We start from the raw sequence: 72,089 nt of genomic DNA, 5'->3' as shown, positions 1-72,089 counted from the left end.
GCATATACAGCACCCTGAGCCAAGAAGCTGTAGCTAGGGCTTCTGTCTGTAAGATGGGTGGCCAGGCTCATTTGCACAACACTGCTTATATTTCCATGCAAAAGTGCAACCGTGCTTAGCATAGCTTCAGGGAAGCTGCCACAACACAGAGAATGCTAATTACTGTAACCAACTGGCAATGATGCATCCAAAATTAAATGGTCTGTGACTGAGCAGATGAACAATTTTTATAGCCCTAAGTTCAGGGAACATAGATATTTTGTCCAATTAACAGACAGACTAGTGGGTCTCAATAGGTGAGTTGAAGTATTGTAAGAGATATGCCGTTCGGTTACCAATGTAGGTACGGTTCCCCTGCAGTTTTATGAAGGCATCAAGCTGCACATTCATAACTACAATGTTCATATTCAGTTATTATTATTATTATTTGAATCTGCAACCTTGTCTCTGCCCTATTCAACTGTCCATATTCAGACAAAATTCCCACTGAAACCAGCAGAAGTTTGAGTATGGAGGGGTGAAGAAGTCCCATGGGGACTGACCCTGCAAGCTGCAGAGCACCTCCTGTGAGGTGCTGAGCACTCTCAGTTCCAAGGGAAATTCTTGGACTTCTACTGAGGAGAACCTGACAAGATCAAGGTCCTTGGTTAGCTGCGCACAAATAGGTTTTGATAAGCTAATGCATGCAGAAGCCAAACATAATTGACAAACGCCCCCACTCTTCGCTGATCTCTAAACTGATCACATTTACAAAGATGAATCATCCATGCATTTGAGAATAGATGTGTCCCTTATTTCAGCTTCCTGACACCCAGTCTCATAACAATATGCACACAGAACAGCTGCTATTATTCTCCCTTTGCTGTCAGAGACTCCTTATTTTTCGAAAAGTTGCATGGAAAAAAAAGGGGGTGAGGGCAATCATGGAATACAACCCACAACAAATCTGAGTTTAAAAAAAAGTATTGCCTTTTGGAAAACATTTAGTGCCTTTACATAGAGGAAAAAGTCCAAAAAGCTGTTTTACCATCTGATGTGTGTTTCTTTTAAAAGATGCTATGTATTAGCTAATGCTTATGGGTGGGGTGGTAGAACACCTTTTACCTCCTTTCTGGATGTCAGTCTCTGCAGAATTATGAATAAGCATGATCCTGGCCACTTTTAGAAAGGGTTGTAATATGCACATCTTTTTCCTTCTCTTCCCAACTGATAAATGGCCTCATCCAAAGCCCATTGAAGTCCATGGAAAGACTCCCCTTGACTATGATGGACTTTAAATCAAATGCTGTGTATGTCATCACAATCACTTGGTCTGGTGCAGAGTTAGGTGCCAATCCTGAAAAATGAAGTAGGCAAGGGAGAAAGGAGGTCTAGTGGACAGGACACTGGACTTGGGCTCAGAAGACCAGAGTCCAATTCCGGGGGCAGCCACATGCTTTTTACAATATTAGACAAGTCACTTAATCTACCTACTTTCCGCCTATAAAGTGAGTCTAATACTTACATACATCAAAGGGGAATTGTAAGAATAAAATCCATTAACGAGTGTGAGGCACTCAGATATTACAGGGACAAGTACCATATAAATACTTAGATCGGGAGTGGGCAAACTTTTTGGCCTGAGGGTGACATCAGGTTTCATAAATTGTATGGAGGGCCAGTTAGGGGAGGCGGTCGTGGCCCGGCCCCCACTCTTATCTGCCCCCCCCCCGGGACTCCTGCCCCATCCAACTCCCCTCTTCCCCTTATTCCCTGACTGCCCCACTGGGATACCTGCCCCATCCACACACCCCCGCTCCTTGTCCCCTGACTCCCCCCCAACTCCTGCCTCTGCATCCAACCCCTCCTCTCATTTCTGATGGCCCCCCCGGGACCCCTGCCCCCATTCAACCCCCTGTTTTGCACCCGACCATCATCCACATCCCCGCCCCCTGACCACCACCCTGAACTCCCCTGCTCTCTATCCAACCCCTACTCCACTCCCTGCCCCCTTACTGCGCTGCCTGGAGCACCAGTGACTGTCAGTGCTACAGCTGCTGCCGCCACCACACCGCACAGAGCACTGGGTCAGGCCAAGCTCTGCAGCTGCGCTGCCCCAGGAGCTCACCAGAGCGTTGCACTGGCGATGGAGCAAGCGAGCTGAGGCTGCGGGGAGGGGGAACAGCGGGGGAGGGGCCGAGGGCTTGGGGGCCAGGCAGACAGCCGTAGTTCGCCCACCCCGACTTAGATAACCAGACAGAAGCAGACCCTGTGTCTATATAGAGCCCTAAACTCATCCACAGTTGTCGCTGCAGGCCAGAGATTCAGTATATACAGTGATACAAGTCCTGCATATACCTTATAGCCACATACATCCAGATTTACAGTGAGCTAGCCAGTCTAACAAAAGCACTTAGCATCCAGCATCTCCCACTGAGAACAATTTCAGACAGAAAGCAAGTGGGCTTTTCCTTTGGTGACGGTGAGTGACTAATGCACTTTGAGTCTCTGACCTCTGGTCATCACACAGAATGGCCATTTGCTTTCAAATTAGCACTTTTTCTGATCAAATCCTCCATCAGCATTCCACAAGGCTTCTTTGATGGGTTAGTTGCAGGGGTATACACAATGTAAATGTTTGCTGCTGCATCATAACAGGATACAGATAAGAGAAAACAATGCAAGCAATGTCCCATTAGTTTTATGAAGTCTGAACACCAAATACACTCTTCTACCTTCAATAGTCATTTTGATTTTTACTAACACACAAGCAAATTGGTCTGAATACACTCTGGCATGACCTGGTCGGCCAGTGTCACAAGCTGTGTCTTGTTAACTTAGGGATGGGGAAAATGCCTCTTTACATTTAACCATTGTAAGGGGAAATGCATGCACACACTCGAGGTTCCTTCTCTTTCATCACGCTTGTCTGTGCTCAGTTGATAGGACCAGCTAGACTGCAGTGGAGTCTTGAATAGGTCCTGGCTCACAGAATAGCTAGACCCTGTCACACATCTCTGCCTTCTTCCTCCTCCTTCTCACTGTTAATGGCAGAAATCTCTGTCTTGGGCTCCTCCAAGGTACCATGGTGGTCTGCAACGTGCTGGTGGGGTTTCCACCAAACATGACATGCAGTTCATTGTAAAACTGACAGGTCTGTCTTTCAGAACTCGTTTGATTGTTGGCCTTACGTTACGGTATGCCTGAGGCAGTTCCTTCACTTTCATGCAGCACTGTTGCTGATCCCTTTGTCCCCCTTTGCTTGCATCCTCTGTGCAATGTTTTCAGATATGTTCACATTTCTATGGCTTTGCTTGCACAGCTTCTTCTCGCAGGCCCAGGAGTTTCATCAACTCCAGTCTATCCCTGGCAGGCACCCATCTAGTGTATGGAACCGGCATGACTGGTTGGGGAGTAACACACAACAAGGGAGAGTTGCTAGGTGTGCTCACCAAGGTGGGCAACCAGGAAAAGGTATTTCAAAAATATGCAGGGTGTTTTAAGCAGGCGGTGGCTTCCAGTCTCCATGATCCCTGAGCAGTGGAGTTTACAACCGTGACCAGAACAGTCACTGTTGCGGGGAATGGGGCATTGAGGGACAACTGCTGGTAGACTGGTAGGGTCAACATAGGTCACACAACATCTACACTCCCATTGGGTCAATCTCCATAGGTCAATCATGGCTCAATGCAGTTCAGGGATGTGGTTTGACTATGTAACCATAACAGGGCCCTTATGTTAGCTGGAGCCAAATTTTCATGTAGACACACGCACAAGGTCAGCTCAAGGTGACTTATGTCAACCTAACTTTACAGTGTAGACCAAGTCATAGTATCTTCCTCAGTTTTCATGCTGGACAGTCTCTCCCCTCTGCTGATTGGTTGTTTTCGCCAGCCTCTTGTCCTTTGTTTTTCCATCAAGCTAGTCCCCTTTCAGCCTAACCCCACTGGACAGATTTAAATAAAAACAATAAAAACATGGAACTCGCATGATGTTTGCAAGCCACTGCTCTATGTGTTTCTACCATTTTGTCTGTCTTGTCTGTTCAGATCATATGCTTTTGGCGACAGGGATTGTTTCTTATTCTATGTTTGTAGAGTGCGTAACACAATGGGGTCCTTATAATGATTAGCCCTTCGGTGCTACCATCATAAACAAGAGTTAAAAAATAGTCTGTAATGGATTTTTTTATTTCACAAGTAATACACCTCTTAAAGCCCACCTTCTTCAAACCTGTCATCACCATCACACAGCATACATAGCCAACTGGAACCGGAGAAATGAGAGAACTAGCTAGTACTAATGCACAATAAGCATGGAGTCTAACATTACATATTAAACTCCTTACAGGAGTGAGGGAGGGTTGTGTCTGTTTAATCCAGTATATTAACCATAGCAATTAAGAAGAAACACCATAGTACAAAATCCTGTGCTAAACAGTACCACACAGGAGGGTGAGGGGAGTCTGAAGTAGCAGAGCTCAGTGTCGCAACAGGCCAATGGGAACTGGAATTAATTTGGGTCCATAGCTTCTAATATATCTTCAGGCTGAAGGTTTGGCTCTGCAAGCCCCAATGGTCACTGTTTTCCAGAGCTTTCTGACTCTGAGCTCAGGGTGAGGGGGTATACAGACAAAACTCTTTTACATTTTTAACATAAATCAACTATAAAACCCTTCAGAAAGCCACATAAATTGATATTAAATCAGGCCAATACAATCCATGTGCAGGCATAGAAGACAGACACATTTGCTTCACGAAGTACAAAACTAGAAAATGAATACATTCTATGTAGCTAAAACTGCAGTAAAGTTTATAATATAGCATATAAAGTACAGTGAATTAAAATAAGTGTAACTCTTCAAATGTTTAACTTTCATCATATAACCTAAACTAACAGTTTAATATTCATCTAAAGGTTTAATTCTCAGAGCTCCAGAAGGTCATAGGTCATCTTCCACAAATGACTGAGTTATCGACACAATACTTCAATGTGAAAACTCCAGTTGGGCTGTTTTGCAGGTGCCTGCAACAGAAAGCCCAGGAGAATTGGAGGCATTGTTTGAATAAGTCTCTCCGTTGCTGCACAGCTTTTCTGTTATTTTTTTGTCTGCTAGAAAATCCATGTACACAGCCAAGGTTACTCATTTTAGAGTAAAAGTTAATAAACCTCTGCTTTTTTTTTTTCAATTAACTCCTATCGAAACCTAGGCTAGACAGACAGCTAGTTCACTTTTCTCAGTCAGGCACAATGAACTCAATAAATAGCACAATGCACATACCAGGTCTCATTAGTATCCTTCTTATTTGGAGGGGATTTTTCTCACACTCAGATTAGGTGGAACCAAGGCACAGAATCCAATTCTAAGTCTGCGTGGTAGGAGGAGGGATGCTTTCAGTTGATCTCTGATTCTTCCCCACCCCTGCCTCCCGCCCCCACACTCTCCCATATAAGAGATACTGATACACTCTGAGTATACTGTCTCTGATGCTTCACACACTCTCTCACACACAGTGATACACCCTGCACATACAGTCTCTAATATATCAGACCTAACCATTACAGGACTCCTTTCTTGAGACAGCATGGAGGGATTAGTGGTGTTTGAGATTAAGCTGTACTCACGGTGGTGTTTAGGAAACAAACAAGTCTGAGCTCCACTACAGCAGTGGTCTTTCATGTTTTTGTTTTAAAAAATCAGGATTGCAGTTATGCTGAGATGAGGAAGTTCCACAGAGACATTGGAGTAAAATGTATGGTAAGTGAATAGGATGTTTGGTTTGGGGATTAAGACTCTGAAAATTAATTTGGATCCAAGGACCTGGAACAGTGTTTTTCAATCTTAGAAACACAAATATTAATCAGAAAAGTATTCATTCTCTGTGTTACACCCACCAGTCCCAATGAAAGTATGAAATGCTGTTGTGGGTCTATATGACTCCACTTTACATTTAAGGTGTGAGGGGCTCAAGGACAATTTGCAGACAATTTGAAACTGTACCTTATTTTTTCTGGACAGAGGTTTGTGTCAGAATAAATATGTCTTAATGTAAACAGTGGGTAACTGATCTTTATTTCAGGTAATGTAGATGAGCCTACAGATTTTTCAGAGATGCAGAAGATATAGTCACTGCCCAACCCATGAATTGACTGTTCAAGTCAGATTTCATGCAATCATGATTTGGCAGTATCACATGCTTTTAGATTCACATAGATTAATAGGAATGAAGGCAAGAAGGGATCATTGTGATCATTTAATCCAGGGGTTGGCAACCTCTGGCATATGGCTCACCAGGGTAAGCACCCTAACAGGCCAGGCCAGTTTGTTTATCTGCCACATCAGCAGATTCAGCCGATCATGGCTCCCAGTGGCCGCAGTTTGCTGTTCCAGGCCAATGGAGGAGGCAGGAAGCCACAGCCAGCACCAGAGACGGCTCTAGGCACCAGCGCAGCAAGTGCGTGCCTGGGGTGGCCACCCGCAGGGGTCGGCCTGCCGGTTGCTGTGAGGGCGACAGGCGGGCGGCTTTTGGCAGTGCACTGGCTGGAGGTCCAGTGGTCCCACGGCTTTGGCAGCAATTTGGCGGAGGGGACGCCGATGGCATGGCACTGATGGACCTCCTGCAGATGCGCTGCCGAAAGCCGCCTGCCTGCCATGCTTGGGACGGCAAAAAACATAGAGTTGCCCCAGGCCAGCACATCCCTTGCCCGCACCGCTTGCCACCTCCCTCGTTGGCCCAGGACGGCGAACCACGGGAGCTGCGATCGGCTGAACCTGCCGACACAGCAGGTAAACAAACTGGCCCGGCCCACCAGGGTGCTTACCCCTGATCTAGTCTGACCTGTATAACACAGGCCACAGAACTTCCCCAAAATAATTCCTAGAGCAGATCTTTTAGAAAGACATCCAGCTAGAGAGGAGCCAAACATACTGAATAAGTGGTCTCAGATCCTCCCCCATAGGTTTGTGGCTGGGACAGTGGCTGTATCCTCACCAGCCTGAAACAAAGCATGTGCTCTGCAACAGATGGGATAGATAAGAGTCATAGACTCATAGACTCATAGACTCTAGGACTGGAAGGGACCTCGAGAGGTCATCGAGTCCAGTCCCCTGCCCTCATGGCAGGACCAAATACTGTCTAGACCATCCCTGATAGACATTTATCTAACCTAATCTTAAATATCTCCAGCGATGGAGATTCCACAACTTCCCTAGGCAATCTATTCCAGTGTTTAACTACCCTGACAGTTAGGAACTTTTTCCTAATGTCCAACCTAAATCTCCCTTGCTGCAGTTTAAGCCCATTGTTTCTTGTTCTATCATTAGAGGCTAAGGTGAACAAGTTTTCTCCCTCCTCCTGATGACACCCTTTTAGATACCTGAAAACTGCTATCAGGTCCCCTCTCAGTCTTCTCTTTTCCAAACTAAACAAACCCAATTCCTTCAGCCTTCCTTCATAGGTCATGTTCTCAAGACCTTTAATCATTCTTGTTGCTCTTCTCTGGACCCTCTCCAATTTCTCCACATCTTTCTTGAAATGCGGTGCCCAGAACTGGACACAATACTCCAGTTGAGGCCTAACCAGCGCAGAGTAAAGCGGAAGAATGACTTCTCGTGTCTTGTTTACAACACACCTGTTTATGCATCCCAGAATCACGTTTGCTTTTTTTGCAACAGTATCACACTGTTGACTCATATTAAGCTTGTGGTCCACTATGACCCCTAGATCTCTTTCTGCCATACTTCTTCCTAGACAGTCTCTTCCCATTCTGTATGTGTGAAACTGATTGTTCCTTCCTAAGTGGAGCACTTTGCATTTATCTTTATTGAACTTCATCCTGTTTACCTCAGACCATTTCTCCAACTTGTCCAGATCATTTTGAATTTTGACCCTGTCCTCCAAAGCAGTTGCAATCCCTCCCAGTTTGGTATCATCCGCAAACTTAATAAGCGTACTTTCTATGCCAACATCTAAATCGTTGATGAAGATATTGAACAGAACCGGCCCCAAAACAGACCCCTGCGGAACCCCACTTGTTATACCTTTCCAGCAGGATTGGGAGCCATTAACAACTACTCTCTGAGTACGGTTATCCAGCCAGTTATGCACCCACCTTATAGTAGCCCCATCTAAGTTGTACTTTCCTAGCTTATCTATAAGAATATCATGCGAGACCGTATCAAATGCCTTACTAAAGTCTAGGTATATCACATCCACCGCTTCTCCCTTATCCACAAGGCTCGTTATCCTATCAAAGAATGCTATCAGATTGGTTTGACACGATTTGTTCTTTACAAATCCATGCTGGCTATTCCCTATTACCTTACCACCTTCCAAGTGTTTGCAGATGATGCCTTTGATTACCTGCTCCATTATCTTCCCTGGCACAGAAGTTAAACTAACAGGTCTGTAATTTCCTGGGTTGTTTTTATTTCCCTTTTTATAGATGGGCACTATATTTGCCCCCTTCCAGTCTTCTGGAATCTCCCCCGTCTCCCATGATTTCCCAAAGATAATAGCTAGAGGCTCAGATACCTCTTCTATTAACTCCTTGAGTATTCTAGGATGCATTTCATCAGGCCCTGGTGACTTGCAGGCATCTAACTTTTCTAAGTGATTTTTTACTTGCTCTTTCGTTATTTTCTCTTCTAAACCTACCCTCTTCTCGTAAGCATTCACTATACTAGACATTCCTTCAGACTTCTCAGTGAAGACCGAAACAAAGAAGTCATTAAGCATCTCCGCCATTTCCAAGTCTCCCGTTACTGTTCCCCCCTCCTCATTGAGCAGTGGGCCTACCCTGTCCTTAGTCTTCCTCTTGCTTCTAATGTATTGATAATGTATTGATCAGTCCAGGCTGATGAGCATAGACCACAGATCAGTTCCCTGCTATGTTCTTCAGTTGGCTTCTGTACCATCTCTTTTAAGGTTTATTAAATTAAATGAAAACCAAAAAAGAGAAGAAAGGGTTAATCAACAATGTGTGAGCTGATTTAAATACAATTGCTTGTGTTGCACTATCACTAAGAACCAAAAGGATCTGCTATCAGCTGGCAGTTTCACACTTTATGCTAAAATATCTCTACTCCTTATTATAATCTATGGATGAAATCACAAAATAGCTCAACTATCAGCTGTGAATTTAGGGCCCGACCCCTTACTTACATGAGTATTCCTTACAACTGCAAATATTACATATGCAAGTAGTGGAATTATTCACATGACTCAGGGCTGCAGGCTGGGACCCTAAAGGTGTTCTGTGATAACTTCTTTCACCTGAGAATTGTGTGATGAGAGCGGCCTGCAGTTTCCCACGAAACAGGATCAGCCAGGTTATAGGCTTCGATTTCTGAACCTAATCAATCGGAGTAGTGGGCAAGCACCTCTGAGGACTGGGCTATAAATCTGCCATAAGGTAGCACAGGGCAGTGTGACTGCATCACTGACTAACTACTCACATTAATTAGTGATTAAGTGAATACCCACTACATGCATCTGACGAAGTGGGTATTCACCCACGAAAGCTCATGCTCCAAAACATCTGTTAGTCTATAAGGTGCCACAGGACTCTTTGCTGCTTTTATTAATTTTAATAGAACTTTTAAAAATAATTTCAGCATAAACCACAATGTATGTGAGTGAGTGTAAATTAATAGAAAACTCTCTTTCAGGAATGAAAAATAAATGTAATCTGAGATCAATATTTATGAAGCTGTGATTAACTGACTGATGACCAAATGATTACAAACCTCTGTCTGAGACATCTACTCAAATGTATTAGCTCTGATGAAAAAAAAAATTGAAAAAATGCAAACTGGGTCAATGAAAGAGAGCAATCCTAATCAATTTTTAATAGCACTTAAAATTTTATGATTTTTTTAAACTTTCCTTTTAATAATTAATCCAAAAAATGAATCTAATTTAAACAAGGTGGTAGAAGGTGTTCTGTATCTGTTTGATGGTGTTCTTAATGAAGACATTCAATTAGAGTTGGCTTTTCATTATAAATCTGTTTGGTTAGATGAAACACTCTGATTGGCTCACAGACTTTTGAGACCTGCCGAATAAGTGAGGTGAACCACACAGCGCAGCACAACTGTCTTGTTAAGATTCTGTGCTGCTAACTTCACCTTCCTGTAGTTCAAAAAAATGCACATGTTCTTCCTAGCTTTTGAAGAAGTTTTTTTGAGTGTCATGGTGCTTTGTCTTGTTCCTCAGTAAATCCCAAGGACAGACCTTCAGCTGTGGAAAATTGTCAAAGCTTTATTGACTTCAGTGGAGCTCTGACAGTTTACACCAATTGAGGAGCTGTCCCTAAGAGCACGATTATTTCATGATAACCTTATATCCTCTGGGCTGGATTCTAATGTTCATACAGTGAACAGCATCTCACTCCACCAATAGTCCGATAATGGTATTACTTGCAGAGTAAGGCCCCAAACCTGCAATACATAAGCATGAAATTAGTTTACTGAAATCAAGTTAGTCTTTGTAGGATCAGGGCCTAAAGCATTATTCTGCATGAATAAAGGTATCACAAACTGGCCCTCTTCTGTGTTGTATTGCCTATTACACCACAAAAAACTATAAGCAAGATCATACTCTACCTGAAAAAGAAGAAAATAGGTGCAGATTTTGCCACCCTGACTCACACTGAGTATTACCTTATTCCATGATAAGATAACCAGATAGCAAGGGTCAAAAATCAGGATGGGAGGGGAGGGTAAGAGGGTCCTGTTGAAGACAAAGCCCCTAATATTGGGACAGTCCTGATAAAATTGGGATGTCTGGTCATGCTATTCCATGAGTAGATCCATTTTCTTCAGTGGAACTATTTGCCTGTGAAATAATGGCAGAACCTGCCTCATAACTTGTAATTATTTCTGGAACTTCCTTTCCCCCAAATAAATAAGGATCTTACATCACTCCTTCTTTTAATGTAACATCTACATCTAGGGCAGGTTTTGGCACACACACAAAACCAGGTATGAATAAAGGGAACTGACTCCTTGTCCCTCCACTTGTAGGGCTAGATTGAGCTCTGACACCCATACATAGTCCCTCTGACTTCACTCATAATCCTGTACCTTTTATTCTTCTTAAGATAAAATCTCATCTATAGCAAGAAAAATGAAAATACATGACAAGGACAGAGTCAAAATATCTAAAGACGATCATAAAATGTAAGCCAATTTGGATTCTTTTCCCTACCTTTTTTTTCTTTTTCTTGAAGCACTGGGTGAAGCACACCAATACTTACACAGTGTTGCCAGCCCCAAGCAGTATAAACTCCTGAGTCAGGCCCCTCAAAATCATGACATGTTCTTATTGTGGTCAGATGTTTGCTGCGTGTGTTCTCTGTGTGCTGTACTGACTCTGGCCAGATAGCTCGTACCGCAGTATCTGATCAAACTGCCCAATAATCACAGACTCGGTTCATAGCGAAGGAACTTGATTAGGTTTATTGTTGACAAAGCATGGTATTGGTGCCTTGTACTTGCTACAATACACTCAACGCATGTGTGCCTGTGACAATGGATGCAGCTCAGTTAGTGGTGGGACTTTCCTCTATCCCCTCACATGGCCAAAGACACTCTGTCTGAGATACCCCTTTATACATTGATACAAACAAGTAACATATTGCCCCTCTGATGTATCTAGGTGCCACCCTCTGATGTATATGATGTATATGATGTGCCACCCATTGCCTTGTACTTGTTGGTTTAATCAAAACATCTCTATCCATCATGCTGTCATCCTGATCTTATCTTTAAGATGGTTCTGCATATTCCTGCTATCTTTGGGGAATGTGCTAGTATTGCGGTGTTCTGGTACCACCTTTTTGGAATGTGTTTGCATATATATTCTTGTACCTAGCACTATTTAGGAATATGTGTTTCTGCTATATCAGCCCTGTTCCTGCCAGATTCTGTGAGAAGGGCCTGCCTCTTGCTCACAACTTAACTTTGCTTTATAGCAGCAAAGCTTTGGCCCTTACTTTAGCACAGGCCTCAGGCCTCATAGCAGACCTTTGATACAAGGCCTTATGTCTCAGGCCCTCATTCTACTATATTTATAAGATTTAAAATGTAATGCACTCATGGGTCTTTTTATTTGCCTGTTGGTGAGCCAACATTTAGAGTTCATATTTTCAAGCTTTTCTCCATAGTCATAAAGGCTAGAAATGTACTTTTGTTTTTAAAAGGAAGCTGATACTCAGAAGTAATAATGTGATCCCAGGAGCTAGGCCTTTAAGAAAAACACTAAAAGGAGTGTGAAACCCATGACCAAATCACAAGAGTTGGCAACACTAGATGACATATTTATGAAGACAAAGGCAAATTCTGAAGTCCTGACTTTGAGCTTTCTGAGCACCTGTGTATCCTGTGTCCATGGAAGAGGAAGTTCCACCTTCACAGACCTGGAAGAGTAGGGGACAGGAGGAATTGGGGCTGGGGAGACAGCTTGACTCCTCCTAATTCCTCCTGCCAAAAAAATTACCTGTGAAAGAGACTATCACAAATTACTAAATTGGATACATGCATGTCATGTTTATATAGCCTCATCTTTATCCATCTGTGATGCTTCCCTTGTCTAGGGTGACCAGACAGCAAGTGTGAAAAATCAGGATGGGGTGCGGTGGAAGTAGGCACCTGTATAAGACAAAGCCCCAAATATTGGGCACTCAATAACAGATTTTAAAGTAGCCATTCTTCAACAAAAAAACTTCAAAAACAGACTTCAAAGAGAAGCTGCAGAGCTAGAATTCATTTGCAAACTTAATACCTTCAATTTGGGCTTGAATAGGGACTGGCTGGCTCACTACAAAAGCAATTCTCTCTCTCTTGGTATTGATACTTCCTCATCAATTATTGGGAGTGGACACATCCACCCTGACTGAATTGGCCTTCAACATTGGTTCTCCATTTGTAAGGTAACTCCCTTCTCTTTATGTGCCTATATATATTTATGCCTGTACCTGTAATTTTCACTCCAAGCATCTGAAGAAGGGGGTTTTTTACTCACGAAAGCTTATGCTCTTATCTCTTATGAATCCACTTGAGATCTGCAGAGAATTTTCTACTTCTTCTGTGGGGGACAGAGTAGAGAACACGGACTCTCCCAATACCACCACCCATGGAAGAATTCTTGTGACTCCTCTGCACAAGAACAAAGAGAATGGAACTCTACTTAATCAAGTCAAATTCTGTTTGAGGGCAACATTTGTTTGGTTTTAGTGAAGAGTAAAAATGGAACATGAATTGCCCTATGGTTTCCTTATAGTTCTCCCTCCCCTAAATCTGTGTTCCTATTCCTCCTTCTCCATCTCAAACCACCCTAATCTCTGTTAAAGATTAGCATGTTTGCATTATCACTTAGTACTTAATGACTCATAGTATGAATATTTATCATGATAATTATTATGATGTTATATACAAGCATGTCATTATTTCACTAATTTCTTATTGCACCTATCACAGTGGTTCAGGCACTTTCACTACAAAAAATAAAATAAAAATAAATTAAAACACAAACCAGGACCAAATAAAAACATTTAATCAAATGCTAGCTGAAATAGAGGCACCTGCCATCTTCCCCTGAAGAGATAATGTTATCAACTCACTTTTATCTGTTTAAAAGCTTGATTTTTATCGGAAAGATATTTCCTATGGGCAATGGAACACTGATAATTCTTAAATATCTAGTTTTATGTAATGCAAAGCTTTTAAACAAAAATGTGGGACTTACTACTCAAAAGAAGCATGCACTAGTGCAGGGGCCGGCAACCTCTGGCACGCGGCCCACCAGGATCGTGACTCCCACTGTTCATGGATTGCTGTCTCAGGCCAATGGGGGTGGCAGGAAGCGGTGTGGACGAGGGATGTGCTGGCCACGGCTTCCCGCAGCCTCCGTTGGCCTGGGAGAGTGAACCGCAGCCAATGGGAGCTGCGATTGCCCGAACCTGCCGAAGTGGCAGGTAAACAAACTGGCCCAGCCTGCCAGGGTGCTTACCCTGGCAAGCTGGTTGAAACTTTACGCATGAAAAGTTTTTTGTGTCTATGTGTGAAAAAAATGGATTTTATTCAACATTTAAAGTTTTGGGAAAAATTGCAGACTTTGGAATGTTTTGGTTTTTGCAAAGAGTTCAACAACATTTTGATTGATGGTTTTATTAAAAAAATTATCAAAATCATTTTGAAAATTTTCATTTGCCAAAAACCTGCCTTTCGGTTAAAAGATATAGTTTTTAGTAAATGAAAACTTTTGAGAGAGATTTTGATAATGTTTTTGAAAATTTCCATAACAATCTTGATAAAAGATGTTGTGAAAAATCCATAAGAAACAAACAGATAATGGGTTCATTCTGAACCTGGCGAAATGGAAACAACTTCAAAAACTTACATTATTTCATGAAATCACTTTCCCATCTTTTGACCAGCTATAAATTTTAGACTCTCCCTTGCCTTATTTTTAGAATGCCCCCTGACAATGCCGAATAATGCAGATGATGCTACAGAGGCTGGGTACAGCTCCTGTTGTCATTTTGTATCAAAATACTTTTCCTTCTATTCTCACATAAGGGGTTTAATCCTACATACCTTGCAGACTTGAAACTTCCATTTACTTCAGTGAGAGGTTTAGGTACACAAGCTAGGCAGGATCTGGCCCAAACTACCGTTGCTTTCTCTGATGTATTCAGCACTTAGATGAGTCTCCCACTCTGTGCCTAGTCAAGGCATATAAATTCATCTGGGAGGCACTTATTAGAAGACTAGGACCCAATCTTGTTCCTATTGATGTGAATGGAAAAACTTGCATTAACTTCAGTGTGCGGAACTCAACCCTATCTCTGAATACATTGGGCCTGATTCTTCACTCCCTGGCAGCAAATGTAGTCTCAGAGTGAAGCTGGATCACATGCTAACCTTCCAAGACCATCTGAAGAAGGTAGCTGCCAAGAATAAAGACAAGGAACAGCCTGGTCCAGAAACTGGCAAGCACAAGCTGGGGAGCATCAGCAACATGTTATGGACATCAGTGATGGCCCTTGTGTACTCTGTAGCCGAGTACTGTGCTCTGGTATGGACCAGAAGTTGCCATATGCGACTTGTTGATGTCCAACTGAACAGTGCAATTCAGTGCATCACTGGAACCGTCAAGTCAACGCCAATGCCTTGGCTTCTGTTGCTGTCGCACATTACTTCCCCATCCATTTGCTGCAATGCTGCAACCCTTCGGGAATTTCAGAGGATTCTGGAAAATGAACACATTCCCATCCACCAGGACCTTAATAACGTCCCTCACCACTGCTTGAAGTCGCATAAGCCCTTTGGGATCAGCAGGTTTAACCTTAAACAATGCAGCTTCAACCCTGATGAAAGCCAAATGGAGTTTACAAGAAGTTACAAAAAATATCTCGTAAAAGATCTGACACAGAGATCCCTGGCTTCAATCACCCATGAAGCTCCAGGGCAACTCTAAATCACATCCATACAACTATGGCAGATGCGGATACTTGCTGCACAAAAGGAAAATTAAAGACTCCTCAGTGTGTGACTGTAGTCACCCAGAACATATAAGAACTCAATGCCTGATTCACAAATACAAAGGAGGCATCACAGCAATACACTCTGCTACTCCAGACGCAATTAACTGGCTTAACCATCTGAATGTAAAACTATAGTTGTTACTCTACCTTTACATCAGCCATATGAGGAAGAGAATGTAGTCCAGTGATCGGCAACCTCTGACACTCGGCTCACCAGGCTAACGCCCCTGGCAGGTCAGGCTGGTTTGTTTACCTGCCGCATCCGCAGGTTCAGCTGATCATGGATCCCACTAGCCGTGGATTGCCACTCCAGGCCAATGGGGGCTGCAGAAAGTGGTGCAGGATGAGGGATGTGCTCTGCTTCCTGCTGCCCCAAAGGTTGCCAGTTCCTGATGTAGATATTTCTACCTGTGCACAGTAAGAAATCAGCATCTTGCACCCACTTTGCACAGGTGGTGGGTAGTGGATAATCAGCCCTTTGTGTCTGGAAGCAAGGTTTTCTCATTCCAGGAGTCTTATCTTTCGAATTCACTCCCTTAGACCATGACCCTAAGCAGCTTAGTATTTGAATAATTGTTTCTATTTTGATTCCTTTTTTAATTTTCTGAAATGTAAGTGTGTGGTTGCTACAGCAAGAAGCAGTCCAGAAAGTATTTTTAAAAAAAATTCTTGAAGAAAGGTGTGGCTGTTTAAGAGCTACAAATTCTACCAACAGAACTTGTCAATAACCCTTATCCTACTCAATTACCTAAATGTGAAAAGATTTAGTTGTCTCCACCTGAATGGCTGATCAGAATTTCTTGTTCTATCCTGGCTTTTCTTAGAGCTTTCAACAAAAGACCTTGGAGTCATGTCATAAATAATATTTTTAGGCAATATGACAAAAAGGTTTCTGGGACTCCAACTGCATTTAATAAACTAAGTGATAAAGTTAACAAGTAAGTCCCCGTTCCTGCAAGCTTATCCTAGCTGTGGGTATATTAATGCCACTCTCCAAATCAGATGAACTTTCACAGTTCACCACCAAGAATCTTCATGCTGGAGTATTTCAACAGCCATTCCAAGCATTCCTAGAACTTTTCTTTTCTTTCCCATCAACCCTGTGCTCATTGACAAATCATTGACTCAACTCCCATTGACCCATGTTAACCAACTCATCTGGGCCTGGACCCTTTAAATTCTTGTTACCTCCTGCAATAGTGCTACATTTCTCATCTCCCCTTAGCAAAGGCAGATTGCTAACCCTCCAGCTTCCTTCTTCTTTTCACTCTCTCACACTACAGAATTAAATATTTTCCATGCCCCTGAAGAGTTGGTAACATCATTCCATATATTTCAACTAAATGTCAGGTACTATTAGATCACAAATAATTTGTAAAGTATTTGTTCACTATCTAAGCTTCCAACTACAGCAGAAATCTGCTAACCAATTAAGTTTAACCTCTGTGTGCAGAAAGTTTTCAGAAAGTTTTAGAAAGTATTCAGAAAGAATAGCTTGCTTGTTTTAGGAGCTACTTTTGGTTTAAAGACAAGATATTTATCTTAAAACTAACATGTTCCTTTAACAGATCAGTTTCCTCTTACATATACTCCTTGAAAATGGAGGAATTTTATTCCTTTGAAAAATTTACTGCATGATCAGGTATTTGTTTTAAAAGATCTCACGTGTCAGCTGTAAGACACGTTTCTTTATATTTGATTTCACTTTCATGTGTTTTGTTCTTTGTGTCATCTACTAACACTGTTATGCTTAAAAAATATATAAAAATAAAAAGATACATAAAAGGGTTTCTTTGCCAGTCTGTGATTTTGTTTGGTGCATGGTAAATTCAGTAATTTAATAGATCTCTTATTTAGGCTGTTATATTTAAAGCTGGTTTAACTATAATAATCATCTTAGCTTTATATAGCCTGTGCTGTGATGATTATCAGAGTCTTTTCTCATTTTCTTCCAGGTCTTGGGTGTTCATTCCAGGGATAGCAGCAGCGTATTTTCTTAGAAGACAGCAACCTGCCTCAGTTAGTTATAATTAGAGAAAGGCTTAGTCTAGAAAACCAGAATTCTCAAAATCTGGGGAAAGTTTACATCTAGATCTCAATTTTATGGCTTGGGCCTATCCCTCCAGTAATGGGCCCAAACCAGAACCCAAATCCAAGCAACCCTACTTCTGGGGAAAGTTGAGATTTTGATCTGAACTTTGTGATGTAGACTGTTTTCTCTCTCTTTTGCAGAGTTGCTTCCACAGTTTTATCTGGTAGGGAATGTGTAGTTTGGAGATTATGGGCCACATCCTTGAATCCAGCTGTGCTGCACTTGGAGTAGAAACTGGTGGGGGAGGAATGTGGCTCTAAACCACCCTTCTGCTCTTCTGATCCAGAGGCTGGCAGGGGGATTATATCATCTTAATTTACACCTTGAAGTATACTGGCATTAACAGTCCCATACATACCTTCAGATGCCATAGATCATAGACTCATAGACTCATAGATTCTAGGGTCAGAAGGGACTAATGTGATCATCTAGTCCGACCCCCTGCACAAAGCAGGCCACAGAACTGTACCCATCCACTTCTATAACAAACCCCTAACCTATGTCCGAGTTATTGAAGTCTTCAAATTGTGGTTTGAAGACCTCAAGCTGCAGAGAATCCACCAGCAAGTGACCCATGCCTCACGCTGCAGAGGAAGGCCTCTGCCAATCTGCCCCAGAGGAAAATTCCTTCCCGACCCCAAATATGGCAATCAGCTAAACCCTGAGCATGTGGGCAAGACTCACCAGCCAGCACTCAGAAAAGAATTCTCTGCAGTAACTCAGATCCCATCCCATCCAACATCCCATCACCGACCACTGGCATACTTATCTGCTGATAATCAAAGATCAATTGCCAAAATTAGGATATCCCATCATACCTTCCCTTCCATAAACTTATCAAACTTAGTCTTAAAGCCAGATATGTCTTTTGCCCCCACTACTCCCCTTGGAAGGCTGTTCCAGAACTTCACTCCTCTAATGGTTAGAAACCTTCGTCTAATTTCAAGTCTAAACTTCCTAGTGTCCAATTTATACCCATTTGTTCTTGTATCTACATTGGTACTAAGATTAAATAATTCCTCTCCCTCCCTAATATTAATCCCTCTGATATATTTATAAAGAGCAAGCATATCCCCCCTCAGCCTTCTTTTGGCTAGACTAAACAAGCCAAGTTCTTTGAGTCTCCTTTCATATGACAGGTTTTCCATTCCTCGGATCATCCTAGTAGCCCGTTTCTGAACCTGTTCCAGTTTGAATTCATCCTTCTTAAACATGGGAGACCAGAACTGCACACAGTATTCCAGGTGGGGTCTCACCAGTGCCTTATATAACGGTACTAACACCTCCTTATCTTTGCTGGAAATACCTCGCCTGATGCATCCTAAAACCGCATTAGCTTTTTTAACGGCCATATCACATTGGCAGCTCATAGTCATCCTGTGATCAACCAATACCCTAAGGTCCTTCTCCTCCTCTGTTGCTTCCAACTGATGCGTCCCCAATGTATATCTAAAATTCTTATTATTAATCCCTAAGTGCATGACCTTGCACTTTTCACTATTAAATTTCATCCTATTACTATTACTCCAGTTACAAGGTCATCCAGATCTTCTGTATGATATCCCAGTCCTTCTCCGTGTTAGCAATACCCCCCAGCTTTGTGTCATCCGCAAGCTTTATTAGCACATTCCCGCTATTTGTGCCAAGGTCAGTAATAAAAAGATTAAATAAGATTGGTCCCAAAACCGATCCTTGAGGAACTCCACTAGTAACCTCCTTCCAGCCTGACAGTTCACCCTTCAGTATGACCCGTTGTAGTCTCCCCTTTAACCAGTTCCTTATCCACCTTTCAATTTTCATATTGATCCCCATCTTTTCTAATTTGACTAATAATTTTGCATGTGGAACTGTGTCAAATGCCTTACTGAAATCGAGGTAAATTAGGTCTACCGCATTGTCTAAATAATCTGTCACCTTCTCAAAGAAGGAGATCAGGTTGGTTTGGCACAATCTACCTTTAGTAAAACCATGTTGTAATTTGTCCCAATTACCGTTGATCTCAATGTCCTTAACTACTCTCTCCTTCAAAATTTTTTCCAAGACCTTACATACATACATCACAAGAAGCTCAAGCCACATTGCCAGCCCCTCCTCAAAGCACACCTTGTTTTTTAGAGCAGGGACCACAAATGGATGGTTTAGAACCACCTGTGTTGACTTTGTGACACCTGGGGATTCCCTTTGGCCAGGAAAATTCCCAGTTAAAAATGGTTTCTAGGAGATTTACACTGAGCATTGCAAATCAACCACGAATGGGGGTGGCAGGGGTATCAAAGATCTGGCCCTGTTCATTTCTCTAAGGTCTAGTCCTGCAGACACTTACTATTAGGCATAACAGTTTACTATTCTAAAGCCTGCTCTACACACAGTTTTTGTATCAGCATAATTATTTGAATTACGGGCAGGAGGTAATCTTTTTTTCAGAATAGCTATACCTGTACAAATTATAGTGTGGATGAAATTATAAAGGTGCCATATGCCAGTAGAATGTATTCTCCTTTTCCATATGGGAACAGCTATACCAGTATAAAGCATCTTCACTTTAATAACTATACTGGTGTAAAGCACCTGTATACTAACATAACTGTGTATACATTATGGGTGTAGGGGAAGAGGGGCTGTACTGCTTTAACTAAATTAAATTTTTGTGTGTACACAAGCCCTAAATTATCCCAGTGATTATTTTTGGTGATGTTTATCAGATCAGATCCTTAGACTGTAAACCCTTTAGGACGGGGATCATGTCTTCTTTTGTACTTTGTACAGAGCTGAGCACCCTCTGGGCAACTAATATTAATAACGAAAATAAAATAAATAGTTGTTTATAATACTACTATACTAATAATAGTAATAATGATAATAAATTAAATAATAGGGTGAAACTGGTCCTACACTACATTGCTACACCATTTTAAACCCCAATTAATTGGCTATGATTTTCATTCTCCTTGATCTTAGTTGTTGCATCTTCTGAGAGTTATGGAAAGGTGAGGTAACTAACTTTTTCCAGAGGTTCCTTCTTCAACTCCCCTCAAGGAATATTAGAGACCAGACATTTTAGAGATAAATCCCCATACCACCACAGCGGAGTCCTGAGAGCTAGCCAGGAATGCGATTTATACTTGGGACTGCCCTTCTGTGGGATTGTAAAGAAACTGCTGACTCGCTGAGCATGTCTAATGCTCTGGCTTTCTATATAAGCCTGGGCCGGGGGGCAAGATGCTGAGAGACTCCTGCGTAAGCAGACCCCACACGGAACAAGAGAGAGAGGAGAAATGAATCCTCCCTAGAAGACAGAAAATGCTGATAGTATATTATCAGGAAGGGACAGCCTGCAGTTTCATAGCCCAATAAACCAGCCCTTGTTGAAAGGTTCAGGCGGGACAGGTTAACCTTCGGGACAGCAGCAGCAACATGCAGCTGTGTACGCGCTACACCCAAGAGGCCCAAGCCCCCTGTTCCGCCTCTCTTTATCTCCAAGTGAACATTTCAAAAGCGCGATTTCGGTTTCCTGTGTTGCGCTGCGGGTTGGACTCGCTGGCTTGCCGTACTCCGGGCTAGAGCGTGGGGGTCTGCCTCTCTTGCTGCCGTTGCTGGCTGGTGGTGTCGCCGCCTGTGGAACTTCCGCGCTCGCTGGATTCGAAACGCCACAATGGCTCAGAACGTTCAGAATGTGACATTGTCTTTGACGCTGCCCATCACCTGCCACATTTGCCTGGGAAAGGTAATGGAGCCGCTGCTGGGCAAAGCGAGCCGGGGTAGGGGGAGCCGGCTTGCACCTCCTCCCCTAAATGTGCTCGGGGGCTGGGGCGGGGGATGTTCACCGCCGGGGGGGGGGGGAGGTGCTGCTCTAAGGAGCCTGGCAACAAGTGCAGCCATGATCAGGGATTGGGCATGTGTCTGGATTTAGTGTTGTCCCTTTAAACAGGCTCCAGCTCCTAAAGTGGCGCCGGAGAGAGACAGAGGAAAAAAGTTGGGGATGGATGGTTATGCCAGGGCGGGGAGGGAGGACCGACCCGTGCTGTGAGGTGTGTGCGGAGCCGGGATCGTGACTAGTGGCGTTTTGTTGCTAGCAATTTTTATTGCCACTTTTCGGATTATGGGAAACGTGCGCGGCGCTTGTTAAAAGAAATATTTCCAGCGCTGCGAGTTAACAGAGAGAGTGAGAGGGGAAATGACCCTTTCGATGAGTGTCTGGCTCCCAGACACGGTTTATCCGTCCCCCTGAATGTGGATAAAAAGGCTTTTTCTTGCGTGTCTGTTGAGGTATTAGGACGCTTTAGAGTGGCGAGTAATGTGTTCTTTGAGGCTGGGAACTGCATGTTAAAGAATGACTGGAACAAACATTTTCAGGTGCTGGATGTGGAACAGAGTAGATCAAACAATGTGTAGCCAAACTGTAGTCCATGCTGCTGAAAAATGTTCCGTTTTCCTAATTCAAGTTCTCTTGGGCCAGAATCTCTTCCCTTGACCCTCAAGATTGGGGAGGGTTACTGCTGAAAGTTGGCATATTTTTTCAAGAACTCATTTTCATGACTGGTTGTTTTCCAAATTCACTTTTTCTACTTCTTCTTCTCCACCCCAAAATAAATAAAAGACTTCATGAAGAGAGACTACCACTAGGAAATAAATAGTTTTTTTGCTCTGGACTCTGACACTTGGTTAGTGTGTGTGGGGGGTCCCCTTTTCTAAATGACAATGATGTTTTTGCCAGGAGGAGGAAATGTCTGACACACAAAGTAGGTACAGCATAGAGCAGCTGTGTTCTTGAGCCTCATGCAGCTCTTTTACAGTTAAAGTGTGGCTCATGGAGACCACCTCCCCATTCTCTGCCTAGCAGCCAGGGGTGGGGGGAGCTTTGAACTTGTGCCCTGTGGTGAGATGTGGAACTAGGTGCTTCTGCCCTGCAGGGAAGGGAGTCGAAAGAGAGGTGTTGGTGCAAGTGTGTCTGAAAATTATTGCATACAGCTAGGAGAGTCAGTAAGTTTGGACACTCCTGGCATAGGGGATGCCCATACTCCAACTGCTCACACTTGTTAAGTGTCTCAGTTCTGATCTGGAGGGAGAAGAGAGTAGTTCATTCAGTATCTATGCTAGCTATTCATTTCTTGCCTTTTCTGCTGAGACTCAACAAGGTCTTGTTGGTCTTATGGTCTTGCTTCTGATTCTATGGGTACCTGCTTGCAATTAACTGGAGGAGATCATAAACAAATTTGTAGGCTGTGGTACAGAATGGCTTTTCTCCAAAATCTACGCTTTATTCTTTAGAAAAGTGGTTCTCAAATTTTTTTTTTTTTTTACCCATGGACCACTTGAAAATTGCTGAGAGTCTCGGAGGACCACTTAATGATCTTTCCAAATATTGTTTGTACCATTAGCCAACTACTGTAAAGCACTTTGGATAAAAGTATTATATTAAAAAAAAACTTAATTTTTTTGTTCTACAGATAAAAGCACACCTCATATTTTAATATCAATAGTCTTACCTTTCTCATGTGACAGATGTGCCCTCTCTTCCCTGCTGTGGCAGCCCCCGAGCTGGGGCTGGGAAGGGGGAGGGTCTTTCCCTCTCTCCCCTACCACAGCAGCCCCCGAGCTGGGGCTGGGAAGGAGGTGGGGAGGTCTCTCACCTGCCACAGAGCTGAGGCTGGGAAGGAGGGCTGTGTCTCCCTGGCAGCTGCAGCCCTGGAGCTGGGGAAGGTTGCCTCTTTCTCTGGCGACTACAGCCCTGCATATCCCAAATTCCCCCCACTTCCTCTTCTCATCCCACTGCCTCCTCCCACCTACCCTTATACTCTTCCCCCCCCCCGCCCCCCGACCACCATCTCACATGTACGTCTTCCCCAGGGTCCAGGGACCTAATTAGTGGAGATGTGCCTGTGTGGCTCCACTAATTAAGTGGATGGCCCTTCATTCTCTCGTGTGCGGCCGCCCAGGCTCTCACCTTAGAGGGAACTATCCGCGGACCATCTGAATTTAGCTTGCAGACCACTGGTGGTCCATGGTCCACGATGTGAAAACCTTTTGCTTTAGAATCTTTCCGCAATATGTTAAGTTCAGTACATCTTACAGCAAGATAAATGTGTTGACATTATAAATGGACCTGGTAGTAACTCCTGTGGTTGAGGATGTTCAATTGTTTGTAACTTTACCAAACTTTAGCCATTCTAGGTGAAATTTTCCATACTAAATGTTGGCTCTTAGCTTAGCTGAATTTTTTTGGAAAACTTTTCAACAAAACATGTTCAGAACCAAGAACAAGATTTAAGGGGAAAATATGTTATTTTTCTAATGTAGTATAAATTCTTACAGCTGTTTTTTGTTGAAAAGTTCTTGTGCCTACATGCTTTTGAGCATGTGCTTGAAATTTGGCAGGGGAGTCACCTTGGAGTCAGAGAGGTGCCTTTTGCTGTACCATGAAAATTGTGCAGGGTTTAGATGGTATGTGATAAATAAGACATGGAGCCACATGTTCAGTAATGAAGGAAAAAAAAATACCGAATGAATAGCTACTCATTAACTGAATGCCATCCGTTCTGTGCACTGAATGAGGCAGAAGTCCTGTAGGGAATAAATAGTGTGTGACCAAGTAATTAAAGATTGAATCATATATATGCGCAGGGGGTGGGGTAAGAAATGAATTAAAATTGTACAGGTGACTTTAATTCTGGAATTTCATAAGTTTTGAATACCTTAATTGCAACCTTAATATTGTTTTAATCCGAATGTTATAATATATTTAAGGGTTTTTTTGTTTTTATTTTAACTGTGAGCTGTCTGGGTCATGGGCTGTCTCTTTGTTCTGTCTTTGTACAGTGCTTAGTACAATGGGGTCTTTGGACTAGGGCTCTGAGATGCTACAGTTATACTGTATATTGATGGTTCTTGAATATATTGCCAGCTGCCCTACTTCAGCTCTTGAAGACTTCATTCTGTTTTCTTAACCCTCCTTCTTAAAGAATACTGTGCATTATTCCTTCCGTTTTATTTCTTCTGTATTGCAAGGCATCCAGAACATGGTTTCCATTTTTATTATCTGAAGGGTTGACAGTTTGCTTGGGCTCAGTCCTGCACTCATTGAAGTCTATAAGTTTGCCCTGGACTTCTGAAGATATGACCAATGGCCTCAGCACATTTGCTACTCAGCTAATTTTTTTTATATTTAAAAAAAAAAAAAGTTCAAACACATTGTTGCTGTAAGAAAGCAGAGTGTTAAAAAAAAACCTTAATTAAGCAACTTCTTAACTGATTAGCCATACATGTTTTGTTAAATATTCTTAACAGCAGCTAATTGTATAGGATATAAGAAAACAAAAGATTGTATTGGACTGTGGCTAAGTCATCAAAAGCTAGAAAATTTTTGGATATAACCATTCACATTTTCAAGATCAAATCACAATAGAAAATAACACTTGTACTCAATTACTAGCTTGAGACGATGACTTTGTTTAGATTTTTTGATTGAATTCCTCAGATTGGAGCCTCACTTGTGCCAATTGGTTATCAACTCTGGTGTTGCTAACACAAGAGGGGAATGCTGGAGGGACAATCCAAAGCTGAAGCACAAGGCAATTTGGTCAGTTGCTTTCATGCCATTTCACCAAGATCTCCTTCCCGATGGCTCTATGGTAGTCAACCATTCTAACCTAATTTCCCACAAATTATATTAGCCCCAGAATCTGACTAATCCTCCTAACTGTCTAGCACAGGGGTCTCAAACTCAAAAGACCACGAGGGCCGCATGAGGACTAGTTCATTGGCCCGAGGCCCTGCCCCCACTCCACCCCTTTCATGAGGCCCCACCCCTGCCTCCATTCTGACCCCTTCCCCGAAGTCCCCACCCCAACTCCACTCCCTCCCTGACCCCAGAGGGTGCAGGAGGGGTGTGGCAGAGGCTCAGGGCAGGGAGTTGGGGTGTGCGGTGCAGGAGGGGTGAGGGGTCCAGGGTGCAGCAGGGGGCTCAGGGCAAGGAGTTGAGGTGCAGGATGGAGTGCGGGATGTGGCAGAGGGCTGGGGTTCAGGCAAGGGGATCAGGGCAGGGAGTTGGTGTGGGTTGCAGGAGGGATGAGGGGTCCAGGATGAAGCAAGGGGCTCAGGGTAGGGAGTTGGGCTGTGGGGTGCAGGAGGGAGTGCGGGGTGTGGCAGTGGGTTGGGATTCAGGCAGGGGGCTCAGGATGCAAAAGGTGTGGGATGCAGCAGGGGGTTGGGGTGTGGGGTGCAGCAGGGGGCTCAGGGCAAGAGGTTGGGGTGCAGAAAGGGTGTGGGATGCAGCAGGGGATTCAGGGAAGGGGGTTGGGGTGCAGAAGGGATGTGGGATGCAACAGGGGGTTCAGGGCAGGGAGTTGTGGGGCGGGGTGCAGGAGGGCTCCGTACCTAGAGCGGTTCCGGGGTGGTCCCAACAAGCAGCTGGAATCATGTCCCTGCAGCCCCTGGGGGAGGAGGGATGTAGGGCTCCATGTGCTTTTTGCTAATCCTCCAGGTACCTCCCCCGAAGCTCCCATTGGCTGCGGTTCCCCGTTCCAGGCCAATGGAAGCTGCTGGGGGGGGTGGTGCCTGGAACTGGGGCAACACACAGAGCCCTCTGCTCTCCCTCTCCTCCCCCCCCCCCCCGACTGCAGGGACGTGATGCCAGCTGCTTCAGGGAGTGGCTTAGGACTCAAGGGGGGCAATCTACTGTAGTTTACCCACCCCTGGCCTGGAGGTAGGCCGGGGGTGTGTGGGGCGCTTGGCGGGCCGCAGGAAATAGCCCTACAGGCTGTGTGTTTGAGATCCCTGGTCTAGCATATATTCCTACATTTATGACAGACTGTATAGACTGAGTGCTGTTCAAAAGGCTTGTACACTTGATCTGTATTCATGTCTGTATTAAACAATTAACTAGGGTAGACACTTGTACTGCAGTGTTCTGCAGTCTCAGTTAACAAACTTGTTCAGTTTCAAAGCTACTGTAGGACAATCTTGATTGGAACCTGTTGCAAAACAGGGACACACACCATAACTCGGTGACAACCTTTAAAGTACATACACAAACATGTACACTTCTTACTAATTAGATATCCAGTTTCAGGAAGTGGTCAATAGATTTGGGTCATAATCCAAGGGAAAATCTGTGGGCCACTTATCACCAGATCTTTTCTCCAACATCAGCAGCTTTCAGCTCAGTTATTGTTCACAGCGAAAGTTAATGCTGCAAATGCAGGTGAAGCAAAGGACAGACACAACTATAGTCTTCCTCGCATACTAGCGGGCAACCCAGATTGCTGGAAAATAAAAAGAGACAGTTAAAGGTACGTATCCAGCATAGTTACTTGATGTCACCAGAGGACTCCCAGGGGGCCAGCCCAGGGTCTCAGTCGTCTCCCTTCCAGGTGTCTTCAGCTTTCAGGCAGCAGTGTGCTGCAGGAAATGGCCATTTTCTCCCATTTCTGCTGGGTGTTTCAGCTTGGTTGCTCTTCTTGGAGATGCTGGTGTGGATCAATCAGATGTTGATCCAGGCCTCTGGATGTTTTGAATCTTGGGCAACCAAAATGAGAGGTATCCTCTCTCCCTGTATAGTCGTCACCTTTTCAGTTCTTGCAGCTCAGACTGGAATTTTCTACTCTCTTTGTGCAGCACATCTTCTCACACCAGCTTGTGTAAGACAAGTTAGGCCATAGCTGTTGCTGCAACCATTTTGGGACATACTGTGAACACCAGCTAAATTGCTTCAGTCAGCAACGTACCCCTGCAGATTGCTTTCCATGGGCCCCTCTGCCTGCTGAGCATCCTTTGGACACCTTTGCAGTTATGCTTGCTCAAGTTGCAGGTTCTACATCAGTGTTCTGCTAGCTGCTAAAATGTTCAGTTTAAAGTTCATATAGTCATACAAAGAGCCTCTATATTATTTGCTCTTAATTTGTTTTAGCAGTCCACTGCATAATGCAAAATCATGGCAGAACAGCTGTATAACTTTTCCATTTCTGTTCTTGTTTTAACAATAATGATGGGGCCTCTTTTATATGAATGAGTTGACACTGTGCATTATTAATCAAACAGTTACATTTCTGGTTATTCCACTCTGTGATCAAGTGTCCTTATAAACACAATTTTTGGTTTCAGTTCCTTTTATTTGCTCCCTCTTTCAGCACAGGTATTGTTCACTGACTTGGTAGTTTAAGCGTGCTTGAGTGCAGACATTAGCCCTACTTGTTCACTTTGTCACTAAGCTTAGAAATCAGTATGATTGCAACCCCTTTTTCTCCCTGATAGGATTGCTCATGAGATAAACTCTGTCATTAAAGATTACAATATTTTGCCCAAACCTGTATCACTCTTATAGTTGACTTCCCTTTATGTGTATAACTTCTTTTAATCAGAATATTACAGTCCATCAAGTTCCCTGTTTTTCAGTACTGCATCTGGCAACATCATGTATTTTAATGTTTCGTATTCATGTTTTGTTCATTCAAAGACAGGGGAAAAATCTCCCCCACCCCCTCGTCTCACCAGTTGTTCCTGTGAAAAGCTGCAGCAACTCTAAGTTTCCTCAGGCTGTCTGAAGAAATCATGCCTGTTAGACCTGGAATTTTTTGTCTGATCTCTCTGTCCTGTCTCTTCTAAAAGCCTTGTTGCCTGCAAAATTTATAACGGTGACTCTCAGACTTTGGGGCCTTAATTGTTACACTGGTTTCAAAGTGACATGAATGTGCACAGGATTAGAAACTTCCAGTTAGCTGTGCAAAAAGCCTGTTTAATAAGGTAATTAACAGACATTTTGCATGAAAGAATAGTACAGTGTTTCTCAAACTGGGGTTGCCACTTGTGTAGGGAAAGCCCCTGGGCGGGCTGGGCTGGTTTGTTTACCTGCCCCGTCTGCAGGTCCGGCCGATTGCGGTTCCCACTGGCCACGGTTCACTGCTTCAGGCCAGTGGGAACTGCAGGAAATAGTGTGGGCCGAGGGGCTTACTGGCTGCCGCTTCCAGCAGCCCCTATTGGCCTGAAGCGGCAAACTGTGGCCAGTGGGAGCCGCAATCGGCCAGACCTGCGGACGGGGCAGGTAAACAAACTGGGCCGGCCCACAAGGGGCTTTCTCTACACAGGCACTGACTCCAGTTTGAGAAACACTGGCATAGTAGGATCACCTCTCTCTCTCTCAATCCTACCCAGATATGCTACATTTTAAAAAAAAAATCATTGAACAGATTGAGGAACTTGACCTCAATGAGGAGGTTTAAGCCACAAGTTGTATTTGAATTATACATTTTAGCAATGCCAAATACTGTTACACAAAAAATGTTTTTGGATAACAGATCTTGATATTGTAATAGAGTTTTTATTGTTGCACATATCACTTTGTTTAGATATCAAAGTACTTCTAAAAAAAAAAACCCTGAAATGAAAGCAGAGTTAAATCAGGAGCACAATGCCCTAGATGGTACTAAAATGTAACTTGATGTTTTGCTTAAGATATTGCGATGTGAATGTTGACTTTCAGGTTTTTGGTACCTTGAGGTCTTGAAATGAATCTTGCTGTGTGTGTGTGTGTGTGTGTGCACGCACGCATGTATATATTTTTTTTATTATTGTGCTCTACTGTTTTTAGTTTTCAGTCTTTGATAGCTGTGCAACCATTCTAAGGCTGCTTCTGATGAGAAGGAATAGAGGTGTATTAACAGGAGTTTTGTATTGAAGACACAGGAGGTAATTGTCCTACTCTACTTGGCACTGGTGAGGCCTCAGCTGGAGTACTGCGTCCAGTTTTGGGCACCCCACTTTTGGAGAGAGAGTCCAGAGGAGAGCAACAAAAATGGCTTAGATTAGAACATCTGACCTTTGAAGAAAGTTTAAAAAAACAAACAACCCCCAACTGGGCATATTTAACCTTGAGAAAAGAAGATTGAGCGGGGAACCTGTTAAATCTTCAAATATGTTAAGAGTTGTTATAAAGAAGACTGATCAATTGTTCTCCTTGTCCAGTGGAGATAGGACAAGAGGTAATGGACTTAATATTTAGGAAAGAAAATTTTAGGTTAGATATTAGGAAGAACTTTCTAACTGTAAAGGTAGTTAAGATCTGGAATAGGTTTCCAGGTTGGGGAATCCCCATTATAGGAGGTTTTTAAGAACAGGTTGGACAAATTCCTGTCAGGGTTGGTCTAGGCTTATTTGGTCCAGCCTCAGTGCAGGGCGCTGAAGATGATGTCCTCTTGCAGTCCTTGCCAGTCCTATGAAAGCAAAAAAAGAAGCTACTCTTCTGGCTGATGTGTGGGGAAAATAAGGTAAGACTGTTTGTAAAGAGATGTACTAAGCAACCAGAGTACTTTAAGATTCATGATTTTAGAACTTTTATTGTAACCAAGGATTCATAGTGCTAGTTTAAATACAACTTGGAACCAAAATAACTAAATTAGTTTTAAGACACGAGGCGGGTTAGGTGATATCTTTTATTGGACCAACTTCTTTTGGTGAAAGAGGCAGGCTCTCAAGCTTCACAGAACTCTTCTTCAGGCCTGGGCTAATAAATTGGTCCAATGAAAAATATTACTTCACCCATCTTGCCTCTCTAATATCCTGGGACCGACAACACTTCAAACAATGGAATAAATCAGTTTAACACTTCTTTGGTGTAAATTTGTGTATGTATACTTCAATCATATAATTCAGCTTGAAATAATTTAATTGAATAATGAGAATAAATTAGATTAAATGGCAAAAGACCCTCTTAATCTGAAATCAGTGTCTACATTTTAAAGGTGTGAATTAAAATAATTTGATTATTTGGATTCCACTTTGTTCATAGACAGGTCATTAGGTTTTCAAGAGTGTCATTTTGTGAGTTCTTAAAACAATATTAATCCTGTAATACAACAGGGACGTGAGAGTTGAATTGATGGATGGACTGACAGTGTTGGGGCTTGATTCTATTCCATCTATGTGCATTATTTTCAATTTATGTAGGATTGAGTTTATAGGTATGATTACTACAAAACACATCCAATCTGGCTTTCAAATAAATTACTGGCTATCCTCTTTATTTTCTCTTTTCTTTTTTTTTCATTCTCCCCTCTTCCCCCATTTCCATCTGTGTTACGACTTCCTTCTTAATGCAGCCAAGGAAAAAATCTTGAAAATTAACAACAGTTTTATTTTAAAAGGTAGCATGTTTCTTGTTTTGTTTGAACTTTGGTTTTAATTGTTTCCTACCTGAGGCATTTTAGTACCTAAAGCAATGTGTAGTGTTCTTTGTCTATTTCCAAAGTAGATATTTTGGATGGAGATAGAGGGTGATTTGATATTGTTTTGTTTTTGTGTGTGTTTTTACTGTTACATGAGGTGAGTCTTCTTAGAAGCATAGGAATCAGAGCTGGGTTTAAGAGATTTAAGAGCACGAATTAATTTTCTGAAATATAGCCTCACTTTCTGTAACAGGGTAAATATTGCAGTGAAGTGCAGAATCTTCCTTGCATAGTTGGTTTTGAATCCTGATGCCTGATGATTTCCAAACAGAATTTAAATTAATCAGAGAGAGAGTGTGAAATGTTTTTAGTAATATTTTCTAAATACTTATTACAGTAAACCTGGTACTTTATGTTTTCCCTTCCAAAGCAACAAACATCTTGTTGAACTCAATGCATTTGTGATCCAAGAATTGAAGTGAAAATTTTTAGGTAAATGTTCATGTTACATAAGCTTTCTGTTAGCCACCCTGTGCTATTTTGTAGCGTATTGCACACCAGTATCACACCTTTAGAAAGATTAATGGGTTAGTGATCCCTGGACCCACTAGTTGAAATCCCAGATGGGTAGATTTAGCTCCTCATCCTTCCAAACAGACTGTGCAAGTGAGACTTAATCCTAGATACTCCAGTCGCAATTCTTGCAAGAACACGGGTTTGACTTGTGCCAAAAACCTTTCCTATTCTCTCTGGGTGTGAATCCTTTGTTGCTTGTCTCTAAGTGATTCTTGACCTAGACGTGGCTGCATTTCAGTGGGGCTATCTGTATATTAGTTTATGAAGTTCTTTAGGAGTCACTTTGAATGAAAGATACCATATGATATACATGAAATATGCCCTTTGATCCATTTTTACTGTTAAATCCAAATATCTCCTGAATGACAGTAGTAATATATAATAGACTAAAACTAAATAAACTTAAAGTAGCTTTAAAATATTTTACAATCTCTTTTTTTTTTTTTTAAAGGTCCGCCATCCGGTCATCTGTGTCAACAACCACGTGTTCTGCTCCATTTGTATTGATGTATGGTTGAAGAACAATAGTCAGTGTCCGGCTTGCAGGATCCCTATCACCCCTGACAATCCCTGCAAGGAAATTATAGGTAAGGGCCTGTTAGCCACTGAAATAACATTCCAATATTTGCTCACAGATGAGACTCTTCCTTGGTGAAAACATGCCCTCATGTTTTTTCTACTGTTTCTTAGACACATTTGGAATAATCATTTATAGATATGGGCCAACACATTTTAAAACACAGTGACTGAACAGGTGCTCTGACTTCAATGTGCTTCAGTGGGCTTCAATAACTGTCTTTGAAAGTATTGGCCAGAGAGTGTAATTGTTGCATGTGGACAGAGCCATTTTACATCCCGCCTATGTATTGCGACCCCCTAACCCAAGGAGAGAGCACCTAGCAGGAATGCCAACTAGTTCCATATAGAGGCTGACTAGACACTTTTTTTTCCTGAAAAATTCTCCTGAAGTTGAATGTGAGTTGCAAAATTTGAAGGAAAAACCTGTACTTCCCAGAGTTTGGTAACGTTCTCATCTGGGTTTTTTGTTGAGACTCATCTCTACATGTTTAAATATTTAACAAATGTACTTAATAAATAAAGTAGGCTTGATTACTAACCCTCTCTCAAAATGAGCCATCTTTCTAGGTAATTATAGGTTTGATTTCCCCTTCCCCAGTGGAATCTAGCGGTACAGTTTTCTTTAAAACAAAAATAGGAATCTAAAGTCACATGGAGAAAAATGGTGTATTTTACTAATTTTGGATTGAAAAACAAACCCAGTAATAATACTAGTGGCACCTTTAGAGACTAAAAAATGTATTTGAGCATAAGCTTTCTCTTACTTAATTGGCCTCTCAGAGTTGGTAAGACAACTCCCACCTTTTCATGCTCTCTGTATGTGTGTATATATATCTCCTCAATATATGTTCCATTCTATGCATCCGAAGAAGTGGGCTGTAGCCCATGAAAGCTCATGCTCAAATAAATTTGTTAGTCTCTAAGGTGCCACAAGTACTCCTGTTCTTTTTGTGTTTACAGACTAACATGGCTGCTACTCTCAAACCAGTAATAATACTGTTTATCTTGCATTGCTGTAGGAGGAACAAGTGAAAGTGAGCCCATATTTAGTCCTACAGTCAGAAAACATCTCCGTAAAACCAGACTTGAACTGCTCCACAAAGAATATGAGGTAACAGCCAAGATAACTTCCAGATGAACAGCTTTTAACCTTATCTTGTTACGTACAACTCTTCTCTTTAATTTCTACACATTCTGTTTAAGAAAAGTTTCATTTTGAATACACACTAAAACTCAAATTTATCTCCTAATCTTAATTTGAGTTTGTGTGGATTTAAGATTAGGACATAATTTGAATTTGTGTGGATTCATCTCCTAATCCAGATTTCAAGGTGAGAGTTTCAGTAGAACTTGGCATCGGAGCTTACCCTGCTCCCACTGAAGTCAATAGGAGCTTTATTATTAACTTCGTGAGAGCAGGGTTTAGGCAGAGGCCAAGCATTTAAAAAATCCTGCCCGCAGACTTTAGTCCCTTCCCCGCACACACACACGCACACACCTTCATGTGACCTACAGTATTTTTAATGCATTATGGTTAACTTGTCTCTTCCTGCTGCTGCACCCAAACAAGCATGTCTGTGCCAAGAAGCGCAAGAAAGTGGGCTTCTTCTAAAGAAATCTCTCTAGACTATGAAAGAAAATCATTTCGTGGAGAAACACTGTCAACTTGCATTTTTTGACATGGACTAATTTTTTTTTTTAAATGTACAAAGTTCTTCTAAAATGACAAAACACTCAGCAGATCTTTCTGCTCCCCTGCTGCGTAAAAGACCTCCTGTGAACAGGGGAGTGTCGGCAGGTATGCCTGGGTCTATGCTTTCTCTGCCCACCTCTGTTCATATGGTTTCCTGCTGCCTTCTCTTCAGATTTTGTGAACCTGGTAGGAGCGGTGTAGAAATAAATGCTCCAAGTTCTAAACTCTTCCCTGGGACCTGTGGTGTTGTCCTAGTGAGGGAATAAGAGGGAGCAGAAACAGATGTGTTTCAGCTGCTCCCAACGCCCTTCCAGGGGAGCTCTGAGCAGTGGAGCCCTGCAACCTGATGGCACTTGACTACAAGCATTGGGTCCAGGTCAGATGGGAAATCAGCTGGACCCTCTTGGGTCCGATCAACTCTCCTTCTCCTGCTTCTGGGTTCAGTGCAGCAGTGGCTGCATGCTGAAGAGTTGCAGTGCATCTTACTCCCCAGCACAGCAGGGGCTGGCAGCCAGCAGGGGCAAGATATGCAGCTGTTGTGCACTTACCCCAGGCAAGAAGCAGAGGCAGCTACTCAGGCTTGGGGGGAAGAGTCAGAGGCAAGTTTGGTCAGAAGATGACGTAACCTTCTCGGGTTGGGTTGGCTTGGACCTGGGTCAGGCCTAAAAGTTAGGCCCAAGGAGGCCTCTTGCCAAGAGATCCCTAATATGCCTGTCAGATCACCCCCAAATGTCACTACAGTTGAGAACTGAAAGGACTAAATCTCCAAAACTCAATGAATAGTTTCTCTCTCTAAAACATGGAGGATCCAATGCAGAAGATTAAGTTATTTTTTTTCATTTATGAATCAAGGCAAGACCTAAGTTTTTTTTATAAGTGCATATCCTCCTGTAGTTTACTTTCCACAACAGTTTTGACCACACACATGCTTTCATGGCTTTAGTATAGAGAGCACATGAACAGTTATTGCCAAAGTATCAGGCACAAATAGGCTTTCCTATAACCCTCTTCTTTCCCCCACCCCTCCAAGTGTTTGATTTTGGCAGCTTACGGAAGTCTACATTTTTTTTTTCCCCCTATGTTCTTGTCTCCAAACATGCAGTTCAAGACCTTTTTCTATACCTTGGTCTTTTGTAAGATCTCTTCCCATTTCTCATTCTTTAACAGCAGCAAATGAGGCAGCAGACTGTCCATGTGAGCACACTGTGTAGAAGCCGACCTCCTAAAATGTACACAGCAAAGCATTATCCATAGTAGTGCAAAGTATCCAATCCACATATACTCTTATGCGCTTGCTATATATAGTCAGAGGGAATTCCTCTGCCCATAGCTGAAATCCTAAGCTATGCTCCAGAATGCAGCCTTCCAAAACCTGCCCATAGGTCAATCCATCGGTGCACTTTGGAAAGTTCTGTAATGAATTCCTTGCAGGCAGGGCACCCATCCTACTGTCCAGAGGATCTCTATACATAAAGCACTTAAAGAATTAAGTCCCAAGGTAATTACTGTTAATTTTTATATCTTTTGTGTGGTTTGTTGCATTTTTGTGCTTCCTGGGTTTGTAACACTTTCAGGATGAAATAGAATCCTTGCAGAAAGAAGTAGAAGAGCTAAGAGGTAAAAACCTTGGCTTGGAAGCACAGCTGAAAACGGTTCTGGATCCTGGGGCCTTGGGTCTGTGTAATACACATGAAGAAAGTCATCAGTCAACAGATGAGGCGAGCCGACCTGGCCCAGAAACTATAGAAGAATGGACCAAGAAACTTAAAGCTGCTAATGATCTATATGAGAAAGTGAAAGATGATGTGGAAAAGTTAAAGGAGGTAACAAATGTCTGCTTCTCTAATCATATAGCAATGTAACTGTTTCATGTTGTTCAAATGGGGTGAGGGTCAGTTTGACCCTTTGAGTACTTCATAGCTCCAAAAGGAAGAGGGAGAAAATTGTGACTATTGATGCTTTTGCTTGTTCCAGTCAATTTCAATGTGACTTTCAACTTGTCTGTCACCCCATGGCTCAGTAATTGGATTATACTAGCACTTGTTTTCAGTATTGAGGACCAGAGTCTTCCAGCTTGAAATAAATTATAGAATATATCTATTTTTCCAAAAAGAACCCAATTGCCTTAAGCCAGAGGTGGGCAACCTCTGGCACGCGGTTCGTCAGGGTAAACACCGTGGCGGACTGGGCCAGTTTGTTTACCTGCTGTGTCGGCAGGTTTGGCAGACTGCTGCTCCCACCTGAAAAAGAACTCTGTGTAGTTTGAATGCTCATCTCATTCACCAACAGAAGTTGGTCCAATAAAAGTTATGACTTCATCCACATTGGCCCTTCGACCTAAAATAGACAGCATTAGCACATTTAGGACCAAAAGATCGTATACTGGAGACTCATAAATTTACTCTGCACTTCCTGCAGTATTTGGGACCTATTTTATTGTTGCTTTTTAGGTTTCTTGACTACAGCATGAAGCAAAACTTGTGATTTGGAGGGAAAGAGACCCTAAAAACCAGATGAAAACAAACTTAAATATTGAAATCTTCCAAAACACACTCTCTAGGGCAAAGAGAATTGCCTAAAACAGTTTGAATAAGAACGAAATTTCAAAGTTAACTTGAAGGACAAATTGAAGAAACTTAACCTGCATTTTTAAAGATGCTACCTTTTATTTCTTCTGGTTTTAATCTTGGATTGCCTCCTGGAAACTGAAGCGTTAGCATATTTAGGACATATTATAGTTTTTTTACAGTATTAATACTAAGGATTTATGCCGTCTAAATGCTACAAAGACTCAGAGGGCCAAATTTTGCTGTTACACCAGTATAAATCCAGGACAGTTTCATTGCCGTTGATGGAGTTGTTCTGGATTTGCATCAATGTAATTGAAAGCATATTTAATCAGAGACACATCTCCTTTCAGTTACGCTGATGCAAATTCAGAACAACTCCATTAACAGCAATGGAACTGTCCAGGATTTGTACTGGTGTAAGAGCAGAATTTGGCTTTTGGAGTCAGTATTTAGAAGGTATAATTGCTTAGTATTAACACTGAAAGCAAACAAAAAAGTAGCAGATTATTCAGACGTCTGGTGCATAACACAAGGAACAGGGAGGAAGGAGGGCTTTGATCACAGAACTTTTTTTAAAAAAATTAATTTATTTATTTATTGGGGCTTTAAGTCACAATTTTAGGATTATATAAACTGTGTAAATACCTCCGTGTAAGGCAGGGGTTCCCAAACTTGGTTTGTTCAGGGTAAGCCCCTGGCGGGCCGTGAGACACTTCATTTTCCTGAGCGTCTGGAGGTACAGCCGCATGCAGATCCCAGTGGCCGCAATTCGCTGTTCCTGGCCAATGGGAGCTGCGGGAAGCGGTGGCTTGGTCCGCACCACTTCCTGCAGTTCCTATTGGCTGGGGACGGCAAACCACTGCCGGTGGGACCTGTGAGTGGCCATACCTGTAGACACAAAGGTAAACAAAATGTCTTGTGGCCTGCCAGGGGCTTACACTGAACAAGCCACAACCCAAGTTTGGGAACCCCTGATTTAAGGTTATAAGTCGTAAGTCTGCTGTCCTCAGCGTTCTTTCCAGTTTATTAAGATTGAGCAGTTTTCAAAGTGCAAGGAGTTTCTTCTCCCTGTTTTTAGGCCTTTACATTAGTTGGAGACTTGGGGGGAAAAAAAACATATAGTTGCTCTAAAAACATTGCAGCAGGAAAACTTCCCTTGACATGAAGTATCTTGTTAACAAGACTGTCCACTGAACTGAGAAGAGGGAAATTGACCTCAATTCAAAGAGTGAGCGAGCCAGTAAATCAAGAGGCTTAAACTTAACATTACGGCAGCTATGCTGAAGAAGACAGCAAGTAGTTTGTCATAAAGGATTTACGTCCATAGGATAACTAAGCTTTTATTTTTTTAGAATCAGAGTAATCTTACTCTAGTTTGGAGGGAAGAAAAGCTGTTCAACATTAGTTTTGCTGATACCTGCACATTGTAATGTTAATGTACTTAAAGTATTTAGTCATGTGAAAAAAAACACGGAATTGCCATTAGTACATCCCCTTAATGACTCTCTCTACTAACGAACATAGCTCTGTTTATTTCCCTAGATAGGAGCCTTGCAGTGTATTTTGGGGGTATAAATAAAAAATGTCTGTTCTCTATTCAGTTTTGCGAACCATTTCCCAGGGTAATTTTTAAGTGGTGTCCCTGTTTGAGGGCTGTTTCCTAGCTGCAGTGTTTTAACGCTGTCTCTCTAAAAAGCGCAAACAGCTTGTCTTATAAATATTATAAGCCAGTTCTGTTTTACTCTATACTTAATTATTTTTAACCCCCTCCCCTTTTTTTTTAAGGCAAATAAGAAACTGAGACTGGAAAATGGTGGCCTTGTGAGAGAGAATTTGCGACTGAAGGCTGAAGTTGATAGTAGATCACCTCAAAAGTATGTAAACATTTTAAAAGTGACTATTTTATTCATAGACCATTTTTAACTATAGTGGAGCCTTAGCTTAAAATTACAGTGATGTATTCAGTGTTGTGTATGTGTCTTGAATATGAATTTGGCGTTTCCCTGTGCACAGACCTGGGTGTCCACTTCAGTCTTAACAAATACATGTAATGTACAGTCTCTGTAGTATTACCATTGCGTTACCTGAGGACTCAGTTTCAGCTTTTCTTTTCAAGAAATTTCACTTCTCTTTCAAGCTGGTATCAGACTCTCTTTGGGTAGGGGTGGGATTATTACCAAGTGACCTGCAGCAGCAGATTGTTTCTCTTGGTTTTTATAGTGTTTGCCTGAGCTCCTTGTTCAGTCAAAACTCTACAAGTCAATGAAAGTTTTCTATGCGAGCAAACTGTGCAGGATTAGGCCTCTTAAGTAGCAACTTGTCACTGACTTCCACTGTAAATTTACCTTTTTAAACAATTAAAACTTTGAGGACAATGACATCAAAAGGCAGAGACTGTCATGCTGACTGCGCTTCTCTGCTGAGGTGTCTGTCCCATGCTCATCACGGATACACTACAGGAAGCGTTTCTTCCAGTTCTGATTTCTTTGATTCTATAAGTCAGATTCTCACAGGTTTGACACCAGTGTAACTCCATTGACTACAGTGAAGCTATTCCTGATTTCACATTCAGGGTAACTAAGAATCAGGCCCAACCCTTTTCTTTTCTTCCTTGCTTTGTGGTGTTACAGGAGAGTGAGCTGGTTCCCATTCTGGCTCACACATCAACTAAATTATTCACCAGGATGAAATCCTCCTCTAGGTGGAGAGCCCGCACAAAGCCTATATGTCACTAAAGCCCGAGAATGGAACTTCTGCATGCACAAAAGTGAATTTTGGCCAAAAATCTGATAATGTGTGGGACACAGAACATAGTTTGTGTGGTGGGTTTTTATTTTTAGGGAGAGAAGGTCACTCTTTCTGTCACTCCCCTCCTTATGCCCAAAGATTTCAAAATGAGTTTGCAGGGTTGGTAGGTAGTTGCAATTAAAAGCAGCAAAGAGTCCTGTGGCACCTTATAGACTAACAGATGTTTTGGAGCATGAGCTTTTGTGGGTGAATACCCACTTCGTCGGATTGCATCCGACGAAGTGGGTATTCACCCACGAAAGCTTATGCTCCAAAACGTCTGTTAGTCTATAAGGTGCCACAGGACTCTTAGTCTGAATCTGTAAAAGCAGCAAACATGGCTACCCCTCTGATACTTGACAGTTACAATTAAAACTATGGTTTTCTGAGCAAATCCTGGAGAAATAATTGAAACACTGGACCTCACAATGCAACGTTAGGGGTTCTTTTCTTTGTTTTTGTATTAAGTACAGTGATTTATCTGAACAATTACTTGATGTGTACATAAATTTTGTATGCAGAATCCACAGAAAACAGTAAAGAATGTGGGAAGGCAGCTATTGTTGTCTTTAATGGTGTCTCATTCCACTCTAAACTAAACATCTGCTTGAATCTATTCCTAATCTAGCAGTATTACTGTTGTTTCTCTTTAAATCACACTTTTTAGTGAGCTGACGGAAGCAGAGCATGGAACTTAAATGATTAGTTTATGCAGTTAATACCCTTATCGTTAATTTGCCTACAAAAAGATTATTCAGTACTCATAGTTGCATTATCCCAAAGTAGAGGTCACTTTAGATAAACTCTCACTAGTGAGAGATAAATAAATATTGTACCGCAAGTCCTCTCCTTTGCTGAAAACTTAAGCACATTGAAATATTGATGGCAGCAGCATTGAAGATCTTTTTTGGAAAGATCCATTTATTATAATGACTTTGTGCTTGTAATTTTATGGGAAAACACAACCTGCCTATTTGTTGGTTAATATAAAGCGTTCCTTGTAGTAAGATTATCATCTTCCTTTTTGGCAACTCACAAGCCCTGCTGAGGAGTCTTATTAGTGGCCTTAAAAAGAGTCAACTGGTAGATCCACTGGCTAAGCCCCAAGGATCTAAAAGTATTCTTGGTAGAAATTCATCTTGATAGTATTTTGTTTTTACCCAAAGTGAGAGATGGAGCTGGCCTATAGACCCAGAGTATTCTGTTTTTTATGATTAGTTAGATTCAGATTTGTTTTAACCAGCTCTATATCGGCTTATTAGGTATCCTCAACCCTAAATATGTAATTCCTTCTCCTGCCAGTTAAAATTCCAGTCTGAGAAGCTTTCGGTAACATCCAGAATATAGTGGCATTAATGGTGGGTTTGTTTGTTTGTTTGTTTGTTTTTTTCCCCATCCATTTTAATCTCATGGTTTATCTTGACATTTATTTTTTTTTTAATTTGGGTATTGTAAGCCCTGAATTTTGCATAAAAATACTATTTTTGTTTAACTCTAAAACAAATTTTGTTCACTGTTTTCTAAATATATTTAAACAAAACCTGAGGAAATATTTTAATTATTAAAAACAAAAACAAAACTGCTTTGAGTCTTTCTAAGGTGAATTGGGTTGGCTTCCCACAGACCAATCACGAAATTACATCTGTGGCAGGAAAAGTCTTGATATGTCCTTAGAAAAATCAAAATTGTTCTCTGTTGTTTGAATTAGCATTCCAACTTCTCTGAACAATTTCACTGAGAACTTCAAAATGATCTTTGCACCGGCTAACTTGAATAAAGATAGAAACTCGTGTCAGCAGTGGACTTATTTTTTTTTTTCCAAAACTGATAGGAATTTGTCTTCAAATATGGCAAGATTGTCCCTTATTGCAATAGATTCTCTACCACTGCAGTATCCTCCCCCTCCCACCCCCCCAAAAAAAAAAGTTGGAAAAGGAAACACTATTTTCCTGGTTCAGTTGCTGGAGAACCAAGTGGCCTTGTGAATGAATGGAAAGCCCCTAGTAAAAGGAAGTATGACCTTTCTATGGTTTCAAAACTGGACTCCCATCTCTCAGACTTTTACAGCAAGAGTGCTCTTGGGGCAGTACTCTGAGACCAACTGCTGTCCGCTTTCAGGAAAGACACCCTTCTTCAACAGCCCTGAGAACAGATACGTCCAGTATAATTATCTCCTGAGTTTCTGTGTTGTGGGAGAAAATTCTGAGGAAAATTTCAGCACTCTAGGTGCAAAAGTTTTAATCTTCAGCAGCTGAGTCAGGACTTGCAAACCTTATGGTCAGTTTTGTGGGATGCCTCAGAAGACCTCATCCTTCTTGCCTTGTGATACTTGCCATCCTTGGATGCGAACTGACTTTTTTACTTAATTTTTTTGAGAGGCTTTGAACACAGTTGTTTGGCCTCTCCAACCCTCTTAGGCCAGAAAGGAGGTTCTTTTTCAAAAGAAGTCCAGGTGGTTCTTGGAATCCAGCAAGCAGCCTTTTTTGCTTCTTTCTCGATTCTGTTCAAATCCTACTTCTACAATTCAGAAATAAACAATGCCACTTCACACAACAAATAGGGCTCAGCCATCCTTCATGGCCTAGAGGAGACTGACACTTCTCTTTTGTGTTGGGGATTGATCATGTGGGAAGAGGGGTGTGTGTGTGTGTGTGTGTGTGTGTGTGTGTGTGTGTGTGTGTGTGTGTGTGTGTATATGTTATGTGGTTGCCTGCAGAAGGTGAAAGGGGATACTTTCCAATGTTATGTCCATATGCTGATTTTTGCTCAAGTTCAGTGTGTAAAATGTATAAGCACCTATTTCTGTTCCAAGTTAGATGGACTAGAGTTTGAACACTGCTCTTTCAGACTTTTTGCTGTGAACCATCAGTGTCTGTTAATGGAAAGCAATGAATGATAGGCTCTACCCCAAATGTTCCTCACTGAGGCAAGATTCCAACATTTGTGCAACTACTCTTGCTTCAGATTTCATAAAGCCACATGCTTGATGGCTATCTTTTCTTGGCCTGTCCTTGACCCTAATGGTCTTCTCCAGGTTAAGCAACCCAGAGGAGGAGGGGATCCACTTGGGAATCACTTTCTGGATGGATCCCATCAGTGCTCTGTCCTTCCAGAAGACTGTCTGGGGAACTTGCAGGATGTTGCTGATGTTTCAGCATCACAGTTGCTTGTTGAAGCTGGAGAAAATTTCACTGGTTGCCACATCAAATTTTGCCTCACTTCAGGGCTCTTTTCCTAATCCACCAGCCTAGACCTGCTGGAGGAGTGGTACCATGTTTAATTTCCCCTGTTCCTCTCCAGACCAACAGTTTCCATCTCTCAATTCTTCAGATTATTCAGGCACAGTTATTGGGTTTGCCTAAACTCCAGACCTCCTGGAGAACTGCACCTTCATGTTTGAGAACCATTAAGAAGAGTCCAGGCACCTGCTCACCTGGCAGCTTCATCCATTCCTTGTCATTGTGGCTATTGGAAATATAATCTCCTAGATGTTGAAATTCCATTTCGGAACCCTCTGTGATGAGGGGTAGCAAAAGTCTAAATTCCTTACAATGTTTCCTTCTCATCAGTTAGTCATTCATACCCAAGCTACATATGTCACTTTTAAAATCTTTCCTTCTATATCAGTTCCTCTAGCCTCCAGTATTTTGTTATAGTTCTTACCAGAGCTCCCTCCAATTTCTCAACATCTTGCTGCGTTCCAAAAACGGTTATCTGTGTCCTATAGAGACTGCTAACTCCCTGCTCCATGGTGTGCCCTATCCATGTATGCAGCCCAGACTTGCATTGACTTTTTTTTTTGTTTTGGTTCCTTATTGCACTGTGTGCATTTCTTTACTGTCCACTATTATTAAAAAGCCAGTGCAAGTGTCATTTGGTGTCATTGCTTTCCAGGTACCTCCTGTCCTCTGAATATCTTTGTTCTATGTACATGGGTTTTTTTTCCCCCCCAAGCTGAATCTTCTTTTAAAAAAAAAGTCCTGTTTTCTGCCTGTTTTTAAATGAGTCCTTTAGTATTTCTCTTACAGCTGGTGTTGTGCTGGTACATACAACATGATACTTGCTGGAACAGTCGTACCTACATACAAGGTCAGAACGGCAATCTCAGAAGTTGTAATAAATTTCTCCTGGACATCATTAGGGCTCACTTTATAATATCCATATCAACACAGTAGGCAGAGAGATACTCCAAAGTATGGTTCTTGCTTCAGCCATTCACAACGTGGATGTATTGCTGTTTTTGGTCACTGGGACCTGTATGCTGCTATTGCTTGTTATCTTATCTTTCCCAAGTTCTAATTTTTTCTCCTTCTTGCTTGCTGATTCCCAGTAGTCATCCACACTGATGGAATATCAGTGCATGAAAATGAGACCACTTCCTTTCCCATCTGCAAACTCTCATTTTGCTAATACACTTCTAATATGCTCAACCCTGACACTGAAGATCCTCCCTAAAAAGTGAACATTCTTGTTTTTGTTCAGCTTCAAACCTTGGGTTCCCCTCTGGGAAAGGGAAATTCCTCTCTCCCCATTCCCCAGTCCTCTTATAGCAGTGCCCAAAAACATTCAGCCAGAGTTGGTATAGCTTAATCTTATAAGGATGAGACTCGCTCTGTAACCAGCAGGAGTGGTTTCAGCAGGTAGTAATTAGACTAATTTATCTTTTTGAAGAAGAACATTTTGGCCCATTTTTCACATTTATGTATTAAAACATCACAACACGGCTATTAAGAACTAGTCGGTGTAGAGCACTAATGTTGCTTTCACTAGCCTCCATGCCACTTGGTCCTGTGATGCTCTAAGGAGTCTTATCCTTTCAAAGGCAGCATGCCCTTTCCTCTCATTCTGTATCTTTCATGTTCATCCCACATTCCATTGTCTGCCCCCCTTGCTCAGTTCCTGGTACACCCTGTCTTCTGTTGGTCTTGTGATGTTTAGCCCCTTTTTGTCACCTAATTCTATTTTTTTTTCACCCTTGATCCCAGTGTCTCCCTGCTTACTTCTCCCTCCTTTTCCTTCTCTTCCTCTCTTCCAGGGACAGAAGAGGAGCAGCTGCTGTCTAGAGCTGTGGCGATGTAGCCTTCTATCTTTGGGGAGGAGGTGCTGCTGCTGAGAGGAGGAGGATAGTGTTGTATCTCTTTGTGCTCTGTCCCTTCTCCCCCCATACCTGCTTCCTGCCACAGAGCAGCTCTTCCCCTCTCTCCTGCCCCTCACCCTCTGTAACTAGAGGACAGTTTAGCAGAGGAGATGCCTGCAGAGAGTTCACAGCAGCCCAATTGAGCCTCTTCTCCTCGTATCCCCCCCATGAATCAGTCCATGGACCCCTCTAAAATCTGGGAGCCCACAGGCTTCAGAGGCTCTGATATCTTAGCAGCTGTTCAGAGCCTAGCTAATAATTCCAGGGTGGTTTAAGTCTATGTTGGGCTTCGCAGGGTTTTGTAACGTGCACCACATCCCCTCCCTCACTCCACACCCTGTGGGAGATCCCTGTGTTTCATGCATGTATATACTAGAGGGCTGTGGGACTAGTTGCTATTTTGATCTTGAATTCCTGTCTTGTCCCCTCGAAATCAAAACCTCCATGTTATTTTAGTGCTTTGTATATGGTTAAAGTACAAAGGGCTTGTTTGCTTTAGTAGTTTATTATACTTACTCTGTTGTATAAGTTTAAACTATGCACGTACAGAGCTGAGGGCATAATTTGGCTTGCAGAACAATTATTACTGAGGTGATGTGGGAAAGAAAGAATCTAAGCTGAGTTTGCTGGGCTGGTAGTTATTGAAACTAAATAGACTTGATCTGGAGTTAGTGATAGACAATAAACATGAGTCCGAACTGCCTTTAGTTTTACATTGTCACTTTTCTGAGTGAGATCACACTTTTGAATCTCACTTTGATTTAAATATGACAGGGCTATTGAAGAACAGCTTGCAGTAGTATCTGCAAAGGAATGTCCGTTCTTGTTACTCAACAGAAATACTTGCAGCTGGTAACTTTTTGCAGAGGTAGATGAGGAACTGGCTGTTTAACTTCTCATTGCCAGCTTTAACTTGCAATAATTTTTTGTGGATAAAACTCGACTGACGAGAGAACTTGAGAGAGGGAGTGACTTTATATATTTCTGTTGTGTGGGACCATGCATATGGACCTCATTAGGCTGGCAGCCTACTACGCTTGCTAGGGGTGAAAGGATGAATTTGAGATATAGAAATAGACTAGATACAGGCTTCCTTTATAGATTACTGTTGGGTTTTTTTAACACTGAAAATATTGGAGACAGAGTCTTTCAACAAGCATTATTAAGTACTTACCCCAAAACATTCACATTGCATATCTGCAGTTCTGTTGATGGGCTTCTCATGATATCCACAAACTGGAAAGTAATTGTCCTGAAAGTGTTCGAACCTATCTGTGTTCTTGGCACGCTGACTTGGAGCTTGGATGTCAAACAGATTGGGTTGTTTGTTTTATCTTCAGATCACAGCTTTCTCATTAAGACACTCCAATGTGTGGACAGTCACTATAACCACATAGAACTTTTCCTGGCCATCAAGTAATTTACTTAAATATTTGAACTAATATGTCTGGCTGGGGGAGAAAAAATAGTATGGAAGCCTTGAAAATTTGGATTTTAAATGCACACAAGCCTCAAAGTAGGGATAGAAAGTTGCTCTACTACTTTGATGCTTTATTGCGGGTGTAACTATTTGTAGGTGGTCCTTTTTCTAGAAACTCAAATTCCCAGACACGTCTCCCTACAACGATTAACATGTTAGCAATGCTGCTTGCTTTTGAATGACAAACTTCATCTTTTTTCCTGAGGAGACGTGTTCTAAAACTTGCACTTGAGACTACAATGCTTCCTCTTGGTAAGCAAATCTGAGGTTGTCACTAATGCTATTTGCATTAAATAAACATATTACACAGTTCTTCCATTAAAAAAATTGCCAGGTATGCATATAAATGTAAAACATGTTTAATTTCTATGTTAAAGTGTCTGTTACAACAATCTCTGGAAAATGTTGCTTATTCTGCATAAGCAATTTTCATTTCTCTCTGGTGATTACACTTAGCTTTTAAGCTAATCATGACTTTAGAGAGTGTGTGTGTGTGTGTTGCCATATCAGATGAGGCATGCATCTACTGTGCTAGTTTATACAGTGGCCTTTACCTATGTCTTCAGAGGAAGTAAAAATAAATACAGCACAGTGCCCCTGGCCTGGGAAGCAGGGAAAAATCTTTCGTGATCCTTGCAGTGCTCAGATAACTCACTGTGGTATATTTGATTTATCTCTATTTGAGTTTTGAAATTAAGGTGAAAAACAAGCCAAGATATGTTAACATAGTGAACTTTAAATCTAGTCTGTTTAAAAAAACAATGAATGAAAAGTGGCATCAGGTACTCCACCTTTCTGAGTCCCTTGCCAACATATGTGGATTTACAATCAGTGTTATTGCTTTTTAAAAACATTTTCCCCTCCCATACTGCTACATATGAAAGACCCACACCATGGGGAAGAACTTACTAACTATACAGGGAAAATGGTGAAACTGACTACACACAAAGTAAACCAAAATCAAATATTGTGTTATTCTAGGTTGACTATCTCCCTTTAAACACATGTAATAGCAAAGTTATTCCTTATTTAGAAAGCAATGCATGGCTATATATGGAAAGCTTGTCTTGTACCGGTTTGCCCCTTTGAGCTGAAAACGAGATTTGTAGCCAATTCCGTAGGTGGGTGTAAATCATGGTTTCCTCCCTCTCGTAGCACCAATGAGGTTGATGCTGCATCCAACTTCTTCAGGAGTTTTGAGCACCCCAGGCTTCCATTGGCTTTGGTTTTAATTGTTAGCATACACCACCTCTGGAAAATCACTCAGCTGGTGTTCAGGGATCAGAATTCAAGAATCAAAATCTGACTCAGTCCTTTGCTGGCAACACACACGTTGCTCTGTAGCAATGCCTCTGGCTGTTTCAGAGATGATATTCACAGACTGGGGATGCACCCGCATTCAGACCTCATTGGCCTGAGAGTTGTGATATGTAGGGCTGGGAAACAAAAGTTTGAGGATAGGAAAGAGGTTCCTTATATGCACAGAGGCTCCAAAGAGGTCCTTATATGCACAGTCTCTGTGCCTGGTAATAGTCTCTTGTAAAAGAATGCAAATCAGTGCTTGTGCATAGGGGGAAAAGCAAGTAGCCCAGCATAAATAGATGATGTGATTTTAAAGTGGCTTCAGGTTTTTCCCTCCTCATAATATCCGAACTGAATTTGTTTTCTTTCTGTAAATTAAAAGTCTCAGGTGGAGCAGGAGATTCCCTCATGCCTATCTGTCAGAGGCAGGTTAGAATTGGGTAGGCATATAGGTGACCTTCCCTAAAGTAAGAGCGGGGTGGGGGTATCTACACTTTCTTTTGTAACTTTGCAAATGAAAATATCCTTTAGCTAGAAATTGTGCAAAAGTATTATGTGCAATTCTTGCAATCACAAATGCCAATTTTATACATTGGAATCCAGAAAGTGTGATTAGATTGACATTACAATGGTAAAACCTATAAAACCAGGTAGCACTGAACTAAGTTAAAGTACATGTGAAGCCCAAGGAGAAGCTGAGATGAATGTAATTGAAATGGTCCAAATAAGTATTTAAAACCACCTCTAAGGATTGTTGCAATTTCCGAATTTCATATTGGCATTTTATATTTGACAAGGTGACATTGTGTAAGAAATGTATTGTAAAACTCTGCTCTACTGTAGGAAAATGATTGAATGTAAATATTTCAAGATGTGGACCACCATTCAAATGTTCCCATAAATCTTTGCCATTGTTTTAGGGGATAATTCTTCATGCATATTTGAGTTGAATTGATAGATCCAGCCCCTGGAAGGGTAATCTTCTGCTTGTTATTGCTTCACTATAACTTTGAGTGGTAGAGGTGTTTCATGTATTCTCCTCCCACCTATACAATATGATTTTTTTCATTACTAGATGGTAACTACAATCTTGAATGGGACTATATTTTTTAACTTTCAAATTAACATGATGTGTGTTGGCAGTATTGTCTCTTCTTGAAACTAGATTAGGAAATTTATTTGTGTCAAGGTTTGAAAAAACGTAGCACAAATCAATTCTTTCTACTGAACATTTTCTCTCTTCACATTTCTTGCAGGTTTGGTAGGTTTACAGCAGCTGCACTTCAGTCCAAAGTAGAGCAGTGTGAACGTGAAATGAACCGTCTGAAAAAAGCACTGGAAAGAAGTGACAAGTACATAGAAGAACTGGAGGGTCAGCTTACGCAACTGAAAGGATCAAGCGGAGAAACCCAAAATGTGAGTACTGTTAGTGAGAGAGCGCTTTTCACAGATAATACAGAAAGTGAAAGCAGTGAAGAAGACATTGCATCATTGAAAAGCCAAGTAGAAAGACTAGAGAAAAAGACTTTAACTACCAGCCAAAGTCCTGACAGTCCTGAGCAATTGTCAGGTAATGGACTCTTAGATGGTGATGGTGCTTGCTCAAACCCTGCTAGTCAAGACAGTCCAAATGGGCCAGTCACGCGCAATCGTCCGACAAACAAAGAACTATTTTCAGGGTGTCAGGAAGTTCTCCTGAATATAGCTGCTACAAATATGGATGCCTGTTTAGAACCACAGTGGGATAAAGGTGAGGATTGTGCACCATATAAAGATGAAGAACTTTATGAGCTTCCAGCACCATGTACACCTTCTTTGTCTCTCAGTTGTCTCCAGTTGAACACCCCTGATATCAAAGAGAATCCTCTCGTAAAACAAGAGAGTATGGGGAAGCCATCTGCCTTTCTAAGGAAACTGGAGTTTGATGATTTTTGTGACACTTCAGATGATTGCAACAAAGATTCTCCAGAACATAGTGCAAGCCCCTGCAACAGCCAGAAGAAGGTGACTTGTTTTACTTCAGCAAAGCCAGTGTTTTGGAATAGCTGCTCAACAAACTATGCTGAAAACTTAGATTTTGAAGGTTCAGAGCAAAATGCAATTACTAGTCATTCAGGAGAGCCATTGGCAAAGTCCAGCGATAAGCATGAACTTCTTTTATCTAAAAGATTACATACTATCCGCTCTTCAGAAATGAACCGCACAAGAACGTCCAGTGAAGCATCCATGGATGCCGCTTACCTTGACAAAATTTCTGAGCTGGACTCCATGATGTCAGAATCTGACAATAGCAAGAGTCCTTACTACAACTTTAAGTCCTCTGAGCTTGAGAATCCTTCAAAGTCAACACAGTGTTCTGAACTCCTTAATGAATCAGATAAGAAGCTGGAAGAAAGGAACAAACAAAACAATGTAAAATGTCCTGAATTAAGTGAGCAATTGGTAGATTGGAAACCTACTACATTTTCAATCCTCTCTCCATCTGGACTAGACATAAATGAACACTTCCCATTGTTTTCAGGCCAAAATTCAGAAACTAGTGAAATCAAACCTCAGAACTATTTATTTCAAAGAGAGTTTTCCCAAAGTTTTCTTTTCAGTAACTCGCAAAGGCTATTTGAAGAACAAAAGTTGGGTTCCTCTATTTTTAAAGTGTCATCTGAGATTCATAATCTTCACAACCAGCTTCAGTCTCCTTGGGCTTCTTCCTTTATTCCTGAAAAGAAACATAAGAGTGTCAATCAGTCAACCAAAAGAAAAATTCAAAGCAGCCTTTCTAGTGCTAGTCCCTCAAAAACTACTAAAAACTAACTCTTATTAAATTGAAGTTAGTAGTCTTAGTGCCAACATGGGAACATTTAAAAATCCCCAAGTGAACTTGATTTCTGGTGAGTTCCATGTGACCTGATTCTGTCCCTTTTGACCAAGTGAAAGCAGAATATTCTCTCAGCACCCCAAATTGCTTCACTTAGAGAAGAATCATTCAGAGCTTTCTTCTTTGATAGGTTTTGTTTTGTAAATTTTTTTTTTTTAATTGTCAGGTTATGTGAAGTTCTCTTTGAGCAGCAGTTACGTCCTCCTTGAATATGACCAATTTTAAATGTTCTTGTTAAACCAGCCTTTTATATGGGAAAGGACTTGCTTTTAAAAGTTTAATTTCCTATGCTACACGGTAATGGTAATTGTAACGCTGCTACTGGTAATAATTGTTCACTTGCCATAAAACACTGTAAATTGTTGTTATAAAACTTTACTTCCAGAGGAAACTGCTACTGCTGCTTAGACCTATTTGCATGGCACTATTGTATAGTGAAACTATAGTTTAAAGTGTGTATATAATGTAGCAGCCTCTCTCTTGTTTCAGTGTTTCAGCATTTCAGTTAGAAAACCTCTCTTCCTTAAGACTGAAAACATGGCCCTTTTTTTTTTAAGTTAAGCACAATTTTTAATTTAGTTTCCACAAAGCATTGTTATTCAGAACATGTTCAGTACGCCTGTGTAGACCATAAAAATGGGTTTGTATGCTAATGACTTGTTTACCTAATGTGCACTGAACATTTTACATTAATACTGTACTGTTTTACATTAATACTGCATGCTTTTCTATGTGAATTGAATAAAGGATGTCATCAGCACTATAATCTTTGATGTTGCCTCAGATATTGGACTAGCACAGGAAGAATTGGAAAAGTTTCCTTTTTTTATAATTTTGAAAACTGTGTATAAAACTTGGGTTACAATTTTTGAATAAATTCATATCTTCCCCCTCCCTGTTGGAGGCATTGCCATTCTGGTGTCAGCGTCAGTGCAGTTGGTGGAAATCGGTTTCAGCCTTTCTGGAGAGTACTGAATAGGTCAACATAATCTGATGATCTGCTACAGAAAGGAGACCAATTAAGCAGCAAAGCAAGATTGGTCTCTTTGCATTACCATATACTTTATTGTGTTTAAAATTTAAATATGCTTTTTATCTTAGACATGGAATTGTCATTCTAAATGGACCCCAGGATGGCATTTCTTACAAATGGGCAGATCATGTCTATCGATGGATCGAGGACAAGAAATCCATAAACTGTCTTTAGCCCACCTGATTAGAGGGATATACAGCTGGAAACTCTTTGGACTAACGCTATAATAAGAATATTGTAGTTCTGTCAACAGTTGGACCTAGAATATATTTTGCATTTTCTATGAATATGTTCAGCAACAAATGTGGCTTTACTTATGTACAAATATCTGTTCCAAAATGGTCACCAATGCCACAAACACAATATCTCAGCCGCAGCTACAAGCCCCAGTACCAGACATCAGCCTATTCCATAGCACCTCTGACTGTAGCTGATGCTGGGTCAATCCTCCAAGAAAAGGAATGTTTTCAATGTACAGTCTTAATTTATACAGTTCAAAAATTAAGGGGCCATCCTGTTCTGGACACTAATTCTGGCTGGCTGTCCCTAGTTAATTATGTAAATCACAGGATTACTTTGTGTTAGCGCTTTTTTCAGAGACAATGTTTACCTTCTATTTAAAATATCATTGCACTGTTTGTAAATCATGCAAGCACATATGCAATTGCCAAATGCTGGGGTTAATTTTTATTTTGATTCTTTGTAGTTGTATGACCAAGCGCTTGGGTCTTTGAAATGTAGATTTTTGCACTTCATAATCCATTCAGTTTGTTTTACACGATGTCATTTTAATTTTCGTTGATAGAGTTAAGTAACAACATGAATGGTTGCTGGTGTCTTCTCTAAATTCAAGTCAGAATACATGAAAATATTTATTGTGTGGGTAATCCTGGTGATTTGATTTTTAAGCAGCATTTTTGATAGACATTGTTTAGTTTTAGTCATGCAAATGGAAGAGACGTTAAGAACTAAAAAAAGTGGTAAGTGGGCAAAGGTTTAAACTTGTATCCCTTTCTGTCTTGTCCACCTCAGCCCCTTAATACTCTGCAAACTGAAGTACGTGCTTCACTTTTATGCACTTAGTAGTCCTAGGGTATGTCTGCACTGCAATTAAACTCTCACTGCTGGCCCCTGTTTAACTGTGATGTAGACATTTGGACTCACGCTGGAGCCTGGGCTCAGCTTGTCTCTCTTAACAACAGAGGTTGGTCCAATGAAAGATATTACTTCACCTTGTCTCTGTAAAACACCTAACACACTTAAGGGTGCTATGTCAATAAATAGTAATATATAAGCAACTCCTTTTTTATTTAAAGTTTACAGAAAGGATTGGTGACATGTACAGCCTATACATTAAATCACATCCAGTGAAACAACTTTTTTTTACACAATTGAAAATGACATAAAATGTGTTAATTGTTTATAAGTTTTGTATTCTTCAGGCTTTTTACTGCTCCTCTCATCCAATCTTTGGCTATATTTAATTTTTCACAAATGTATTTAAATACAAGTGTTAATCTTTGTTAAACTGTTCTTACATACAGTTAAGTAAGAACATGTAGTCTCTCTCTCTCTCACAAGATCTGACAAAAATTAAACTGTTGTGGGCTTTGATCTAACAAGAAATAGACAGCTGGCCTGCAGCTTACTAAGAAAATATTCTTAAGTTCTACAAAGTTTTTTTTCTAAGTCAGGCTAGGTCCTGCTGAAACAAACACTGTTAAAATCTTTAATTCTGCTGTGTACAGTAGCGGTCAGTAAATAGGCAGTTACAAGTTAACTTACTATGTGGGTTAGTTTATTGCACAAGATATGTAATTTCCAAATTTTCAGTGGCAGTGAGGGAGATATCACTGTTCCCTTTTCCTCTTTTGGTGTACAGACCATACATGGCAATATGGTCTTCAGAGAAGAGGTGTCCAGAGAGCATCATTAGCACCAATCCTTTCTCTAGTCAACATAAGGAGAGACCTAATTCCTTTCTCTTTGTTTAAAAGTGAATGCCACCTGTATTCTAAAGGAACCTGGCTTTACTGCTACTCATCACCAAATCAAAGCTGTTCATTGACTCCTGCAGTTAACTATGTTCCTGCTACTGGGGGAAGCACTCTCCAACATTTTTTTTCATTTTTTTTGTTTTGTTGAATGTTGTAAGTGTTTGGCTTATAAAATAAGATTATTTTTAAAAGAATTTGTACCAGACAAAGTAGTAGATTGAAAGATGTGTTGGCTAGGGGTTAGAGTTGCCTAACTGGCTTCTTAACATTAGGATGAAAAGTGCAGCCCTCAAATGTCTGCTATGTTCCAGAAGCACTTTAGAACACCTGCACAGATGATCTTAGTGAAGCCTTGGAGGGTGTGGTGTGTTAGAAACTTGGTGACCTAAGCTACTCATGTAGGTCTGTGACTTCAATGTAAAAAAAAACAAACAGCTTTGCGAGCAAGGTTCCAACTCTCTCCTTCTCTTTGCGTACATACTACTATAGGCCTGTGCAAAAGAGAGTACACCAATATGCAGTACAAGTGATGTAATTCAAACAGTTGGTTTAATAAATTTTAGTTTTCCCTTTGCTGTTGTGGTGGTTGTATCATTTTTCACTTGAATACATTTTACAGACAGCTCTTCAGATGAAGAGGTTTAGTGATGGAAGGGAGGGAAGAAAGAGAGCTAGGAAAGACCTGTGTGTGAGAGAGGGTTGACTAGGATGGAAAAGGGAGGAAGGGGGGAAGAGAGTTGCTGGAAGGGAGCAACCCCAGAGAAGCAAATCAAGTTTGAGAATTATTTTCAGGATTCTGGTATCTCCTACTTTAACAAGTTGCTTTCAATGCTGTGTGCCTGCTGTCTAGCAAATACCAGAATGCTTAGGGAGAGCAGCAGATTTTATATATATATAAAAATAGGACAAGCAAATGTCAATTCTAACAACTTCCTATTAGCTTATGGGGAGGGCAGTGTTTCCCTTTTTTTGCATAACAGCTGGGCTAGAATGAAGAGAGAGGAGTCTGGTTCACTTTTATTTCTAGTCAGTTTCATTTTTACACATATCTTAGTGCCTCAGTCTGGGTTACAGCCCCTCAAGAAATGAGTTTAGTTTTTTTTTAATTCCCTAAGAACTGCAAGCCCAAAAGCTTTGGTAATATTTTCTAATGAGCTTAAATTGTGTAAAAGCATAATTTTAAATAAGCCCTTTTAACTGTGTCCCCAAAATTACAGAGCTGTTCCTTTTGAAAGAACTAACATGGATCAAGGGTGAGTGGAAGTAGGGCCATATCTCTGTTTTTTTTTTATTCCCTCCTTTCCTTGTGTACTATCTCTGGTACTTAGTTTCCCCCTTCAAAACAGGACCTTTATACAGAAGGAAGAAAATATCCATTTGTACATGCGGTAGGCTTTCTCTGCTTAGTGTATTCTCCCCCAGTTATGTAAAGCTGGGCTAGTGTAGCCTTGGGCTAGTCTGGAGTAGATTCTTTCATCAGCTGTCAGGCAAATAGGAAGGAGTTCCTTTCTTCTCCATCCCCATCCCCAAATCAACAATGTCACTAAAGCTGGCCCAGCTGTCTACACCTTATAGTCCCGCCATGTCTAGGTTAGGGATGAAAGTTACACTCTTCACCTCTTGTATTTACAGCAAACTTCCCTCAGTGTGGTGCTTTCACTGACTCAATGCGACCTCAGTTCTTTCTCCTCTGGTCCCCATCCCTTCCCCCCCTCATGAGCAGCACAGAAACCTTTTTTTTTTTTTAAACTGCTAACAAAACCTGGTGATTAAGACACGAAACTAACAAAGAGTTTTTCTTCCACCTTAACCTTGCACACAAACCTTTAACAAATTAATTAATCCTAATGAATTAACACTTCATTTATTTAAACGCGCTCCAGTTCATGAATTAAATTTTCATGCAGTGATTAAAGGCTGTTAAAATATGCATGATTTCGTTAAAATTTTATAATAAATCAGGGCAATGTGTTACATGACAAGGCAACTATTTCCCAGCCCTCGGAACGGCTTTGATTTGTGCAGAGACTGGGAGGCGAGCGCATCGCTCTGTATTTTGGCAATTGAACAGATTTCAGAGCGCCTTTAGATTTAACTTCTGATCGACCTTCTTCCCCTCTACAAGCCCCTCTCTGAGTTGTTTCTTATGTAAGGAAGCAAGTAGCTACGGGATAGACACGGCAGGGATGTTGTAAGGGAGCGCAGTCTAAGGGAGATGAAGCAGAGAGTGTTCAATTGTCTGTTTGTACTTTATATATATATATATATATATATATATATATATAATCAGCAATACTTTTACCGATGGTGCTTAAATGATGCTGAAGTGTAATGTGATCTGGAGACTTTTATGCTGCAGGCCCTTCACGGTGTGCCTTTTAATTAGCGTATATCACTTAAAAATAGTAACCAGAAACTACCAGACAGAGCTAGAACGGCAGTATTTTCTACTGGACCCAGAACTAGCTCCTCCAGCCCCGTTGTTCTCCCGAAAAGGGACATTCTGAATTACCTTGGGACCTAACTCATAATCAAGAGTTTCAATTTTTAATATGACAACATTCTACACTTTGGCTGCAAAAGCAATTATTGCAGCTTGTACAGCAGTAATTAGCAGGTCTTTGCTGATGTAAGGAAAGTCCTCATTAGGACATGGAAATACTTTTTGTGCATTCACCCATAGGGCTTTTTTTTTTCCAAGGTAGGTTAGTTTAATCATCTAAAGGGAGAATAGCTTTTATACTAAATGGGACATTGACTTTCAGTAAATCTTACCAAATAACACAGGTACCCTGGGCTTGCTTTCAGTGCTACCACCAACACGCAGAGAAATTTTAAGGTAGAGCAAATAAAAAGTCAATCTAATTCTTGAAGTAAAACTGCACCAGAGATTAATGCAGGATCTTCTATAAACCCCTAAATGACTTTTTCTTTAAAGTCGGAATATATAGCAAAGTATGAGGAGACGTTAGAGCTTAATATCCCAAGCTTTAGTATATTCATCTTTTGGGAATCCTAAAAAGGGAAATCAAATTCAATGGGTTACAGTAATTAATTTATACATCGTTTTACTGTGGGAATAGGGGAGTTACTTTATTAGCTCTCGGGATAGGCAGTGCAGTCAATTAAGGAAATCTGCCTATTTCTTACATTTGAAACAGGAGAAAAGTACCGGAGACAAGTAAATGCATAGATAGGTAGATAGGTAGATATGCGTCCCTTTATCGAGTATGTTTGCCCATAAAAGTGGAGCTATAGCATGGTCATATCTCCAGTGAACTCATGCTCGGAGCTTGCAAGTTTATTACCATCAGTATTCATGAGAATGGAAGTACCCACTAGGAATAGGAATAACAGCGAATATTAAAATAAAATAAAATATATTGCCAGGCCCGTGAGATGTCCATACCTCTGCGATCTGAAAGAGAGAGAGAGACTGACTTTCTGTGTGGATAGGTATGTGTATTTGCAGGTGTAGCCTGGGGCTGTGTTGGTGACTGTCACCGAAACTGGAAAACGAAGAAGAGAAAGAGCTGCACTGAGGGCAGAGCAACAACTCAACCTAGATGTATTTGCTCACAAAGCCAGCAGAGAGAGGAGTGAAATCTGAAGTGCACAACACCACAATCGGCTGGATCCTGCGCCCATTGAAAAAAAGAGTAGTTTTGACACTTATCTTAGTGGAAGCAGGATCGGGCTCATTTTAGGCTTTCTCTTTTAAAAAGTATCTGAGGGACTGAAAGAAGATTGTGGTTTAAAACCATCCCTTTGAAACGTTCTCTCTTCCTCCCCTGCCTACACTCCCATCCCACTATTCACAAAAGTGCCCAAAGTACTATGAATGAGGCTTGGTTTATCTTTTGATTCAGCCATTTGTTTTATTATTATACCCGAGGAGCCCCGGAGACTCAAATAATTTTTGAGACTAAAACAAATGTGAAAGTCTCGCCTCTCTCTACCTTCCACTCCTGCTCTTGGCCTCTGTTAGGAAGAGATCAGAGAAGAAAGAGTTGATTGAGTCTTAAACTTTGAAACTAAGTTCAATGTCTGAAGACTCCAACATAATAAAAAGAAGAGCAGGACAAAAGCTGGCCACCACAGAACATTATCCAAACTCCTGTTACCGAATGTACATTAGCATGGCAGGGTCAGAGGATAAGCCCTAAATTCAATTGCCTTTTGCAGATTCTGAAACTGTCAAACTTGAGTGAATGGGGCATGAGGCAGCATGGGGTCCCGAATCAATGGGGAACTGTCCAGCACAAAAAAGCTCCTGAAAAACATGTCAGGTACCTTCGATCATAACACACTCCCCACCTACTGCATGGGAATTTTGCACAAAAATTATGCCCAAGACTGTTTGTAACAAAAGAGTGCACGATAACTAGCCTGCAATGCATCTACAGCCAGGTAGAAGCTGTACTTCCACTGGTGCTTGCCAATCTGAGTAAACCAACAGGCATTATGCTGACATACTTCCCAGACATACTGTCCATTTCCCCCGTTCCTGCGCTAGGTTGTTAGCGCTCCAGCAAGACCTGGAACAGAAAGAACAGAAACCATTGGCTTCGAACAGATGTTACGTGTGCTGGTAGAAACAGTAGTTCCTAAGCCAGTCCTAACATTAAAACTCTTAATAATATTCCTCTGAGGCTAAATCAGTGAGATGAAGTTGCAGGAAGAAAGAGTCAAGGCTGAGCTTTTCGAAGTAAAGGGAAATAAATGGACCAAAAGGAACATGAGCTGCTGGTCCACCTGGTAAACTTCAAAGCAAAAGCTGGCCCAAATCAACGTCTCCTGTATGCCTTTTCTCCCAGGGCAGATATGCCCAAGGCTATATTCTCTACTTTTAACTGTGAATAAATGTATTGGTTTGTGGCAACCCAAGCTGGCCTGTCTACAATGCAGGAGCTATCTAGAAGTGTTGCAATCACTACTATATGAGTATTTCCCAACCAGCCAAAACCGAAGGATGATATTATTAATGACACTAGAGGCCTTTTGAATAATGGTTGAAAGCTCACGAAAGGCTGCTGTAGAAGTAAGAAGTTAAGGGTTTACAATCAGGAGCCCAGAATCCGTGGTGTGATGAGCAACCTCAGAATTGGTAGCCAAAGAGAAAAGAGAGAGAAGAGTACGTGGCTCTGGCTCACGTACAGATTTCATTATTTTTAGCGGACTCTCTCCTGGTATGCAAGTTCCTAACGGCCACCACCACCTTCCTCTAGGCACAGGTTCTCTCCTTTCTCTCGCGCGCCCTTAAAAAAGCCACTGTAGTTGATGAGTATAAGAAATAGAACTACTAAAAAGGTGTGGGCCAACCATATCTAGCTCTGTTTGTCACTAATGAGCTATCTGGAGAACATGCTATATGATATCTTGGCTTGCGAGAAGGGGAAAAAGAAAGCCTGTGGAATAATCCACAGACAATCTCCTCCTTTTATCATCACTTGAACAATCTAGCGTTCCCTCTACCGATGTACACTGGTGAGTGTACTTGGCCAGCATTCTGGCTAACCAAATAAATTTGTCCAGCTCTTGAGTGTCTCCATCTTCAGCGTCAGGTGAGAAGCCCATTATTTTTGTGTGGCTGATTGGTTTACAGTTATATCTATTCTATTAGCAAAGGAATGCGGGTTGGTTTGCATCAGGCTCCAACAGGCATTTTCCATCCGCGTCTCACTTCAAAACAATGTATCAAATGCACCCTTTCCCCATTTGCTGATCTTCAGTTTACAAAACAAGGCAGCTCAAAAAGCTAGGGTAAATCATGAATTGTTAATAAAAGCATGTTACTTATTATATTGTTCCTCTTAAACAATGATTTCGATACAGGTTTTCCCCCCTAAAACCAGAATTGCCAGTTTCTAATTCATCCCCCCTCCTAGATAAAGTTGCATTCAGCAGTCCCTGGAGACACAATAATGGATGGAGACCGGCTTTCTCTCGTACAAGTAATTGAACATCTTTCTTTCTTTCTTCTCAGGCTGGATGAGAAACTGGAGAAAGACGTATGATGACAAATGTGGACTTTACTTGGGATTTTAATATGTTCTCTGTCTCTGTGTGTGTTTGAGAGGGGTATATGTATATGCATAGTATACGAATATGTGTATATGTACATAGACGAATCTCAGAGCATGAGAGATACAGCTATCCCGGCACTCTATAAGGCTGACACATGGCAGATCGGTTATCAGATCACTGCATCAAACAAACACCCCGGCTGCTTTTTTCCTGGTGCCTGTCTTTATCACTGCTGGAGCAGACGTGATAACATCTGGGCTATCACCCAGGGTTATCATTAGAGTGCCCCAACGGACTGGCATCACCTGTGTTGTTCCCTTCGGATTCAAATTAATCCCAGTTGTTGATCATAAACGTGAGAGACAATTTTACAGGTTGGTTAATTAAAGAGTTTGGCTGCCACCAGTTTTAACTACATATAGTTAACTTAAGAATTCCACTCTAGAAAAGATCGGGCCATAACCCAAAATATTAGTCATCAATATATTTGCGAATCATTATTCTATTCTTTTCCCCTAACCGTTTCATTTAAATGCAACAATAAAACTGGGGAGAAACACAGACAAAAAAGAATTCCAACAAGGTTACTTTCCAGCCTCTTCCTCCTTCTCCTTTCTGCAATAATATCTATGAAGGCGATTCAGACTAGTTTCCCTGTGTTCTCTCTTCATAAAAAGAACCAAACTACCCGTAGTTTTAAAAATAAAAAGGCTTTGTGATTATTGTATGCTTCAAGTCATGCTGGAGTGAGACGTGGGTTTTCACACGATTAAAGAAGAGAGATTTTACAGGCTGCAAAAAAGGAAATGCACAATTTCATTTCAACAGTGTTTCCCATGTAGAAAGCACATGCTCCTTGTGAGCTAAGTGGCTGTCACTAGCAGTGCCTGACACAATAATGTTTGCAACAAAACTAGATGGGGGAGAAATGAAATTATATGGAAATCAATAGACCCTGACTGCTTCAAACCACTGTCTGTCGCAATGATTATTCTCAAGGAGCTTATTTAGAATTCTTAAAAGTAACAGGCTTACGCTGGAAAACTGTCACTTTCTGGGTTGAGAGTCTCTCTGAAGGACTACACAGGAGCACAGGAAATTAACATCTCTTTGGCTAGAATCCAGTTATTATTTTAAATAATGATAATGTAATTATGTATATGTAATTAGACACCATGTATAAACCAGGTATAAAATCAGATCTGTACATTACAGGTACCAGCACCTAAGCATGCACAAAGTCAGAGATAGCTATAGAGACATGCACGCTGCATTGTATTGCATGTAAGATCTGGGCATGTATACATGTACGTATATTATACGCAGATGGACATGCAGGCACATAATACATAGATGCGCACGTTGGTGTCTCTGTGTCCGATTAGAAAGGCGAGCAATGCGCATGTGTTGCAGCTACAGGTGTAACACCTGCACTGTCCTTTCTGGTGGTCATTATAAGAGCAGCTCTCAAACTCCGGCACCGGCTAGACGTGCAAACGCGCAAGGAGATGCAACAAGGAGCGGGGAGGGAGAGAGCGGGAGGCGGGGAGGAGGAGGCAGGGGGAGACAGCTGATGTCTATCAAAGCCGGAGCGCCAAGCTCTCGCGAGAGTCTGCGGATCCGTAGCCACGAGATGTGGGGCTCAGGTGTAAGCAGAGCGCATCTCAGCCCAGCGCTAGGATAGAGCAGACAGATAAGTGAGACCGAGAGGGCTGGAGGGAGTCTCACTGTGCGGTCAAAGGGAGCGCCAAGAAACAGCGGCACCAGCAGTGGGATCTGCCGCTGCACCCTCATCCCGGGGAGCGCCCGGAGAGCACTTTTCCCCTTACTTCAGGAGTGTTTGTGGATTTACATGCCAAGCCTTCAAGATGATGTCCATGAACAGCAAACAGCCGCATTTTGCCATGCATCCCACCCTACCTGAACACAAGTACCCCTCGCTGCACTCCAGCTCGGAAGCAATAAGAAGAGCCTGTCTACCAACTCCACCGGTAAGGGGCAAGCCGCTGCATCTCTCTCTCTCTCTCTCTCTCTCTCTCTCTCTCTCTCCCCCCTGTATACTGCATGTATGTGCATTAATAAAAAAAACCGCTGCGAGGCACATTTTGATAAGCGGCGCTTAATGTTTTTTTCATGTCCTCCTCTGCAATCATCTGAGCGCCTGTGATCTTTTTTGAAAGCGGTGTTCGCACGAGTCTCCGACTTCCTCCACTTTCGGTATTAATTTTTATGACTCGGCCTCTGAAAGGAATGTTCTTTATGCGCGCTGGTGTTTGACACAATTCCCCAGCTGAGAGTTACATATCCATTTCTTCTTCTCCTTTCTTTTCTTTTCCTTTGCCCACCCCCTTTCACTTTCCCCCGCTTTCTGGTTCCCTCCTCTCCCCGCTCCCTCCTTTGCTGCTCTCCTCCACTCCTTGCCCTGCTTCCTCCTCTCTTTATTTTCTCTTCCACTTCCTGCTCTCTCCCTTTTATTCGCCCCTCTCTTGGCTCTCCCATTCCCTCACTTCCCCTCTCCTTGGGCTCTCCTCTGATTCTTTCTTCTCCCCCCCCCCGCTTGCTCCCCCCTTTCTGTTCCTTCCTGCCCCGTCTCCCTCACTATATTCCCCCATCTGCCCCTGCTTTCCCCACCCCCACTTTACTGTCTTCTCTCTGCCCCAATTCGCCTCCCCTCTCTCCTCGGCGTTTGCCCTTTTATTACCCCGCTCCCGCGTCTCTCTCTCACCCCTTTCTGCCCCCCTATGCTCCCCCCTTTTGTGTCGATTGCAGTTGCAGAGCAATATCTTCGCCAGCCTAGATGAGACCCTGCTGGCCCGGGCCGAGGCTCTGGCGGCCGTCGACATCGCCGTGTCCCAGGGCAAGAGCCACCCCTTCAAGCCAGACGCCACCTACCACACCATGAACAGCGTGCCGTGCACCTCCACCTCCACCGTGCCGCTGGCGCACCACCACCACCACCACCATCACCACCAGGCGCTGGAGCCCGGGGACCTGCTGGACCACATCACCTCCCCGTCGCTGGCGCTCATGGCCGGCGGCGGGGGGCACGAAGGGGCCGGCGGGGGCGGAGGCGGCGGCGGCGGCGGAGGAGGAGGGGGAGGCGGCGGAGGCGGCGGCGGCGGGGGTGGCTTGATCTCCACCTCGGCCCATCCCCACTCGCACATGCACGGCCTGGGCCACCTGTCGCACCCGGCCGCCATGAACATGCCCTCGGGCCTGCCCCACCCGGGGCTGGTGGCCGCTCACCACGGCGCGGCGGGGCAGGTGGCCTCGGCGGTGGTGGGGGCGGCCGGCCTGGCCTCCATCTGCGACTCGGACACGGACCCCCGGGAGCTGGAGGCCTTCGCCGAGCGCTTCAAGCAGCGGCGGATCAAGCTGGGCGTGACCCAGGCCGACGTGGGCTCGGCCCTGGCCAACCTGAAGATCCCCGGCGTGGGCTCGCTGAGCCAGAGCACCATCTGCCGCTTCGAGTCGCTCACCCTGTCCCACAACAACATGATCGCGCTCAAGCCCATCCTGCAGGCCTGGCTGGAGGAGGCCGAGGGCGCCCAGCGCGAGAAAATGAACAAGCCCGAGCTCTTCAACGGGGGCGAGAAGAAGCGCAAGCGGACTTCCATCGCCGCCCCGGAGAAGCGCTCCCTGGAGGCGTACTTCGCCGTGCAGCCCCGGCCCTCCTCCGAGAAGATCGCCGCCATCGCCGAGAAATTGGACCTGAAAAAGAATGTGGTGCGGGTTTGGTTTTGCAACCAGAGACAGAAGCAGAAAAGGATGAAATTTTCCGCCACCTACTAAACAAGCCAACAAAACCAACGCGCCAAGTTTCCGTCCCCTGGAGTGCGGGCGAAGGGAGGGGACCGAGGGGGGGGTCTCTTGGGGGGCTGGAAGTGAAGGGAGGGAGATGGGGGGGTGCGAGTGGGAGGGCAGATTGTGGAAAGGGCGAGGGGGCTGGAGGAGCCAGTGGACTTCTTGCTTGATCAGAGACACTCTCAAAATCTCCTGGGGACCAAGGAACAATGTAGGGGAGAGAAAACAATTTATAAAGGAAAAGAAACGAGAACAACCAGAAGAAGAGCAAAAGTAAATGCTCTAGGAATCCATGGGGGGGCACTTCTGCAGGCTAATCGCCCCCTTTACAGGAAGAGAGAGCGAGAACAATTCAATCGTAAACACACAGAGACACACACAAAACTTACAAATAAATACATTAAAAAACCCTGAGTCACCAATTTTAAAAGGAAAAAAACACAACCCAGAAGGTGAAACTATTGGTGATGATGCTCATTGTTTTTGTTTGGGTCTCTTTTTTGTTCTTTTGGTTTTAACTGTTTTTAATGAGGCTCCGTGATGGTTCTTCTCTGTGTTACTGGGGGTTTGGAGGGGGATGTTTTTGCAGTTCCCAATTCGGTTCGGACGCCTTGGGGAGTGAGCGGGGAGAGGGAGAGATTCTGACCCTTGTTTCATTAACACTAGCTAGCTAAGAGCAGAGAGTGAATGCTCAGTCACAGGCTTTATACTCCGAGACATTTTTCCTTTCTTCTGCCCTCCCTCTGCTAGGGAAGCCAACCATTTTTATACCTAGCTATATAAAAAGTTGCTTGCCCCTTTGTTCCTTTTCCTCCCTGTGTGTGCTTTGTGTTTATATCTAGAGCGAGAGATCCATATCTCTATAGAGATACATCTAGCTAGAGATACAATGCATACGTTGGCTGTTATACTGCCCTGGCTGCCCTGTTAACGTTAGAAGAAAACATGCTCTGAGTCATTAAGTCTCGGGGTTAAATGTGTCCTTCCCCTCTGGCATCTCTTCTAAAAATCTGTTGGAGAGGTTTAGAGGATTGCGGTGGTAGAAGGGTTCCTGTTAGTAACAGGGTTTATGTTACATAAGTAGGTAAGCGAAATCACCAATGTACGACATTTATTTCTGCGGGGTCTGCATGTTGAGGGGGGAAACATTTGGGTTTAAAAATCGTTTATTGTAAATAAACGTTAGGTAGAGGAATTGTTTTGTATGGTTACATTTGCACTATCACAGTCTCCCAAATTGGAAAGCAAAGCAATTATTCCGTATTATTAAAGATAAAGGTGCATTATATCTCGGGGGTGGGGGTGGGGGGCCAGAGCTCGTTGGATAAAATACCAGCTGTGTGCAAAAGACATTCACTGGGTCTGGTGTTATTGGAAAGGCTTTAATAACAAGGCATTTCTGAAAAGAAAAAGCCCTGCTGTTTAAAACAAACAAAGACTGAAATCATGCATGACCTAAAAAAAGGCACAGAAAGATCCGTGATAAGGTCTCGCTATTATTTATTTATTTGATTATTTATTTATTTATTTTGTGTATCATTGTTTGCAGCGCAAACATTCTATGCATTTTGAAACTGAGCACTAAAAATAGAGTAGCTTCTGGTAGAACCTTTTGTGGATGGTGTAATTTCACAGTTTACTGCCTGTTTTCACCGAAAACACAAACATTCTTGTCACGTTCTTGTATTTAGATTTTTTTTAAAAAAAGGAAGATGATTGTAAATATTTTCGTTAATGCAACACACACATACACAAAAAATGATTACAAACTGCAACCACGTGTGGATCCTGAAATGTCTCACTGAATTATCTACCTGTCCATGTATGTTTGCTGAGCTTTCTCCTTGGTTGTGTCTTTACTATATTACTTTTATTTCTTTCAGAAATATTTCTGTAACACAAAATACAACAGGGAGATAAGTCCCAGCACACTTACAAATAAAACAAACATGAAAACAGAATAGTTTATTATTGGGTGCATCTTTTTTTTGTTTATTTCTGAGGCACGGCTAATAAATTCAAGGTATAGCCGTTAGACAAATACTAATTCTACCAAAAAATAAAAATAGTGAGAGATGTATTTTTCTGCTAAATTCAGAAATCATTACTTTGAGATAGCTCTTATGTGAAAATCGGTGCTCTGAATAAAATTAACTATATATTAGCTGCGTGTGTTTCTTGAAGTTTATTCTATAACTGCAGAAAATATAAATCAAAGTAAAATTAAAAAGGACTTCTGAAGTATTTCTTTTCAGTTTTCTGGAAAGGATTATGCACCGACAAAATATGTGTAAAGAAAAAAAAGCTTGGTGCTTTCAGGTTTATATGTTGTTCTGACTGGCCTAATTGCACTTAATTATGTAACAAAATATTTTATTTTTATTTTGTGTTAATAAATATGAAAATCATAAACTGATCTCTCCTGACGTTGTAAATGCAATTGTTCATTAGGAACGTATAGGATGCCACCTACTGCTTCAAGTGATCAAAGAACCTCTTTCTTTTCTGATGACCTGTGACTAGATCATATGCCAAATGTAAAAAGTTACTTAATAGCTGGGATTATTTCTTCTGTAGACATATTTTAGCCAAATCTTTTAATTTTGCCGGTAAATCTGTGATCAAGACACTTAAGTGATGTTCAGTAAAGAATAAAACGTTCAAAAAGCTGTGATTTTAAGCAACTGTTGATGTTAAAAACAAAAGCACTAAAGGTATTTTTTAAAAAAATAGATCTCCTCCACCGGAAATTGACTTGTTTCTGTGTTATTAACTTGAAATGTCATCAGAATTTTTAATAAATGCATTTGTAAAAATATTATTTTATAAAAAAGTATTACCGGCTGTCATTTTTGGAGAGCCAGGAATGAACAAATAAAATAAATTACAAACTTTTTTTAAATCTTCCCCAAAACTGAAATGTTAGAGGATAACACGTTTGTATTATACAACGATGACCAATGTATGTATTGAAAAGTAAAGTTTGTTTTGTATTAAGTACAATCCTTATCGAGTACAAAGAAAATACTATGTTAATAAAACAGATAATGAAAAGAAAAAAAAGAACAGCTTTGCAGAGTTTCCTATTTTTTATGGTAGGAAACTGTGCAAAACCAGAATGCTCTGTTTTCTGTTGAATGGATCTGGAAATTTCACGACAGAAACCCAAGTATCAATGAGGCCTTTTTAACAAACTCACTGAAAATAGCTCCGGGGTGGAGGGAAACAGGTCACAACGATAGTTTAAATTTTTGCTTCTTTAAAAAGGCTGAAGAGGGCGATAATCCATTCCAATATATTGTCAATAAATATATAATCGCCTGAGTGGGGAACTCAACTTTGTTGCTAGAAAGTTAGAATTATTCTCCAGGCTGGAAAATGTTGCGGATCTGTTCTAGAATATACAACCTAAAATCTTCAGAACTTCTAGCAAGTTCAGAACCTGTGACCCCTGCCGTGGAAGGGTGAGGAAACTTTGGTGCCGTAGCCTCTTTAGTTTCATATTTTCCACATTTGCTATACCTTGTCGATTTCCTGGTCTGATTTCCCAGCAACCTCCTGAAAACCTAGACTGACTTCTGGAATTTCTGTTTAACACTTGTTCTCCAATTGCTTTCAACTTAGATTAGACCATCATAAATGAATAATAGACATCCACTGCCATGATAGTATTGATTTTTACTCTCCTGTGATATTAAGACTAATTCGGTCCTGGTTCAACAAGTAAAAGGCTCTCCAGAAGGAGAATGAAGTGTCCTACAGCACAGTTTTTATGGTCTATATTCTCCCCACCCCACCCCCCACGCATTCCCTCTTCCCTTCAAACAGAGATAGATTTGTCGAAAGATAATTATTTTAACTCTGACGGACTTGATCGCATAAAGCTGATACTACTGCGGCTGCCCTCTGTTATTCCGACTTTTCCCAGACGATTTTAAATCCCTTCAGTTATTTAGGTCTTGCTTTGCTGCCGATGTCTTTTTAAAGCTTTTATTATATTTACCTGCTGTTTCAAAAAGAGGAGAAAAGCTTAATTGACTTTAAAATATCAGCCGCAGAATTCCAATTCACATGGGAACCTATTTCCACCTGCGAGACAAGCATATTATTGTCAGTAATTATGTTATTTAATAGTTGATAAAATATTAGGGCTCACTGCTGCCTAGGCCCCTTCTCCATCCTCGGTATAAATGGGCCCTATGCCAGAAGAGCGATGGGTCTGCAGAGCAGTTTTCGATCACGTGCACTACAAAAGGATGGCTGCAAACACAATTACAGAGCCGCCTTTAATAATTCATGGGCTGAGATTTAGAAAATTAATAAAATGAATTATAACAAGAGGCTAATTAAAAACTTTAGTAATTGTTGTCAAGACAGCTTGATGGGAGGCGTGCTGCAGAAACCCCCCCCCCTCCCCAGCTTTTGGAAAACATTGTTCTTTGAAAACCTAGAATGTGAAACAGACTTGGTTTGTAGGGAGAGTCGTTTTGATTTTTTATATGGTTGTAGATCATTTCTACTGCAATCTGATTCGAGTGTGACAAATAGCAATCAGGTATCTATAACACGGCAAATCAAAAAGTTCCACTGGGTAAAGTTAACCTGAAAGAGGAGCTCACAGATTAATATTTGATTGAGCAAACAGACAACAACACAACCCAAGTGTTTCTACGCGGGCAGAGAGTGTTTCTACACGCCTGCAGCTGGTCACCAGAGAACTGTTGGCTTTGCACCATTCGGATAAAGAAAGGATTTTGACACAAAGGGCTGGAACTTTCAGTCCCTAACCAGGCAAGCCGCTATCAGTTACGGTCTGTAATATGCCTAGTCTGAAGGTTTTAAGTGTGTGTCTTGTACACAACCATTCCATCCCGCCAGATTTAGGTCTGAGTAAGGGCTACAGGATAAACCGGGCGTAGTATGAAGCATTTGATTTATACACCTCCAAAGTCAGTGAAAGTCAGCGTTAAGATTCCACCTCAACCTTAACTTGCCCTTTGTGATTAGGCACTGCGGGGGATCTAATGTTGCTCCACTGATAACAATACCGAGGCAAACGGGGCCAGCTTTGATCTTGGTGTAACTCAGGCAAAAGCGATGGAATTACACCAGCAATTCATTTGGCCCAAGCAGGCCACTAATGGCTGTATACCTGTCTTTAACTGACATCAATTTGCTTTTGTTAGTTTAAACAGGACTTTAACCTTGGTTTAACACGGACCTGAGTTTTAATTTCCTTTGTTTTTGTTTACGGGTGGGAAGAAACTACAGAAGCAGCAGCTCACTTGAAGCGTACAAGAGGCACTTTTAAAGCTCTCAGATCATTGACACCGGGGTAACGGATCTGAAGGAGTCCTTTCCAGTCTATTGAGGCAACGCAGACTTTTGGAGAATCTTAATCCAGGGATTAGGGCATGATGGACCTTAATAGTTCCTTGCAGTCTATTTGTCAATAAGAATTTATTGACATTTAAACTGCAGATCCCTGTCTGATAGTTTAATGACTGAGCACGTGAACAAGAAATTTGCATATGCAAAAATACGCTGCACAAATTAGGCACTATATCTCCTGTCCAAAATCCTTATGGTAAATAGTAGCTGTGCATACTAGTCCCTGTTGCAACATTATGATGAGTCTTTAAAGTTTCTTTATCTAAATACCCAAAGGCATCACTGATTATGGGTAAAGGGAATTTATTATAAAATAAACGTGGTCTTGTTGTTTGTTTTGTACAACATTCCTAAAATAATAATAATAAAAAACCTCGATGCCACAAAATGTCTATCGTTTACCATTTTATAAATTCAAATGGCCAAATGGATTTAAACCGAATCTAATAAATAAAAAGAAACACTATTTTGATACGTTGTAGCTAGACCGTAACTCAGAGCTGATTTTTTGCAATCAGGTAATAAAACTCTCAAAATAGCTTCTTACAGGGGAACTGCTGACCGACCTCTTACTACAAAGGCTCTGGCATAGAGCAGTTTCCGGTGCTGGGTACCAAGACTGAGTCATAATCCTCCTGAAAATAAGGCTTAATAATGGAAATGCTGAGAAGCACTAAACTACAGATACGAGATATACTCCTGTAAATATCTACATCTATAGATGAAGAGCGGGGTAGATGTACACACACGTACCTACCCAGGATGAAAGCAAGCAAAAAGGTGTAAACTGCAGTTAAAATGTGTAAGATCCCTTCTTCGTTTTTAAAAAGATGTTTCCGAAGGAAAGGATAGCCTGTCAACATGAATACATTTTGTGCAAGGCTGCTTAAAGAAGACAAGACACCTAGATGCATAACTTAGTCCTTGATTATGGTCATTATGTAAACGCAATTACTAACAAAAGTTTGTTTGGTAACTAATTATCCCACAATCTCTGCCTCTCTTCACTTCAGCATAATGTATACAAACTTTCATACACATGGATCAGAATAAAACAAAGTGTTGACAGCATCCAGCAGTGGAAATTCACTTACACAAGACTTTTTCTCACTGAAGTGTTGACAATAAACATTTAATGAAGGCAGAGACTTGGATGTCTCCAGACAGTGTCAGAATACTTTAAATAGACCATTAGCATGGCTTCTTCTACTTCAAACAGAGCACACTATACCATAACATTATAAAAAATACAAAGTATGAAACAAATAATCTGTTTATACAGATATTTTAAGCTGTTTTCACCAGTTCTGACATCCCCTGTATTTAGTAACAGAAACTTACTCAATTCAGATTACTCGCGCTTAAAAAATGTTAAATACAGTTAATGCAATATTAATCGCCCTTTGGTGATATAAAATGCAATATTTTCAGGCAGCTATCGAGCTTTTCTAGAGGAAGAGCTGATGAAAACAGTCACAGCTGAATAGTGGAGAGAAAAAAGCTCTGTATTTATTGCTTTTGTTTGGCTTTTGGCTACAGAGACAGGAACATTCTAATGGGGTAAGGACATTTATTTTATCTGCAATCTATTGCTGCTAGAGCAGGAGTGGCAGATGGGGTTTGGTGTTATATTCACATAGTAATTTAGAGCAAATCCTAATAACTAATAATGATTTATGTTAATTTCAACCACTTATGTGACTTTATTAAAGCTGTGCTGTAAAAGACAAGGGAAAGCTGGAGAGGCAATCTGTATCTAACTGAAACCGAACCGCGTGCTTTAAAAAAAGAATTAGGTTGCTTTAATGGGTTACACTAAAAATTGTGACACGGTGAAGGCAGTGTCTATGATTATTATTCAGATACGGTAGAGGGCATTCTTTTGAGATTGTGCACCTTCAGATCTAATTTCCTATACAAAGTGCCCCATGTAGAAAGCTCAGCTACCTAAGAGAGAAAAAATTCTCATATGTATGATGCAAAATGTATTGATTGTGTAAAAGGAATCTGTTATTTTAATGTGTTGGGTTGCCATGCCGTCCACTTAAGGGTTTACCAAGCATAAATCCTGGCTGAATGAATGGTAACATCCCCGAAGTACTGGATGCAGAGCTTGTATTAAGGGCTACATAAATGTATGGAGATCTCCGATTCTTTACCTACATCCTTAAAGCCTAACCCCGGGTTTATTCCTAACTGGAAATCTGCAGTTAGTTAGGATTTTGTATGATCATAAATGAATGGCTGTTTCCAAGAATTATTTGCATTTTCCCCTATTCTCTTCAGTCCCATTACAAACTGGTCATACCGGCACATACACACCTAGTATTAAGTGCATTGAAATGAGCGATGTTTCCAAAGGAGAAAACCGACTAGTGCTTTTCTGCATAGGAACAGGTTGATGTACTCAGGAGAGGAGTACTTACAATATCTTGAAAGGGAGGGTGCTCTTAGCTCCTGGCAATTTACTTTCTCAGCTACCTTTCTGCGTTTTTCCGCCTTGAGACATACAGTCTGAAAGTAAAACAACATCAAAGCTCCTGATTAACACCATTTTCCTGAAATCAGAAGACGAAGCTAGCTGGAACGTTTAATCTGGTGTTAGCGTTTATTTTCGAACAAAACAAAGTTCAAAAGAGACAGGGCAGTTATCTATGGGGGACTAAGGGGAAAGGGAAAGTGCAAGGCGTGATTCTGTCAAAACGCTGAAATGGATTTAAAAAACCTTCTGCTTGCTACATTCTCTGCTACTGTAGTGTGGATTGTCCGTCTCCAAATATACAGCAATTAGCTCCTTTCACACCCCATTGCAAAGCATTCTGTTTTAAGAGAGTTTCCCCAACTTTTAGGTTCTTTACATTAGGCTGTCTGCTTTTTTGTCTCCGAGCTGTTACTGAGTTTTCAATGTGACCCTGTTCCATAAAAAGTCGTTTCTGTGTTGTCTGTAGTATCGGTTTTATTTATAGCAACTACTTTTTTTCTGGTAAAAAAATCCATATTTTAAGGGGTGGAGCAGATTTTGATGTCTCTCAGAATCCACATCTGAAAGCAGTACAGCTATCTCAGTTAATACTGCTTGTATAAAAGGGCTTCAGACTCTGTGTGTGTGTGTGTGTGTGTGTGTGTGTGTACATTTATATCTATCTATCTATCCACACACACAGAGAATGCATATAGCTTTAAATCTATCTATGTATGTAACAACAACAACAACAACAACACACACACACACACACACACACACACACACACACGAGTTTAAGAAGCTGGATTTCAGATAAGGAACGTGGTGGATCTTAGTTGTTAAAGTTCATTAGTGCTCTGCCCTAGCGCTTCAGCACCAGGAACAGCTCCCTTAAAATTGCAGAGTGATATATTATTGAAAGACTGTATCAAACAGCTCTGGGGTGCAGCCTTTCTGCGCTGGGCTCTAGATGAAGTCTGACTGTCTGACTGCACAGAAGCCTCTAATATGTTAATGGCCGTAGGGGATGCCTAAGGTACCATCTCAAGCTGCTTCGCACACCATATGTCAGGCCGTTAGCCACATGGATCTATTAATCAAAGGGAGAGCGAGAGCGAGCTTTTAATACTCCACCCTATTTTACTATAGCCTTCCTCCTTTCATTTTCTCCAGTATAAAGCACAAAACTATCTAGAAGAGAAAGATTGATTTCTCTTTTGATCCATTCCTTTATAGACCCATTTATAGTTAGCGTTAAGAATAGTGGGGTACCTTCACCCTGACAAGGTTTAGCTTAAAACTCCTGCTCAACTTCTTCGAAAAAGAAGATCTACATCCACCCACACAACAGAAACGTTATGTCCTAGAGAAGCCGCCTCTGAAGGAAAGTATTTTAATAGCAACATCGCTATAATCTCCTATTTAAAAATAAACAAGCAGTTATAAATCTGATCGGCCTTCCGCACTGTTCCTCAAATACCAAATATTCCATTGTAATGCGTTATTTCTTTAGTTTAAATAAGCTCAACGGTGAATACAATGGTTGAGTCCCAAAGTGCTGTGTCCTCATGGGAAAAAGTATGTCAGTCTTCCCCGTTCA

At 41.7% G+C, this 72,089-nt stretch overlaps 2 protein-coding genes across 4 annotated transcripts; both read left to right on the top strand.

The window, feature by feature from the left end:
* Window positions 1-21,202: 21,202 nt before the first annotated feature.
* OBI1 (ORC ubiquitin ligase 1) lies at window positions 21,203-50,948 on the top strand. Of its 2 annotated transcripts, XR_004000968.1 has the most exons (7): window positions 21,203-21,344; window positions 31,802-31,937; window positions 32,949-33,040; window positions 35,197-35,445; window positions 37,978-38,066; window positions 48,155-49,786; window positions 50,875-50,908. XR_004000968.1 is itself a non-coding variant. In XM_030567080.1 (6 exons), exons 1-6 carry the CDS (start codon window positions 21,273-21,275, stop codon window positions 49,707-49,709), a joined length of 2,193 nt encoding a protein of 730 aa, XP_030422940.1. In that variant the 5' UTR covers window positions 21,203-21,272; the 3' UTR covers window positions 49,710-50,948. The 2 variants fall into 2 exon arrangements, 1 of the variants encoding a protein (XP_030422940.1); XM_030567080.1 differs by having other exon boundaries at window positions 48,155-50,948.
* Window positions 50,949-60,599: 9,651 nt separating this feature from the next.
* Window positions 60,600-62,622, top strand: POU4F1 (POU class 4 homeobox 1). 2 transcript variants are annotated; one of them, XM_030551489.1, is made up of 3 exons: window positions 60,600-60,821; window positions 61,600-61,864; window positions 61,940-62,622. In XM_030551489.1, the coding sequence occupies exons 1-3, from the start codon at window positions 60,699-60,701 to the stop codon at window positions 62,620-62,622; spliced, it is 1,071 nt and encodes a 356-aa protein (XP_030407349.1). In that variant the 5' UTR covers window positions 60,600-60,698. The 2 variants fall into 2 exon arrangements, with proteins under 2 accessions (XP_030407349.1, XP_030407341.1); XM_030551481.1 differs by having other exon boundaries at window positions 61,600-62,622.
* The last annotated feature ends 9,467 nt before the right edge of the window (window positions 62,623-72,089 follow it).

The sequence above is a fragment of the Gopherus evgoodei genome, chromosome 1 (genome assembly GCF_007399415.2).
Source record: "Gopherus evgoodei ecotype Sinaloan lineage chromosome 1, rGopEvg1_v1.p, whole genome shotgun sequence".
In the NCBI taxonomy this organism is placed as follows: Eukaryota; Metazoa; Chordata; order Testudines; family Testudinidae; genus Gopherus; species Gopherus evgoodei.
Note: the sequence above shows the minus strand (reverse complement) of the source record. Positions and strands in the feature narration are given on the sequence as shown.

Coding starts and splice junctions, on each gene's coding strand:
- OBI1 (XM_030567080.1), top strand. CDS start 21,273: ATGGCTCAGAACGTTCAGAATGTGACATTGTCTTTGACGCTGCCCATC. Junction 21,345..31,801: donor GCCACATTTGCCTGGGAAAG/GTAATGGAGCCG, acceptor TTTTTTTTAAAG/GTCCGCCATCCGGTCATCTG. Junction 33,041..35,196: donor TGCTCCACAAAGAATATGAG/GTAACAGCCAAG, acceptor TAACACTTTCAG/GATGAAATAGAATCCTTGCA.
- POU4F1 (XM_030551481.1), top strand. CDS start 60,699: ATGATGTCCATGAACAGCAAACAGCCGCATTTTGCCATGCATCCCACC. Junction 60,822..61,599: donor CCTGTCTACCAACTCCACCG/GTAAGGGGCAAG, acceptor TGTCGATTGCAG/TTGCAGAGCAATATCTTCGC.